The following is a 72,089-nucleotide window of genomic DNA, read 5'->3' as shown; positions in this document are numbered from 1 at the left end:
TGGAACTGTTAGTGGTGGGGCCTGAGTACGGAATGCCTGGGTCACAGCTGCTCATGGTGGAACAGGAACAGAGGATGGCTTGCTGTGTCACCCACAGCACTGGCTCTGGGTTCTCTCAGGAACCTGGAGGAACTGCTTCTTCCCACTGGGGATGGGATTCACCAAGTGGCCAGACTGATTGTCCAGCAGTGTCTGCAGCTTCAGCGTCTCCGAGTTCTTGCCTTTCACGACACCTTGGATGAAGACAGTGTGCTGGAAATTGCTGAGTTTCCCTTGTACTGCTCTTTCTCACCATCGCTTCATTTGCCACTGGACTTTTCCCGTGGGGAAATCCTCTGTAATAGGGACTGCTTTACATAAACATACCCCAAAGTTTTGTTTGTGCCTTATATTCATAGTATCACATGTGACCAGAATGTATTGATTTCCCTGCTGTGCACCATTCTTATTTGACCACATGTGTGCTGTTTCTAGACGCTGGCTACTATAGGTGCTTCTAAGAGCATGCTCATACACTGTATGTGTTTAGGTATTCTGGGGCTGGAATTTCTGAGATATCACATAGATGGATTAAAACTTGCTTGGTTGGATGTGGCACATGATTGTAAGTCTACACTAGGGAGGTTCCGGGGTTCCTTGTCTAGATATCAAGCTCAATGGCAGGTTGGGTTACAGGAGACTTTGATCACAAACAAGGAAACAAAGGAACACATCTCTTTACGGTGAGGAAACATGAGATGAGAGACAGAGGACTAAATCTCTGCACCTTTCCCCTTCACCACAGGTTGCTTCACAGTCTGTCTGTAGTAGATATTGTCAGTCCCTTACAGCGCAGGCACTCTAATGATTCTCATGTATAAGAAAATCCATAGCTTTAGTTGAGGAGCTGAGGGATGGGTATCTTTCAGATTAACCAGCATCGGAAAGAAAAAGACAGAACAGAGCAAAAAGAAATAGTCATACCTTTCTGTGATGCGCCTCAGAACCCAGGTAGACCCCACCAAACCTCATGGAGGCTTAGCTTGTAGGTACTGCACTCAGGGTCAGGAATTCTCAGAAGAAAAACACACTGTCTTAAGGTGAACCCACCTTCTTTAGGGCAGACTCCTAGCCAGCTCGCTGAAAGGAGGAGCTCAGTGCCTGTCTCCATCTTTGCACCAAAATTAATCCCAGAGGATATGTTTAAATCTTGAGCTGTGGGACTGGAGATGTACTCAGTAGTACTCATTTATATTGTTTGAGGTCCTGAGTTCATGCCTAAGCACCACAAAAGTGAATCAATCAATCAATCAGTCAATCTCTGCCACCTTGTTCACACTCATAGCTCTAGTTTGTTTTTAAATCTTCAAGCTAGGTGCACAGCACAGGTCGAGATGTAAGATCTTTCTGGAAGACCAGTCAGTGCTCTTTACCTGTGGTGGCATGTCATGCTCACTTGCTGTATATCAATATCAGCGTCCAGCACTATCTTCATGACTTTTCCTTCATCTTGCTTTTGATCTTCCTATGACCCACCATTCAAGGCACATTCTTGATCAGTTAGGTTGGTGTAAGTGGCACTGGACAAGCTCAGTCTCGGTGCTAAGGAAGCAGGGAAGGCTGACTGTTGCTGAGAAAACATGGTATAGGCTAAATATATTATTATTAACTCCATCATTATTACGATGATATTATCTAACCTGCTATTACAATCAAATGAAAACGCAGACACCTGTCAGGTTTTATAATTGCCTTGTACCACCTTGGGCTGGGCAGATAATTCCACCTTCACTATCTCAGCCTGCATCCCTTCCATCTGTTATAATCATTCGGGCCACCTCTCATCCATAATTCCATAAATACTTTCTTATCCTTCATCTGGAGTGTTCCCTTCCAAGCCATTCCCGGAGTCCTACTTTCCAGCCCATATGGTTCTCTCTTCATTTAACCCATGGCGACCTTCTCTTTCCTCCTCTCTTCCTGACTGTTCATTTCCTTCCCATGATTCTTCTGTCCCCAAAGACTGGGAACCTTATCCGTACCTACCTCCTTCTGTCCTGCCTAGATACAGACCTTTGAATCAACCAATCATGGATAATGGGGAGCATTCCTTTTCATCACATGGTTACAGGAGAGACTTCAACATTATTAATAATGTCCGTGGCAGGGCATTAACTAAATCTCAAAGCACTGAAATCAGCATTTGAATCCATAGCACCAGACCAAACCCCAGCATCAGATCTCTGAGTTTCAGGGCAGCCTGCTCTACTCAGCAAGTTCCAGGCTACCCAAGGCAGCATAGTGAGGCCCTTTCTCCAAGTAAAACAAAAGAATTTAGAAATAAAATTTAAAAACATACCTACCTCACTAAGGCATTCATTGATGAGAGAGAGAGGGAGAGAGAGAAAATGTGTTGCAGCTGTCCAAGAATGGCCTCACCAGCCACTCAGAGATCGATTTCAGTCAGATACTGAGGGTTTATTGAATGCGCACCCCAAGACTGATCACAATCACAGACATAGCCCAGACTGAACTTCGACCCTGATACATCATTCTCAGGGTAGGCTTTTATAGAAAGACCATGTTTAGAAGGCAAGGAGAGAGGAGTATTACATTTTAAGTTTATTTTGGCTAACGAGACAAAGTGTTATCAGCTAACTTTTAAGTTGATTGGTCCTAAGTGAGGTAAGTAAGCTGTAGCTAGGGGTTTTCCAGAATGCTAAGATAACAGAGTAAGAGTAATGGATTAATCTGACCTTGTAGACAGATTTTTCATTGTCAGCAAATTAGTCACTTGGGAGGCAGATCCTGAGAACTTGGACTTAATTTCACCTCATAATCAAAATGGAGACAGAAGACAAGATGGCTATAGTTATGTTAAAGATGAAAGCATGTCTTAACAATGGTAAGTATCTAGATTTCAGAGTATAGTTTTTTTTGTTATCTTCTAAAATGAGGGTTCCATGGAAATTAAATCTCACTTAGATTTGGGAGCCAATAATCCCTGGCTCTCTCTCATGTAAGAACAGATGCTTTCTTTCTCCCAGAATCCAGCCCTCATTGCCTGACACATGATAGAAACTCAGTAAAATCTGTTACCCAGATATGAAACACTGACTCCTGGACACATGCTGGGCATATGACTCCTGGACATATGCTGGGCATATGGCTCAGCATTTACGAGCACTAGATGCTCTTCCAGAGAACTTGGATCCGATTCTTAGCAGCCACACAGGTATTCATAATTGCCTTTAACTCCAGTTCCAGGGGATCATCTGAGCTCTGTAGACAATAGGTGTGTTTGTGGTGTACTTAAAAAACATGCAGGCAAGACACCCATAAACATAAAGTTAGAAATTAAAATAAAAATTAAAAAAAATGCATACCAGATTAAGTGTTTTAAAAAACATTTATTCATTTGTTTGTTTATTTATTGACAAATAGAGAAGAATGGAAAGACAGATGGAATATACTATGGCAATTTATAGAGGTCAGAGTACAATTTTGTTGGTTCTCTTCAACAATGTGGGTTCTATGGGTTGAACTTCTTGCCCAGAAGATGCCCTTACCTGTGGAGCCATCTCAAAGTGTTAACAGTGTCCATCTATCCATGGACAACTGACAGGTTACTCTTGGCCAGTGTTTTAGTTTATACCTAGGAGACAGCACTTACACACACCATAGAAGCAGATAACTGCATAATGTGATACAGAGAATAAAGCAAACCAGGGGTCAGCATATCACAGAGGGGGGTGGGTTGAACTTTTCTCTAGTATTTATAAAGGAATTGTAATTCAGAACGTGGCTGTTCTGACAAGAGATCACACCCAAAGACCTTCTAGGTGTGTGAGATCCAGCTGGAATACTAACATTCTTTAATCCAGTAGACAAAGGCAAGCAGATCTAAATTCAGCCTGGTCTAGAGCAAGTATCAGTTAAAGAAAGCTAAGGTTCAGGCATGGTGGTACATGCCTTTAATCACAAATAACAAAGGTAAAGTTAGTTTGTAGAAGGAAGCATCCGTGTTTGAAAGTGATGTCTAATCAGGTGGCAGAAACAAGGATGAAACAGAGAAAGATTTGAGAGAATAGGATACACCCAACTCTCACAAGAAGAGAGAGGAAAAGGAAGCTACTTAAGGGGAAATGAAGAGAGAAGAAGGCAGTTTTACCAGGACAGAAATAGATACAGGTTGCAGAGAGAGAACTCAGGTAAAGACCGAATGAGTCTGAGAATGAGAAGGAGCCATAAAATTAGAAAAGGTTTCTGGAGTTACTTTGAGGCCAACCAGAGCAACTAGGGGGCCAAGAGTAAAGCAGATTGAGTAAGTCAGCTGGGAGAGGAGTTTGAGGCAGAGCAGCTGAGTTGAGCCAACCAACCCAGAGCTCAGTAAGAACAACTCAGGGTGAGCTTATTAAGCTATAAATCTCAGAGGAAGAAAACATTTTAGGCCTAGGTTAGATTGTAAGGAAGCCAGAAGCTTCCAGTACTAGACTTAGGTTAGCAGACAGAGGCAATAATTCTCCAAGACAACAACTCAAATAAGCAAATAAAAGTTCCTGTTATAAATACTTGATTCAGAGGATGAGAAATACCCCCTGACTATCACAGAAGATCCCTATTCACGACATAGCAGAAACACTTTCTTAGGGCATCTGCCTTTAAACTAAAGCTACTACATGATTCTGGGTGAAATCTACCCTAACTTTCCCCATATTAGGGAAATGTAGTCAAACAGTTAAATACCAAACAGAAACTCCACTGGATCTTTACTTCCAAAGTCATGGCCCAACTCACCATGAGTCTGACTCCAATTCCTTTATAGCCCCTGCTCTCAGTAACGAGGAAGTCCCTACTCAGCAATAGGTGGAAAGCGCTGTTGTAGCCAGTGAGAGGACAAGCTTTTAGGACTGTCACTGTTCCTTCTCTGCAAAAACAGAGACACTTTTCCCACAGTTTCTCAGACTTCTGAACTAACCTGCTCCATAGCCATGTCCTACCTTGACATATGTCCCTCTGTGAGACCAGAAGACAAGTCCACATTGCCCAGACAGCTAAATCTCTTTGTGCTCAAATTCCCAGTTTCTGCTTCCTTCTTGCCCTTTGGCCAGGTGGTTCCCTATCCACCAGGCAGCTGTTTGGTGCTCTCAAAGAATGACCTCTAAAACATCATGTTGAGCAGTGCCCACATTCACTGTCAGAGTTGGGAGTAGTACCAATAATGTGTCACCGTTATTGACAGCCTCAGGATTCTCTTTTCATAAATGTTTTGTTTTCTAGCCAAGGTAGCAACCAGTGGAGGCTTCCAGAAACTTGAGAACTTAGATCTTTCAATGAATCCCATGATTACAGAGGAAGGATACAGACATTTCTTTCAAGCCCTCAACAACCTGCCAAACCTGCAAGAGCTGAACATCAGCAGGCATCTCTCAGAATGCATCCAAGTTCAGGCCACCACTGTCAGTGTGTGATGAGAGTACCCAGCCTCATCTGGCTTGGGATGCTCAGCTGGCTCCTGGATGAAGAGGACATGAAAGTGATGAACGCTTTGAAAGAAAGACACCCTCACTACAAAAGCTTGACTATCTTCTGGAAATGGGTACTGCCATTCTCTCTTGTCATTCAGAAGTTGATGCAGCTGAAGTTCTAAAAAGCTAATTTTCTAATACATTTCACTCTAACTGACTATGGAATGATCCCAGCATTTAGGAGACTGAGGCAGGAGATAGCAGCTTGGGTTATATATTAAGACAATATTTCAAAACCAAAACCAAAACATTTTACTAATTGTGGCATATAGAAGAATATTTATTAACTTTGGAAGGCTGCTACTTTTCCCCTTTATTTTTATTTTATAGGGATGGGTGGTTTTGCCTGCATTTATGTCTATGCCCTACTTGCATGTTTGGTGCCTGCTGAGGTCATAAGAGTGTACTGGATTTCCTGGGTCTGGAGTTATACTGAGAAACCAAAGACTTAAAAATCAGTGGCTGGTATTTTAAAGTTTAAAGCACAAGCCTGAACTAAGGCCAGGTAGGTGGAGACATGTCCAGCCACCTGAGGGAAAGAATTAACCTTACTGCATTCTTGCCCGGCCCATTAGTTATACAGTTGCTAGGAAACTGGCCCATATGACCAGGCCAGAACTGTTGTGGTCTTGGTGCCTAAAATGGACCAATAATTTCAAAAGTCAATTTCCCTTACCCAATCATGTAATGCCAAAGCATGTAAGTCCCTGCTTTTGGTTTTGCCTTTTAAAAACATTGCTCCTCTAGACCATGGTTCCGAGTTCCTCTCCTGTTTCCACAGGAAGTTTACATCCCATATTCAAACATGTATACAAAAAAAAAAAAAAAAACACACCTCCCATGTATTTACTGTGGAGTCTATTCCTGGTCTTTTGGGGTCTCACAAACTGGGCACAACATTTTGGGGACTTGTCCTGGGGATCCCCAAGACTTCAGGACTCTGACCTAGAAGGTTTTATGTTGTCTGGTGAGTGTTTTTTGTCTCAGTGTCTCTGTGCAGTATTTATGTTTGCATCTACTTTCTGTTTTCTGTTCTGAAAGGCCTCGAGGTGTCTATATGTGTAGGAGCAGTGAGACGTGTATGAGTCACACTTGAGAGTCAGAGCCATGGGGTCAGGAGGAGATGTCCCTGGCCCTGGGGTGCATGAGGAATCCTACCTGTCAGTTTTGGTGGATGTTGAATACCACCATCAGTTTTAGCCTCTTTGGGGTGGATGTTGTGCCTGCCTCAGAGGAATCAGTTTTGGTCCCTGGAAATTAGCCCCAGTAGAAGCCAGGTTTTTTTCACTTTTGCCAGAGGCTATTGCTTCATTTCTGTGTGTGTGATTTATTGTCTGTGGTTTCACGTTTGCCTGAGGCTCCTTGGTTTCACTTTTGTCCGAGGCTGCAGCTCCATCTCTGTGTGTAATTATGGTTTTGTGTGATTTACTGTCTGTAGATATTGTCCATTTCATTTCTTTGATTTCTTTTTGACAGAAAGACTGACTAACAGTACGTGACAAACTACCTCCAAAACCTCTTGACTACCTCCAAACCCCTTGACTTGGTTCTGACTCATTTTAAGGAAGTTAGGACTATAGTTCACAATCTTTCAGTTGATAGAAGGACAGGTCCTGGCCAGCTGGTAAGTGAGTGAGAAAAGAAAGTGCTTGAAATTACAGCTGGAGGAAGTAAGGAAAGTATTGCCTGTCTGCTTAAATGTATGTATGGCCATTATATGTTTGTTTTTGACTAATCTTAAACGGTTAATACGTTCAGTATGTCTTGGTTATAGATTAAGAGTTATTGGATATGTTTAAAGGTTAAATTCAAACTCTTGTTTAGAACATATATGTGTGCCTATGATCTATAAAAGCATAGAGGTGTTTGAATAGCAACCATCTGGCTTGCAATGCCATGTGATATGACTCTGCCATCTTGAGATTGCCATGTGGTATGGGTCAGGGAAAGAAAAAAAAGATTTTAGAATTTCTTAGTCGAAATGGATTTTGTTTCCTTTTAGACTAAGAAGGCAAGTCTCATTTTAAGTTGTTGTTGGTGTTAGAGATTGGCTTGTTTGCACTGGTAAAATTTGATTTTAAAATTATGGTTATGCTTTGTGATTTCACTCCTAAAGGTATTGCAAAAATAGGTTTTGGAGCATGTTTAAGGTAATGAAACATTTTAAAGTTTATCAGACATTTTAAATAATGACTGTGGGCTGTCTAACAAAGAACTTGGAACAGTTTCTCGATCCTTTGGAGGAGGACAAAAACCTGTGGTATTTATTTTATTAATTTTATCAAATGAAACCAGACCATACAATTTGAGCCAATTGAGAAAATTGCAGTTTTTACAGTGTATCATGTGGAGAGCTGCCTGTTTGTCAAGCTGCTTTGTTTATCAAAAAACATGCTTTTACCCTGGCCTTCACCTTGAGACACAGAAAAGAGGAAGTTTCACCAAGTTCCTTAAAACTTGTTTGTGTGACCTTGAACTGTATCTCCTAAAGGGAAATAGTTTTAGAAAAGTTTGGCAGTTCTGAAAACTTCTTTTTTGTATTGGTGTGACTTGTTTTTGCTTTGCCTATAAGAAATGAATCATGGAATAAACCCACCCTGGGCTATGGCAGTATCATGTCAGAATAAAAAGGATTTTGATGGAAGTTTTTATGTTTTTGAAAAGCAAGAAACTGGGATTCAAAAAAAGAAAAAAGAAAGAATATCTTCTCTAAAGTAAGAATGTCTGGTTAAACCTGAAGTACAGAGCTAGGAAAAGCTAACCTGAAGGTACATAGAATGTTACAGAAGGTCAGAGTTTGTATAGAGAGCCAGAGGGCATATGAACTGTATTTGCATTGGTTCTTCATACCTGAAAATATGATTTGAGAAAGAACTGTAAAATATGTTGTTCTTCATTTAAAAGACTTATGATTCTTCAATGCAAATTTTTTTTCTTATGCCCTTTAAAGGGGGAAGAAGACTGCAGTTCCATGTTAGCCCAGGGTTATACAGGGTTATATTATGTCATTGTTAACCATTGTATTTAATATATGCCTGACAGCCAGTTCCTGAGTGAATGGCTTAGTGTTGTTTCTTTGTGGCCTATAGATTTGGTATGGCCAGAGTAGTTTGTACAGTTTAAAATTGTTTTATACTGTTCTGTTATATAGTTGGTTCTAAAACTTATTTAATTACAATGTCAGAACTTTTGGTTATGGGAAATTATAAATGTTCCACAGTGCTATACCATGGGAGGTAGCAATACCATCAGCGAAACCTAATGGCTATGTTTTGAATTGCTGTCCTCTGCCTGCAGCAACACGTGGTTAGCAGCCATGATGGTTCAGAGATAAAGAGGGTGGAGCCATGGTTTTACCACCATCTTTGTTTAGTTCTCCCAGCTGTGTTCAGTTCCCTGTATAGTGCTAAGTGCAATTTTTGTCCTTTTAGCATTTTGCTGTTGAGTTTGATTTCAAGTGGTTGGATCAGCATGATTTGCTAGCCCCTCTATAAACTATATCTGATTAAAAGTTTTGCTTTGATTTTAGTTCAGAAAAAGCAGAGTTAAAGTTATGCTAATGACTGCAGTTGAGCTTTAGTTAGTCTTTTGTTTATATTTTTAAGATTAAGCCTAGGATGGGTAACTATGAAGTTCTGTCTATGTAGATGTACTTGAAATATAGTCCAAAACACACATCTAAGGAATATGCCAGATTAGAAATTATAGCATTGTTTTATAGGATGCAAAGTAGATAGATAACTAAAGACAAAGAGTAACTCAGATATGCTGGCTCTCAAGCTTGTCAGAGGTCTAATGAGTATGGCATTTTAACATGTGTGAGCTTATTATGACAGAGTCCCCAAATCCTGGCAGTAGGTCCCCCAAGGTCTCCAAAAAGATTTGGGCACAACAACAGATGACAGTGACTCTGGATTGTGGTATGCTAACCACTGAGCAAGGCTGCCCCAACTGGCCCACTGCTAGGGCCCAGCCTAAACTGTAGACAAAGCTGTGGACACTTGGAGAGTCATTATTTCACATTGCTGAGGGCGAGGTGATGTCTATCTCTCATGTTTCTTTCTCCACAGAAACAGTCTCTCATCTTCTGTGCCTGGTCACTAGACTGCCTCTGCTCATAATGCCATGAGCCAGGGACGCTGCCCAGGTGATGGACTAACTAGTCATCTCTGTCATTTTGATTGGAACATTGATTGGTACATATAATTAGCTTACAATTTATCCCTCTCAGGTCTCTGACCACATTGATGGCTAGGCTAAGCTTATGGTAGCTTTGCAGCTAAAGAGCAGACAATTAGGTCCACTGTAGTTCATTGGTCAGTCCATTAGGTAGTTAGAACTGCTAGGTACTAGATCTTTTATTTAGAAAGGCAAACAGGTTTGTCTTGCAGGCTTCATGTTAGTTGCCTGTGTCTTATGGTAAATAGCTGGATGGAAAGATGTGGAGTTTATGTAGGGTCTGAGGATATAGGAGTTTAGGTTGTGAGAATCTACAGAATATTGTTTAAGGGTCTAGGAAAATGTTTCAAGGTTGAAAAATGCAAGAAAGATTGGAGGGTCTAAGTAGGTATTTTAAGGTATGTGAATGTGAGTTGTATTATGGCTTAGGAAAGTGATTAAAGGCATATTGAAAATGGGAGATATTTTAGATTTCTCCCCTCTTTGCTATTGTGCTTATGTTGTTAAAGTATTTCAGAAATTTAGAGTTTTGACATTGATCATTAGATTTCTGATAAGTTGAAGGATCACTGACGGCTTCTTAACCAATCACGAGTTTGAGATTTTAATTTCCTCTTGGTTGTCTTCTGCAGATAGACTTAAAGGTGCACCTCATCATGCTAAAAACATGTGTTTAATGTGTATCTCTAACCCAAAAGCCATAGTTTTTACTATGGTATTTTTAATATTTGCCATTTCTGAGTTAGACTTTTACACAGGATTTAGGTATATCTTAAACCTATTTGTTCTAGTTGCTTTGTTAAGGAAAGTTCATGCATCCAGGGTTTACCCCTAAAACCACTAATGCATTCCTACCTAAATTTCCAATGTTTCATGGAGGTAGGGGCTAAAAGTGCATGCTGAGTGTACAAAAAGTGGCTGAGCTCCATTGGTGGCTTATTACGGACAGCTGTGCCCACAGGAAGTGTTAGAGTTTTAGACTGTAGACACACTTAAATTGCTTATAAAGGTTACAAAACAAACAGCTAAGAAGAACTGATACTCATTCAGTTGGATGCAGTTTCACCTGTTACTCTCAGAATGTTGTTATATTGGATTTGCTGATATGTTACTTTTCTGAGTTTTTTTCATGTGTATAATCCTTATGAGACAGTAAATTCTTTGCTTTCCTATATTCAGTTGATGAGTTTTTCCCTTGGTCCTGGGATTCCTCACTTTCTGTAATTATTAGACAAAGTTTAACTTCTATCTCTAGTCTGAATTCGTCTTAGCAGATTTTCACCTGGTTGACTGTATTCCAGGATCAGCTACAGTGTGCAAGCTGAAAATCTGGATTTGCTAGAAGCTGACATGATTGCTCCCTGCCTCTTCAGGTGGATCAACTAACCAGATGCTTCTGAGGACTGCCCTATTTCCCAGCCTTTAGCTGGCATTTCAGCCCTTGATGCCAATGGTCCTATTGTGAACACTGAAGAAACTTCAGAAGAAGAGCCCTACAGCCCCAAATCCCATATAATAGGCTGAAATAGTAGGTTGAAGGGGGCTCCCTGACATTAGCTATTATCTTGGGTATCTGCTTAGCTAGAGTAGGAACTGGTATTGCAGCAACTGAACAAAAAGCCTGGAGAGATCCTAGAGAGAAAAGATTCCAGAGGATGGTTTAAATCCTGGTACAATAGTTCTCTTTGGCTTAGTACCCTTATATCCACCCTGAAGGGACCCCTACTCATTTTGGTTTTTACCTTTAGGCCTTGTATTTTACATTACTCAATGGCTTTCATGAAGAAACCCTTGTGAGCAATATAGCAATGGTACTCAGATCCCATTATGGAGAGGTAAATTTGGAGAACTGACTCCAGGGATCATATCTGGAATGAAGGAGTCTGGTAATGGAGTTTTACCTCCTGGCCTTTGCAGATAGGGGTCTAATCTCAAGTTCACTTTCTCAAAAACTGACCTTGGCAGCTTCTCAGAAGCTGATATTAGCAGCTTCTCCAGCAGCGTGCTCTGCTCCTGAGAACTAGATAACAAACTCCATGCAACCTTGGAACCAGACAGCAAACTTTGTGTAACTTTGAGTGAATCCTCGAACACTTTGCCAGGTGAAGCAAATGAGCTGTTATCATGAGAAAGTTGTTTCTGGGTTTTTTTTTTTGTTGTTGTTTGTTTGTTTGTTTGTTTCTTTTTCTTTTTTTTTTTTGCTTTAAAAGAGCTGCTTCAGTGCCTAATAAATGAGTCTAGATCAGAAACCCGTGTTGACTCCCTTCTTCAAGTCTCTGCCCCTTTCATTCCCACCCCCTCTTTCAGGTAGACACTGCTTGATTTGCCCATGGGACAGGCTACTGGAAGACCCAAGATTGGGTCTTCACATGATCATGGGAAGAGGGAAATGAGAGACCAAAGATTAAAAATCAGTGGCTATTATTTTAAAGTTTAAAGCACAAGCCGGAGCTAAGGCCAGCTAGGTGGAGACATGTCCAGCCACCTGTGGGGAAGAACTAGCCTCAATGCCCTGAGGGGATGAACTAGCCTTACTGCATTCTTTCCCCACTCACTAGTTATACAGTTGCTAGGAAACCAGCCATAGGACCAGGCCAGAACTGTTGTGGTCTTGGCGCCTAAAATGGACCAATCATTTCAAAAGTCAATTTCCCTTACCCAATCATGTAATGCCAAAGCATGTAAGTCCCTGCTTGCAGTTTTGCCCTTTAAAAACATTGTTCCTCTAGACCATGGGGTTGCATTCCTCTCTTGTTTATGGAGGAAGTTCATATCCCGTGTTCGAACACATTTACAATAACAATAATATAAAAAACCTCATGTATTTATAGTGGAGTCTATTCCTGGTCTTTTGGGGTCTCAAGAATAGGGCAAAACAATAGATGGTTGAGAACTATTTGGGTGCTACCTTGGTCCTCTATGAAAACAAGTGTTCTTGACACCTGAGCCATCTCTCTAGCCCAGGGATGGTAATTTTTTAAAATCTGCATGCTTATCACCAAACTCTCTCCTTTCCACCCAGGACCCCATCACTCCCATGCATTCTTGCATGATGATTATTTTCACATTCTTTTCCAGCCATGCCCTACTGCCTTGTTTATCTGCTAGGCCAAAATGCCTTCAGCCACTTTGGGACTACCCTCTTTCTCGCTCCTATGATCTCTCCTGATTCCCACCTTCTCCTAATCCTAGTCGTCTCACAGATTCCCATCCCAGACTGCCCTATTCCAACTCTACCAGACACAGGTGACCATAAAGTATGGGACATTTCTACACCGGTAGTTGCTACCCACCAGTCCTCATCCACCTTTAGAACCTCTCTTCCTTCCCCTCCAAACCCAGTTTCCCATCTCAGAAACTCACTGCCGTGGCCTTAAGCCTATCATTACCTGCTTGCCTTCTCAGGGACTTCCAATCCCTCCTGAGTCACCTTATAACACTCCCATTCTCTCAGTGATTAGGCCTTTTGGAGTGTGCCACTTAGTACAGGCCCTCCACCTTATTCACCAGGCAGTTATCCCTACTCAACCCATAGTCACTAAACCTTACACTCTGTTCTCTAACATTCCTCCTACATCCTCTCACTTTACTGCCCTGGATATAAAGAATGCCTTCTTTCCTGTAACCCTACACCCTGACTCATAGTTTCTCTTTGCCTTCACCTGGGAGGACCCTGATACATGGACTACAAGATAGCTCACATAGACATTTCTTCCTTGGGGCTTTGAGGATAGCAAACATTTTTTTGTACAGGGCCTGGCCTCTCCTCCTTAGATCTTCATCCCAGCACACACCTTTGTTATGTAGAAGACATTTTACTCTGCAGTCCTTCCTTGTCTTTGTCTCAGAGAAACACTGCTGCACTATTATCTTGGTTCCCTAGGTTACTGTGTCTCTCCTTCTAAAGCTCAGTTGTGCTCTCTCTCTCTCTCTCTCTCTCTCTCTCTCTCTCTCTCTCTCTCTTTCTTGCTTAGGCATCCAACTCAGTTCAGAGTGGAAGACTCTAATGTCTGAATGGGTGCGGCTTCTGAAAGATCTACAGCTACAAACTACAGTGCACCAGATTCCTTCATTTTGAAGCCTGGTGGGGTTCTTCAGACACTGCATGGCCAATTTTGCTATTATAGCTAAGCCACTGTACCAGGCAGCCAGAAAGACCTCCCGGGGCCCCTCACCTACCCAGCCCTTGTCTTCCCTCACTTCTTTTTACTGTTGCATGTGCTCTTATTGGACCTTGCCCTGGCATTCCCAGACTCCAACCAACCCTACCACCTCTTAACTGATGAGAGAGTGTGAGTGAACACAGGTGTTTTAGTTCAACTGGATGGGCCCTCCATCCAGCAGTACCTTCTTGTCAAAACAGCTAGCTCTTGTTATGCCCAGTTGACAAGATCCCCAAAGACCACCAGGAATCAACCCCGCTGCAAAAACATGAGGGTTTATTTAATACAAGCTCTGGGCCCTGGTCTCAGCAACCTCCCTGGTGAATAGGAACAATGGGGGGGGGGGCTGTCTAGATTTTTAAAGGGAAAAACTAAAAGCAGAGAGTTATATGCCATGGTGTTACATCATTGGGTAAGGAAAATTGACCTTTCAAATGATTGGTTTACTTTAGGAGCCAAGATCAGAAATGGTTCTGGCCTGGCCATCTGGGCTGGTTTCCTAGCAACTGTATCCCTAGTGGTCAGGAAAAGAATGTGGTCAAGTTAGTTCCTCCCAGCAGGTGGCTGGACATGTCTCTACCTGGCTGACCTTTGTTCAGGCTTGTGCTTTAAACTTTAAACCAATACCCAAAATTCTTTTGTCTCTCAATCCCATGGTATGTGGATGGCAGCTGTGTCTGAGAGCCCTGATATCGGCAATAGAACTCACCCTGGAAACTCTCTATCACCCTGTTTCAGCCTATCACGGTATACTCCTCCTTCATTTGCAGACCAAATCCATGAGCAGTTTTCCTGAGGAGTCTCTGGCCAAATCCCAGCACAAAGAAACGATCTGAGTTTTATAACCTTTCAGGGTGTCAGGAAGCTTCAAACCACATGATTTAGTTCAGCACAGGGTATGTGACAAGGAGCATGAAGAGATACTTTTCATCTTTTCATAAATTGAAAACTGCCAAATCATAACATGGATTGCTTCTTAAATCTGTCCCATAGACCACTGCAACAGGTTGTGGCCTGACAAGGAGTATGATGTGTGTGCATGTGTGTGTTTGTATGCTGTGTTTTCTCTGTGTTAGCAAGCCACTAATTACAATGGGGGCTTAACCTTAATGACCTTTTCCTAATCACCTTCCAAAATATCAGGTACAACCTGGTTGTGGAAGCAGCTGCTTGACAAAACATCTCTAAATTACCAGTCTACTATTGGCATTGCTTCTTCCTATATGTCTGCCTGCCTTGTTTCTTAATGTGACTCCATCTTTTTCCATTAATTCAACCCTAGTCAATGCAACCAGGAAGATCACCGGGGATGGGGGGCTTGGGAAAAAGGAAATGGCTCAGAAAAACCACTATGAAGAAAACATTTATCTTGGCTGTAAAGGCAGTGGACCCTGAATTAACTGAACAAGAAATTGAATCCATAGAGGCCTTTTATGCTAATTGTTCCCAGAAAAATGTAAGTCAGCTCATGGATAGCAAATGATATCAGGAATTGGTTGAGTTCCTGCTCAAACCCTAGATTGCTGCAGTCAGAAAGGCGTTAGACCCTAGAGAAACTAAAACTAGTGTCTAGATTTATACTGATGATTATTTTATGAGGAAGGCCTAGAAACCCTCTGAATGATCACTCCTATTACAAAAGACGTTTATAAAGAGCTCAGAAGGAACTTGCTCAACTACAAACAACAGCTGGGAATTAAGAATAGCCTAGTATGTCTGGCACCCCTTTGTTCTTATGCTGCTTAGTATAACCACAGGTTCTGCCCAGATGACCTTCAACATTGAGGTCTGGATAGGAGAAACATTGTGATTAAATATGCTTGCTTGCAATGTAATCACTGTAGCATGTATGAAGAATACAGCTTGCTGCATTCTGAGTTCTTGGCTACAATCACTGTACTGTGCATGTTGAGTACAGCCTGCTAAACTCTGCTTATTCTCATCTGTAGGTCTTGGGGGAAAGGCCAGTATTCTGGGGAAAGAAAAAAAGGACTCTGATCATGTATAAAAATATATAAGGAAATGATTTAACAATAACAGACTGGGATTGACTCTCTGTTCCAAGGAGAGAATAAAAAAGAGAGGATGAGTAGACACCAGAGAGACTGCCCCCAAGAACAGACTCTTGAAATGAGTCATTCATCAGCTTGTACCTGCCCCTGTGTGTGATTTTTCTCTCGTACCAATCCAGTCCTCCTGATCTTGAGACCTTCCACTGGCTGAGGCTGGTACCAGAAGGCCCACCTCTAAACACAATACATTAAGTTCCTACTCCTAGACTCTCAGAATGGCATCATATGTCAACACACGAAGCTGTGGGGAATACAAAGTATATCTGAATATAGCAAGAGAGACCTTTCTAGGAAAAGGAGAAGACAGCTACGAAGACCTTTGGATAAGAATGTTTATGGAATAGTCAGGGAGCAAGAAGGAAACCAGTGTAGTCAGAGTAAGAGAAGAAATTAAGGAGGCAGATATGGGGAGGTCAAGGTCCAGGCCACTGGAGAGTTAGCTGCATTTACTTTAAGCGGGGGTCCAGTGAAGAATGGTGAGGCAGAGGGAGAACATGATTTGACTTCTAGGAGGAGCCTCTGACAGCACGCCACCAGTTTCAAAACAGGAAGCAGGCTAACCAGGTAGAATCTGTGGGGTGTTTTGTTTGGTTAGTTGGTTGTTGAGACAGGATCTCACTATATAGCCTTGGCTAGCTTAGAGCTCACTCTTAGGCTGGCTTTTTAACTTCACAGAGAGATGTCTGCTTTGCCTCCTTGGGCCTGGATTAAGGTGTGAGGCACCATGGGTGACTAGATCAAATGGAATTTCTAACATCTATCAGTGGGTTACACATTGACTATGAAAATGAAGATAAGGATAACTCCATGGGTTTCACTAAGCAACTGTAGGAGTGTAGTGTTACTCTCCCTGCCCCTGGGGATCGTTGGCAGTTATTGGTCAGAGGCGATGGACTGTGAGTTCAAAGCCCCTCAAATATGGATGCAAATGATGACTTCTGGGACCAGCTGCCGGGACCAGCTTCTGGAAGACAGATCAATTTTATTCGGCGCGAACAAGGGCTATATAAAACTTTGGAGAAGGGTTAGAGGTACCCAGAGTGGTTATAAATCGCTGAGTGGAGGACTCGGAGTAGAGGATGTGGAAATCCCAGGTTCCCGATCAGACAAGAGGAAGCCAGCTAACAAAGAGCGTTTTCTATTATGGGCTTTCAGGTTGTGGTGAACTGCAACCTTAGCAGCAGAGGTTTCAGACAGTCAAGTGGGAGTTTGGGGAGATGAAAACCTGCAGAAAGAGTACTTTAGTGCAGGTGCTGAGACCCATAAACAAAATTTGGGCAGAGTGCAAGGAATCTTGGGAAAGAAGAGGGAGATAGTAAGACCTGGAGAGGACAGGATCTCCACAAGGAGAGCAATAGAACCAAAATATCTGGGCTTACGGGTCTTTTCTGAAACTGATACTTCAACCAAGGACCATTCATGGAGATAACCTAGAACCCCTGCACAGATGTAGCCCATGGCAGCTAATAAGGGGACAGTCTCTGACATGAACTCAGTGGCTGGCTCTTTGACCACCTCCCCCAGAAGGGGGAGCAGCCTTGCCAGGCCACAGAGGAGGACAATGCACCCAGTTCTGATGAGATCAGATAAGCTAGGGTCAAATGGAAGGGGAGGAGGATCTCCCTTATCCATGGACTTGGAGAGGGGCATAGGAGGAGATGAGGGAGGAAGGGCATGATTGGGAGGAGAGGAGGGAGGGGACTACAGCTGGTGTACAATGTGAATAAACCGTAATTAATATAAAATATGAAATTTAATTAAAAAAGAGTACTTTGCTGAAGGGGAGTTAGCTTTGGAGATGTGATATTTCAATGCCTTTTGGAGGTATATCTATAGTCTCAGGCTAGAGATGGAGATGGAGGAGGTGGTGTAGACCTGGAACTCAAAGCCATAGAGCTGGATGAGGTGGTCCAGGAAGTGCACTTAACAGAGACAAAGTCAGGAGAACTCAGACCCCTAGAGAACTCAGACCCCTACTTCCCTCACCACACATGTAGTCAGAGAGAAGAAACAGCAGGGGCCTGAGCTGCAGCTCTCTGAGGAGGAGTGATGCCTCAGGGAAGGTGGAGCAGGTGCTTCCTGAGGCCAGTGATGGGCCCCACTGGAGTTACCAGTAATGAAGTGGAATAAGGTACAAAAGGCCAATTAGTAATTACAGATTTATTGATTTCTTTAGTGAAATCACTGCCAGTCCACCTCATTGTAAAGCATAACTACACCTTGCTACCTGGAACAGAGTGACCTGTCATTTCTGTCTACTCACTGGATGCTGTTATAACGTTTAAACATTTCTGACAATAAAGTATTACATGTCAAATCAGATAATAAAATATTTAATGTCTGATCCTATAGAGACAGGGTGTCTCTGAGTTTCAGGTAAGCTTGGTCTACAGAGTGAGTCTAAAAACCGCCATGACTACACAGAGAAACCCTGTCTCAAAAGAAACAGTGAGAGAGGACAGAAAGATAAATAGAGAGAGAAAGAGACTGTCTTGGAACCAAACATGGGTCCTCTGTAAAAGTAACAAGTGTTCTTAACAATCTCTTATCAAGTGTTCTTAACATCTCTCAAGGTCCTGAATCTTTATTTTTAACATAAAAATAACACAGGGAACTGTAAGATAAAGAATAATACAGAAAGGAGTAGAATGGAAAGTAAGAATACTTTCTGACTCAACTTTACAGATATAATCAAAGATTTAATAAAATCTGTTTGGAAATCTATTTCCTCCAGATTTATTGAGGTATAAATTGACCAATTAAAAGTATATATTTATGTTAAGTCAACATAAGTATCAAGGTAAGATTTTTATATACATGTGGAATACTAAATGAATGTCAAAGCCAAGTTAATATATCCCTGAGTCCTTAATGTTTCTACAAATATGATTTTAACAATCTTAGTCCCCATGAGGCAGAGGCAGGCAGATCTCTGTGAGTTCCAGGTAGGCCTGATCCACACATTAAGTTCCAGGCTATCAAAGGCTACCTAGTGAAAACCTGTCTCTAAACAACAAAATGGAAAAACAAAGGAAACCTTAAGGCCATTACAGCACATGCAAACTTTTCAAAAGCCTCTGGAAGAATAGCAGTTTTCTCTAAGCCCATTTCTCCCCTCACATTGGCAATGAATGAGAGATGACAGTAAGCATGGCCACACCAAGGCTGGCGAACATACAAAAGCCCTGCAAATACTAAGCATCTCCTGGAAAGTCAGCTGCATCCTGTGGTAAAGTCGACTCATGCTTCATCATGTGTGAGACTGATGCAATACTAAACCGTCTGTTTCTTACCTCCATCAAATACTCCTTCCATGTTCTGGCTTTTACACACTGATGTTCTTTTCCCCAGTCCCTTCCTGTTGACCTTGGCAATGGAGGGTTCTCTGCGTGAACTTGACAAAAGCTGTAATCTTTAGACAGGAGAACCATAGAAGGACTGCCAAGGCACTGCTCATCATAGCTGCTAAGTTTAGTGAGGAACAGGCAGGCTTCTAGAAAAGTATCAGCAGCCTACACCTTTAATAAATATTATCTCATATGATGGTTAGTTATGCTTTTAATTTTTTTAACTTTTATTAATTACACTTTATTCCCTTTGTATCCCCCCATAAATTTCTCCCTCTTCCCCTCCTAATCCCACCTTTCCTCACTGTTTTTCAAACATGCCCCTCCACAAGTCCACTGATAGGGGAGTTCCCCCTCTCCTCCCTTCTGATCCTAGTCTATTAGGTCTCATCAGGAATGGCTGAATTTTCATCTTGTGTGGCCTGGTAAGACTGCTTCCTGCTCAGGGGTAGGTGATCAAAGAGCAGGCCAATTAGTTAAGACAAGATCTTGCTATATAACCCAGGCTGCTCTGAACTTCTTGATTCTCCCAATTCAGTCTCATAAATGCTGAAAGGACAGAGGAGTACCACCTTGCTTAGCTACAGTAAAAGGTTTTAGGAAATCAGATATTTAAAACTGTCAGTAGCCTTCAGCTGCATCCTTCACTTCTGAATGACAGGAGAGAATGACAGTACCCATTTCCAGAAGATAGTCAAGCATTTGCACTGAGAGTGTCTTTCCTTCATAGCATTCATCACTTTCATGTCCTCTTCATCTAGGAGCCAGCTGAGCATCCCAAGCCAGATGAGGCTGGGCAGTCTCATCACATACTGACTCAGAGCCTTGACAGTGGTGGCCTGAACTTGGATGTATTCTGAGAGATGCCTGCAGATGTTCAGCTCTTGCAAATTTGGCAGGTTGTCAAGAGCTTGAAAGAAATGTCTGTATCCTTCCTGTGTAATCTTGTGATTCACTGAAAGATCTAAGTTCTCAAGTTTCTGGAAGCCTCCACTGGTTGCTACCTTGGCTAGAAAACAAAACATTTAAAAAAGAGAATCACGAGGCTGTCAGTAATCATGACGAGATATGGGTACTACTCCCAACCCTGACAATGAAAGTAGGAAATGGTCAACATGATGTTTTAGAGGTCATTCTTTGAAAGCACCAAACAGCTGCTTTGCAGATAGGGAATGACCTCGACAAACTGCAAAGGGGAAACAGAAACCAGGATAAAGTGCCTAGACAGAAAAAACAAACAAACAAAAACACTGATCTAACTGAAAGATCTTACAACTCTACATGTGCTTTGCACTTAGCTTGAAGGTATAAAAGAAAATGAGAGCCATAAGAAAGGTAGACAAAGTGGCAGAAAGATCACTGCTCACACACGAGGGAAACCTTTTCTCTGAGGGAAGCTCACCAATTTCCATCACACTGTTGTCATCCAAGGTGTGGTGAAAAGCAAGAACTCGGAGACACTGAAGCTGCAGACACTGCTGGACAATCAGTCTGTCCACTTGGTGAATCCCATCCCCAGTTTGAAGAAGCAGTTCCTCCAGGTTCCTGAGAGAACCCAGAGCCAGTGCTGTGGGAGACAAAACAAAGCCATCCTCTGTTGCTGTTCCACCATGAGCAGCTGTGACCTAGACATTCTGCACTCTAAGAGGCCCCACCTTACAGAGGCCTGCCTCATAACTGCCCTCTCAAAGAAGAAGAGAAAATGGGTCAGTGCTCCAGGATATTTGATCACACTGTGAACCCTGAAATTGTGTTGTTTATCAAAATATCCTGTTTCTAGTTGTGGTGGGGCTCAGCCTTAGCACACACCTTTAATCCAAGAACTTGCTTGAACAGGTTTAAATAAAGGCAACAAAAGTTCAAGAGGTGGAGCAAGAAACCAGTTGATAGGAAGTGAATGTAGAAAAAAAATAGAGAGTAAGAGAAAGTCAGAAGGATGGATAAAGAAACACATGGAAAGTAGAAGGGTAAGACATTGAGTTTTGAGATGGTGTTGGGAAAGAGAGTTTCCCTTTGTTACGTAGGTTGAGCAGGAAGGTCAGCTGGATGCTTTCTCAGCTTCTGTCATATAGCAGCCTTTTTTAATTTTTTTACCCAAGCATCTTGCTCCTGCATATTTATTGGTGCAACTGAGTGATTGAAATTTGTTTAAAAAATATATATATATAAATTTATATATATATATATATATATATATATATATATATAGTGCTTCAACACATGGCACAACCACATGAACAGAGAAATTATGCCAGTGTAGATAAACTGAGAAGCTGTAAGATTTGGTAAGTCACCTGGAAATTCTCCAAGAAGTTAAGATGGGAAATACCATAATACAAGGTGCTAGGACCCTGCATAATCCTGCTTTAAATGGCTTTAAAACAGCAGCAGTAAATGAAAAGATAAACAACTTGACTGAGATTGACATAATTCAGATTATAGTTACACCAGCCTAGCAATTAATATTTTATCCTTAATAGCCATAGTGGATTTTTGTACCCTCTCAAAGGAAAAAAAGAAAACTTAGAGATATAGGGAAAATAAAAATATCAAAAGTGGACTGATAGGATACAAGCCTTAGAAGAAAAATTAGAGATACTTATAAATAAAAATGAGAATAACACTCAGACAAGGACAGAGACATTTAGATAAGAACTTACTGTGCCACTGCATGATGAAACTGAAGAGGGCCAGCTTAAGGTTATTAGAAAACCAACCTTAGATTATACAGTAACTATACAAAAGATGATAGATACCCCAAATGTTCTGAGGAAGTTAAATGGAATCTTATAGGCATATTGAATTTGAGATTGAAAGAAGTAATCATTTTATTTGGTATGCATTCACCCTATGTATTGGCAACTTAGAACAGAATTATCCTTTGTCTGGAAAGATTTGGCAACAGCAATATTGGAAGCCAATTCTCAGTTACAATGGCAAACATGCTAGAAAGAGGAAGCTAGGACTATAGAACAATGATATAAGACTAGAAGTATTAATATTTCCCAGGATTCATTGCTAGGTAAAGTTCAATATGATGAGGTACAAAGGTAACTTGAATATGATAATCATACCATGACACTATGTTGCTTAGCAGCTTTAAATGTTTGGTACAAAGTTGAAGAATCAGGAAAGAGGTTGGAGTCATTTACTAAAATCTACAAAGACCAAAATATGCCTATATTGACCCTTTTGCAAAGATTGACTTCAGCTGTGAATAAAATAGTATCAGATTCACAAGTCAGACAAATTTTGATTGAATTTTTGGCTTTTGATATGCTAATTCAGAGACAGGTGGTGTTGGTACATGTCTCTAATCCTAGCAATCAGGAGGCTGAGGCAGGTGGATCTGTGAGTTTGAAGCCAGCCTGATCTGCAGAGTGAGTTCCAGATAGCCATGGCTACACAGAGAAATCCTTTCTCAAAAAAACCAAAACAGAAAAAATGCTAATTCAGAATGCAAAAGTGTGAGCAGTCCTTTTAAGCAGGATTGGCACCAATAGATGAATGGACCAGAAATATGGCTGATATTGGATCTCATGTTTATAATGCTACTCTGATAGCAGAAGTAATTTCTAACAGTCTTAAGAACAATCAAAATGTGAGATGTTTTAATTGTGGTAAGCCAGGTCATTTTTAAAGGGATCGTAGACAAAGCATTCTTAGAAACTATGGGGGTGTTTTTCCCCTAGAAATTATTGAGACGGAAGGCCTCTCAGCTTTGTGGAGTATGCAAAAGGTGTGGCAAAGGACAGTACCTGACTAATGAATGAAGATCAACAACTGACAAGCATTGAGGAGGGGGAATGGGAGATGTAAGACTGAATATCACTATGGTGTCCTCCAAAGGACCAGCATGGTTGATGCATGACCCATACTTTGGTGGATAATGCCCAGCCACCCAACACAGACTTGAAATAAGTCAATGAATGTAAACAAAAAAGGTCCAGGGAAAGGCCACTCCTCAGGCCTCATAAGACCCAGTCAGGAGGAGGCAAGTGTTCAGATTTCTGTGCTGAGTCTGAGATTTAGTCTCATCAAACAATGAGCATTTATGGGAAACACTCTTAAAAAAAGCAAGACAATGCCAATATAGGGTAGAGAGCTTTCTCTTCACAGTTCTTCTCAGATTCATTGTGCATAAGGAGAGCCTGAGTTTCTCCTTGATCCCTTTTGTTTCTTTTAGGTAGAGATAACAACTCTCTCGGTGTGAATGTGCATGCACGTGTGTGTGTTTGTGTGTGTGTGAATGTGTGTATGTGTATGTGTGCACATGTGTGTACATGTGTGCTTTGTGGGGAAACTGAATATATAAGTTAGTGTGCTAAAGTATGGGCACATTCCATAAGCCACAGGCTGAGTTTTTAAACATTGTGTCTGTACCAAACACATACAGACTCTTCTTCCTCATCAATATTCCCAGAAAAACACAGCATAACATTTGTTTGCAGGGCGATAGATGTTGTAGGCAATGGAGAGATGGGTTAAAGTACATGGAGGATGTGTGAAGTCATGGGCAAACATGGCAACATTTTGTATCATAGAGGATCTTCTAGTGTTTACAGCAGCAGCAGGCCCTAGACCCAACTGCCATGGGTGTCAAGGAAGAACTATACACAACTTGCTTGGTTGTGGACTCATTCTAGGAGGCAGGAGAGGAGAAGATGAAAAATAAATTAAGAAAAAATGTTTTACAAACTTACCAAACTTTCTTGATGTTTCCTTATCTGGAAAGTGTTGGTCATTAAGATTCAGTTTCTTCAGAGAAACAAAATTTGGCAAGACAGTGACTAGGAAAGGGAAAATAAATTTTAGTTAGGCCAGACACATTTCCTATGACAAAGAAGAGTATCATTGAAATAAAGAGTATTTCAAATGTGATGAAAGATGATATAATATTCAGGTTGAATTACTATGACTTAGTAGAAGACACTGCTCTGAAAATTAAAGATTTAAATTGTAGACAGATTTATTTCACTTTGGTGAAAGCCTCACTGAAGATCAAGTGTGATCACAGTTCCCACAACAACACTTGCATTTTAATCCTAGAGTACTGAATGACTGTGCACAGAAGCATCTGAAGTCAAAGTTTTACAGTTCTTACCAAATGAAGTGGTTTCAAAGCATTGTCCAGAAAATTCAGTCTCTCTCAGTTTCTTGCAGGAAGCAAACTTAGCCATGAGAGACTCACAATTCAACAGGAAATTACATTTCAGATGGAAGACATGAAGATTTGGAGAGTTCTGAATCAATTTAACTGCAAAATGTGAAGTATTTTCAGAAATTAGAGAAGGCCATGAATTTTTACCAGAATTTGACCCTCAATACATCAGTTCCAGCTACAGTGATTAAACAGGCAGTGACTTGGTGGCCCAGTGCCTCTGCAGACTACATTCATTGGGGTTATGCTCAGTTTCTGCAGCTGACTAGTGGGCAGATGACCCGGGGCAAATTCTTCACCCCCTCTGGAAACAGAGAACTGAAAAAGAAAACTATTTATGTTCACTATATTTCACCCCCAGTGTTAGCATCCTGATGTCTCTATGTTTGCACCCTTTACTGACACAATAGGAATTCTGTCTGTGCAAAGTAACATAAAAAAAGAGAACAACTCTGAAACACAACTTTAAAAACATGTAAACCTATTTATTTTGTCTATGTGTATGTGGTGTGTGGAGATCATCCATGTGCCAAAGCACATGTTGGGAGGTCAGGGGAAAACTGGGAGAACTCGATGTTTCCTTTCACCATACATATCTATGGGACTGAAGCCAACAGGACTGACTTAAGCACATTTACCTTCAACTTGGAAAATGTTTTGTTTGCTTGCTTTGGTTTCTTTTCAGACGGGGTCTCATATTGTATCTCTGACTAGCCTGGAAATAACTACATTTACAGGGAGAGGCTGACTTTGATGTGATAGTCTTCCTGTCTAAGCCTTCCAAATGCTGGGACTATAGGCAGGAGCCTCCATACTCTAGTGACTTTTTGACATGCAAATCTGCCATGTCAGTTCCTAGCTTACATCTCCTTAGTGTTCAGTGCTTTAAAAATTAAGGATCTGATGGTGCTTTTGTCATTTTGCTAAATGGCATGTTGTAGAAAAATGGCTGCACAGCTGTCTGTCAACAAGAGACTTGGATGAAGAGAAATGGAGAAAAGGTTCTAACTGCTTCTTGGCTATTCAAGCCAACTCAAAAGCCATGTACTCCCTTTGTAAACTTTGTGTACATTGTAAACCCACAAGGCCCCAGGCCTACAAGCAATAAAATTGTCTCAATCCCTGATCTCGTCCTAACAATCAGGCCACAGAAACCCTCCACTCCTAGACTTCCCTGGAAAGCTGTGCCCCTCCAATCGCACACCATGCAACCCTACATAAACTCTGTGTTCCCCCCAGTTCTCTGCTGCTTCTTGCTCGAGAAGAAGCAACCACCCTCCCAGGTTTTCCCTCCCAATAAATCTCTTGTGCGAGGTGTGTTATGTGGTGTGGCTTGGTGGTATTCCTGGGCTCTGGACTGCCAGGATATCTTCTGGAGCACACTGAAACCCTGTTGGCTGAGCAGAACTTTTGCTGGGGAAACCTCCCCCGCAGAAGCAGAGCTATTACACTTGTACTGGGAAAACTCTCCAGGCAACTGGAGCAGAACTCCTGTAAGGGAAGCCTTTCATTTCAGAGCTGCAACTCTACACTGCTCCCAGTCAGATTCCTTTGCCCTCAGTAGACAGATCTGCACTTGCCACTCAGACAGCAAAAGAAGAGGACTCCACACGCTGCTTTGGAGAGGATGTGTTAGGAGTGTAAAGGTCAGGCTATGCAGTCAAATCTTCTGTTTGGAGACACATTTCCTTAGCCCTGATCCATTGCTGACCTCATTTCCCCAGCTGACAATCAGCAATAATCATCATACCTTCTCTCACACAGGGGCTGTGAAGACTGAGACAGCGGTTGTGAAGGGCTGAGAACAGTTCCCCACATGTTAAAGACTTGGGTAACAAATAAATCTCTGCTCTCTTAAGGAGGAAGAGCACTGTTCCCACACCTTCCCATGTGGGAACAATTCACACTGTGAAACCCAGGGAAGGTTTAACTAATGATGGTTCTACCAATTACTAGCCAAGTAGTTTTTCCAGCTGAGAAATGAGCTGGAGATCCAAGCACCATCCTTACCTAGTCTAGAGAGGTCAGACTCCGTGGAAATTTGGATGGATAACTTCTCCATGTGGTGGAGGTTTGGGAACTCTCTAGGAAGGACTGAAAGCACATCTGCTTTGCCGTATAGTCTGACAGACAGTTCTTTCAGTCCTGGGAACTTGTCCAAGTCAGCAAAGAGTTGATCTGGAAAGCAGCACATAGTTCCCATCAATCAAGGTCCCCAGTGGAAGTTCTAAACTATGCTGTCATCTTTAGCCATTTTCATGCTTTCAGAATGAAATTTCTCACACTTCCTAACATCTGTGTAGGAAGCACAGCCATGAAGATACTGCCATCTGGTGATTATAGACTATAGGAGAAGCCCTGTGCTGGTCTCTAGACTCACAAAATATATAACATTTTCCCCAACCAACAAACAGCATGGTAAACAACTGGTTTTGCACATGCAAAATATTATAGTTTAATTCTTAACTCCAACTTACATAAAAATGTAACTCAGAACCTCACCACCGACCTGATCCTTTGCATCCTCTACCAAAGTCTGTCCAGGTAACTCTCCAACCCTCCTCTCTCATCCATCCCCAAACCGCCTAGATCTAGTTTGGATCCCACATCCAGTACCTGGGCCTAGTCCAGCTACCTCTGCCTGTGTCACTGCCAAACTGTAGAATTCTTTTACAATCCACTCTGCCTTCCTTTCCACCCCTAACCTTCAGCCACATCCTACACAATCTTCTCCAGGGTCTAGCTGTGTGAGTTTTCCTGATGATTCCCACCTCCCACCCTCCCCAACCCCCACAAGCTTGGACTAAAATGCACATCTTGCATATAAGCTCAGGCTCCGGTGTCCACCTGAGCCATATCCAACTTGTAGGCCCAATCCAACCCTCACAATCATAAAACTGATGGAATGACAAAGAAAATCCAGGATTTGAAAATAAAATTCAATAAAGAAAGAAACACTGAGGAGGACTCAAGATAAATATATATAAAATTGAAAAACCCAATAACTGAACTAAAAATCTCAAAGGACAGACTTACAAGTATAATGAATCAAGCGGATGATTCAGTATGAGTGACTTGAAGATAAAGTACATAAAATTAGCAAAGAATATGGGGGGAAACACAGCAAAGAAACATACAGGAAATGTGGGACACCAAGAAAAGAGCAAACTTTTGAATTTGAGAAATAGATGAGGGAGAAAAAGCCCAGGTCAATGACATAGACCAGCTCTCCAACAACATCATAGAAGAAAACTTGCCCAAATCAAGAGAAGACATACCCACACAGAAGATACAGGAAGCACAGAGAACACCAAATAGAAAAATCCTGAAAAGAAACTCTTCATGGCATATTTTTTTACTTTCAATAATTGAATTACTAACTACACTTTAATGCTGATGTCTTTTTTTAAACTTTCAACTATTGTTGTTTCTTTTCTTTTTATTTATTAAAATTTATTTACTTTGCATCCCAGCTATAGCCCCTCCTTTATCCCCTCCCCATCTGACCATCCCTCCTTCTTCTCCTCCCATGCCCATCTCCCAGTGCACAGATAGGAGAGGTCCCACTCTAGTTCCATCTGACACTAGCCTAACAGGTCTCATCAGGACTGGCTGCATTGTCTTCCTCTGTGGCCTGGCAAGGCTGCACCCTCTCAGGGTAAGATGATCAGATATCCAGACACTGAATTCATATCAGATACGGTCCCTGTTTTCTTTACTAGAGACCCCACTTGGAGACTGAGCTGCCATAGGCTACATCTGTGCAGAGGATCTAGGTTACCTCCATAAGTGGTCCTTTGTTGGAGTATCAGTCTCAGAAAAGACCCCTGTGTCCAGAATTTATGGTTCTGTTGCTCTCTTTGTGGAGCTCCTGACCCCGCCAGGCCTTTCTCGCCCTTCTTTAATAAGATTCCCTGCACTCTGCTTCATGGCATATTTTAATGAAAACATTAAGTATACAAAAAATTTGAAAACATCAGGAGAAGAAACACAAGTCACACATACAGGAACACCCATCAGAATAACAGCTGATTTCTCAATGGAAACACTGAATGCCAGAAAAGTCTGTGTCACTGCATATCAAACCTAAAAAACCAAAACAGACAATCTAGATTAATACTGATAGTAAAACTATCTACCATACTTGATTGGGGAGAAAATTCTATGATATAAATAGCCTACGAAAACTATATCCAAAAAACCAACCTAAAGCAATTAAGGGAGATATTATTTCAGACTGAAGAGAGGGGTGAACTGAGCTAAGAGATGAAGAAATTTGAAGGTATGATTACTAAAGTACAAAGTAGCACTGAGAGCACAAACAACACCAGAAATCAACAACACATCACTACAACCAACATATGCACTTCAATAATACCTTCAAATATTAATGGTCCCAATTCTCCAATCAAATGATTCAGGCTGGATGAATGAATCAAGAAGTAAAATCATGTCAGGCAGTAGTAACACAACCTTTAATTCCTGCACTGAGGAGGCAGAGGCAGATGGATCTCTGTGAATGAGGCTAGCCTGTTCTACAGAGCAGGTTCCAAGATAACCAAGGCCAAACAAAGAAACCATGTCTCTAGAAACATAATAAAAATATAATAATAATAATAATAATAATAATAATAATAATAATAATAACCTATAATAATAAATTCATCTATCTGTTGTCTATGAGCAACTATCTTAGATTTAAAGATAGGCACTTACTAACTCCCCCTTCTCTCTTATTATTCCCTGCACTCTGCCCAAGGTTTGGCTATGAGTCTCAGCATCTGCTTTGAAACACTGCTAGGTAGCGTCTTTCAGAGGCCCTCTGTGGTAGGCTCCTGTCCTGTTTCTTGTTTTCTTCTACATCCAATGTCCATCCCATTTGTCTTTCTAAGTAAGGATTCACCAACTTACCCTGGTTCCTCTTTCTTGTTTATCTTCTATAGGTGTATAGATTTCAGTATGCTTATCCTATCTTATAGGTCTATATAAGTGAGTATATACCATGTGTGTCCTTCTGCTTTTGGGATACCTCACTTAGGATGGTCATTTCTGGTCCCACCATTTGCCTGCAAATTTCATGATTTCCTCATTTTTAATTGCTGAGTAGTATTCCATTGTGTAAAAGTACCACAATTTCTGTATCCATTCCTCAACTGAGGGACATCTAGGTTGTTTCCAGGTTCTGGTTATTACAAATAAAGCTGCTATGAACATTTTTGAGCAAATGTCCTTGTTTTGTACTTCAGCATTTTTTGGATACATGCCTAGGAGTGGTATAGCTGGATCTTGAGGAATCACTATTCCTAATTGTCTGAGAGGACAGGAGCTCCATAAGGACCAAATATATCACAGCATAGGGGTCTTTCATGAGACTGTTTCTCCAGGTAAGGACCATGTATGGATATAACCTAGAACCCCTGCTCGGACATAGCCATGGTAGCTCAATGTCCAATTGGGTTCCCTAGTAAGGGGAACAGGAACTATTTTTGATAGGAACTCAATGGCTGGCTCTTCGACACCCCTGGCCCGAGGGAGGAGCAACTTGCTAGGCCACAGAAGAGGACATTGCAGCCATTCCTGAAGAGACCTGATAAGCTAGGGGCAGATGGAAGGGGAGGAAGTCCTCCCCTATCAGTGGACTTGGAAAGGGGCAGGGAGGAGATGAGGAAGGGATGGCAGGATTGGGAGGGAATGAGGAATGGGGCTATGGCTGGGATACAAAGTAAATAACTTGTGATTAACAAAAAAAATAAAAATTTTTATAAAAAAGAATATAGCTTCTATGAATATTAAAAAAATAAATAAAGATAGGCACTTATATAGAGTAAAGAATAGACAAAATACTCCAATTAAATGACACTAGGAGTCATGTAGGCATTGTTATGCTAATATCTGACAAAATAAACATAAATGATGTAGAAGAAATGAGGAAAAATACTTCACTGTAATCAGAAAACAGCTAACCAAAACACATTATTATTATAAACATATATTCACCAAATTCTGGTGCATCCAATTGTATAAAAAGTATACTACTGGAATTAAAGATACACACTAACACCAACACATTGGTATTAGCTGATTTCAATACCCTAGTTTCTCCAATAGAATAAAAAATAATCATAGAAATATCAAATTTAAATGACATCATCTATGAAATGAACTTAACAGATGCCTATAGAATATTTCACCCAAACACCAAAGAATATAAAGTCTACTAAGCTACGCACACAAGCTTCTCTAAAATAGATCATATTCTGGGACACAAAACAAAGCTGGACAAATTCTGAAAGATTTAAATAACTCAGTGTATCCTGTATGACCATAATATAATAAAACTTAAAATCAACTTCAAACACATCTCTAGGAAATACACAAATTATGGAGATTAAACACATTACTGAATGATAAAGGGGTCAAAGAACAAATCAAGACAGAAATGAAAAAGATTTCCTATAACTAAATAAATATAACACAACACGAAAACCTGGAGACACATTAAAAAATAATCCTACATGACAATTTTATAGCTCTAAGTACTACATTAAAAAAAAAACAGATAAAGTACAGATCAATGACTTAATAGTACAACTCAAACATTTGGAAAAATAAAGAGAAACCAAACCCAGATCCAGCTAATGGCAAGAAATAGTAAAACTCAAAATGGAAATTAATGAATTAAAATAAAACAACACCAGGAATCAGCACGTAAGAATTGTGGCTTTTTTGAGAAGATAATCAAGATTGATAGGCCCTTGGCCCAATTAAACAAGTGAGGTAACCCAAACCTGGAAAGACAACTGAGGTTCCTGGCTCAAAATCTCAGATATGAGTATATAATCTGGAGTAACAGCATAAAAAATGGGGGAAAAGACCATTGTGAGGAGAGCAGTAGAGAGAGAAATAGCAACAGAGGGGAAATAGCAGGGTTCAAGCAATGTAAAAGAGTAAATAGGAAAAATAGGGGACTTTAAACACAGAGGAGAGAAAGGAGACAAATAGAGAAGGAGGATGGAGGGACTATTAATTATCTACTTAAAAATACCTATGATACATTTAAGTAATAAATATGTGCTTATATACATACATACGTATATAAATACCATACAAATATACATAATTTAAATGAAAATTTCCCATCTGTGCTGACAATGCTCTTCCCAAAAGCCCTAGGTTATCTAACAAAAATCCTGACATCAGGCATGAGAAGCCCTCTTTTTGTGTTGTCAGTCAGGATTGTCTAAGAAGTTCCCAAAACATTAAAGACTATTTCTGATGGCATTGTTTGCCTTCCAGAGGTGGAAGATATATCTCTATTGCTGAAGAGAGCATGCACTTCAGGCACAGGACCTTAAGATGTGAGCTGAAACTGACCTGAGAGCCTCCTCCCTGAGGACTAGCTTTTGGTGTACCAGAAGGCAGCATGCAAGCTTCCAAGGGAGGGAAGCAACCAATTCTTCACAGCTATGATATCTATGAACCACAGCAATGACCAGCGTGACACAATACCTCTAACGGTGTAATGGTGACGTTTATACCTTAATGGTAACCAACCATCTCTAATTGGACATAAGTTCCATTCAACAAGAGGGAAGACATGACTGGTACTGGAAACCTAGCCAAGTTCTCAGGGCTTGCAAAGCTTGGATGTTGAAGAACAACCTCCAAATACCACTGTACTAAACCAGCATAATCCCTAACTACATTCTCCATATCTGTCCTTGTGCCCACAGACTATCCCTACCCTCATCAAAGAAACTTCTCTTTGCAACAGAGGAAGACTATTACAGAAAACCAAAACTGATCAAAATTAAGAATTGTGATGCCTAGTCTCAACTGACACATCTACAACATGACTGGTTGGCCTAAGGCTCAGAGATCACTGTGGGAAAAAGAATAGGAAAGATTTTAAGAGCCAGAGGAATACCAAGTTTTACTGATGTTCTGTCTTCTGAAAATGTCAGAGAATCTACACCCATGAAGTCTCACTAAGAAAGTTTCCTAAACATGACCTGAACAAGATTTACACCAATGGACATGCTAACGTGGACAGGCTGAAGCTCAGGAAGCTTCAACCACGAGGAAGAACGTCAGGCAACTAAGGATGCTAAGACAGGGATTAATACTCTTCCCAGGGAAGAGCACACCAACTGTTATACAATGACAAATGGTCAGCACTCTGTGTGTGTGCAACATTGTATGGACTGAGCACGTTGCATATGTGTATGTGTGTGAGAGAGTGTGTGTGTGTGTATGTATGTGTGTATAAAACGTCTAAAGAAAAAGGTCATAAATTCGATTGAGAGCAAGGGGAGTTCACGGTAGAGGTTGAAACAAAGACGAGGAAGGGAGAAAAATATAATTGTTTTACACACACATATGTGTGTATACATATATTCCAAAATATATAATATACCTGAATGGTTTGTCCAATGTTACATGTGTGTGTGTGTGTGTGTGTGTGTGTTTCTGCCTTCCGTTCAATAAAAAAGCTATTAGTTAATGCCAAGGTATTCATTCCACTACTGTAAACTAAGGGTAATAGTGACCTGTTGGTTGTTTTCTTAGTTCAAAGGCATATTTTTTTCTTTTGTGTTCTATGTCATAGTTAAGGATCCATTTTCAAATCTAAGGTCTTAAAGATTACCTGTTATGGTTTCATTCTTGAACTGTCATTGATCTACTTTGAGCTATATTTTTTATCCTATCTCTCTTATCTTTAATTTTTAAAACATTTTTGAGATTAAAATAAAATTACATACTCCAACCAAGGACTATTCATAGAAATAACCCAGAACCCCTGCACAAATGTAGCCCAGGGCAGTTCAGAGTCCAATTGGATTACATAGTAATGTGAAGAGGGACTGCCTCTGACATAATCTGATTGGCCTGCTCTTTGATCATCTCCCCCTGGGGGGGAGCAGCCATACCAGGCCATAGTAGAGTACAATGCAGCCACTTTTGATGTGAACTGATAGACTAAGATCAGAAAGGAGAGGAGAACCTCCCCTATCAGTGGACTTGGGGAGCAGCATGCACGCAAAGGGAGGAGTGAGGGTGTGATTGGGAGGGGAGGAGGGAGAGGCTTATGGGAGGATGCAGAATGAATAAAGTGTAATTGATGAAAAATTTAAAAAAAAGGGAAAATAATAATAATAAAGTGAAGAAAATGGGAAAAAAATAAAATTACATTATTTCTCACCTTTCATTTTCTTTTTACACTCCCTTCCATCTATCCCTCCATCTACATTTTTCTCATTTCTCTTATTTTAAGACAGGATCTTAAGTTCCCAGGCTGACCTCAAATTTGGTATGTAGCCGAGGCTGCCCATGAATTTCTTCTGCCACCACGTACCATGTATTGAGAATACAAACATGAACAACCTTGCTCAGTTTGCACAGTGCTGGGAATTCAACCCAAGATCTTACTAGTGTTTATGTTATACAATGCATGTTTATGGCATATCAACATTCTACCAGATAAGCTACATTCATACCCTGCTTTGTCTACCTGTTGCATGAGAGTCAATCAGCTCTTTTGGAATCTGTGAGTGGATATTTTTCATCACATTAAAATTTTTTTTTCAAGGATGAGATATGTAGAAGCAGAACTATCCAGCACACAGTGAGTTTAAATCTCACCTGCGCAAGCAAAGACACTATCTATAAACCAAAACCAAAAAGAGGAGGCACATTTTTAAAAACCAGGAGAAAGTCATATTTAATGTTTACCTAAAAATGCACATATAATTTATGTAAGTATAGGTGTACATATAAACATAAATGAAGTAAATTTATGCCACTGGAGGTGAAAATGCCATGAAAAAATTAAAGTCCAAGTGCAAGGTATAAAAATTTCTCCTCGCATTGTGGTCAGGAGACCCTCCCCTCCAATATAACATAGGCTTTTGCTGTTTCCTATGGTTGCCTCACAGAATTTGATGACAGGATCCTATTACTCAAGACACCACATACTTCAAGCTCAAGACATGAAAGAATCTAGAACTGTCCTTGGAAGCCTCTTCCCTAAAGACTAACTCTCTCTCTCTCTCTCTCTCTCTCTCTCCCCATTAAACTTGTTTTAATGGGTCTCAAAATTCTGTGACAGATTTTTGGTCAAGTTGTGTCCATTAAAAAGTACTGATTTTGAAAACTAATAACTTAAAACTGCCACATACACACAAAGGTCCAGGAAACATTCTTCTTTTCTTCTGAAGGTTTTAGGATGCATTGTTATCATTAACCAGTATTTTACTATTAAATTTAAATTGCAAATTGAGACAAACAGTTCTGAGAACATTCTTTCACCACTGATTAAGACAAAGAAAACAAACAAACAAACAAACAAGATTAACTCTCACAGTACCCTAAGGTGCTATGAAAGCTGTCAAGGGAGAAAAGCAATTCACTGTCCTACCCAGCCACAAAGCCTATGAACCATAACAATGACCAGCAGGGATGGTATATCCTATGGTATATTAATAGCTTGTTGTATCTTGGAGGTAACCAACACCTACCCAATAAAATGTAAAGGCTGCTCAGGAATAGTAAATTCATGCCTGCTACCATAAACCTAGCTAACTTCCTGTGGCTGGTAAGGTCATGGACCCTGAAAGACAGCCTACTCTTGCCATTTGCTAAGCAAGTGTAATTTCTACCTGCATTCTGAATACTTGTCCTTATATTCACAGATAAGTGTAGCTGTCGATCTGCATCAAAGAAATCAAAGAAGCTTCTTCTTTCTTTTTCTTTTTCTTTTGTGTGTGTGTGTGTGTGTGTGTGTGTGTGTGTGTGTGTGTGGTTTTTGGAGACAGGGTTTCAATGCATAACCCTGGCTGTCCTGGAACTCACTTTGTGGACCAGACTGTCTCAGATTGAAAGAACTCTGTCTGCCTCTGCCTCCCAAGTGTTGGGATTAAAGGTGTATGCCACCATCACCTGTCAAAGAAGCTTCTTTTTCACAAAAGATAGAGACTATAACAGAAGTCCACAACTGCACAAAATCTAGAGAACAAGCGATCATGTGGAGCCCACCCCAATTGATATATGTAAGACTGCTGTTATACCCAAGGCTCAGGGAACATGGTAGGAGAGGGGACAGGAAGCTTGTAAGAGCCAGAGGATCAGAATATCTGCTATGAGATAATGAGTTCCATACATATGACTAGAAAGCTACACCATAAAATCTCAACAATGTGGTTGCCTAAGCAAGGCCTATACAATGACAATACCAGTTAAAAACAATATGGGTAGTCCCACCCCTAGATAAAGAGCTATGTGTGCTTAGTGGACGCTGAGGGGGGACTCAGCTTCTCCACAGACAATGCCCAGCAGGTTATCCAATCCCAAGCGGTCAGCCCTGAACACATACATATACAAGCAACACTAATACACTCAGCAGTTTGTATTTATATATGTGTTTATATATACAGATATGTAGACTAGGTTGATAGGGAACTGGGGAAGAGAGCATGGCATAGAAAGTATGTAAATACAGCACTCGTGTATGACATTGTCAAAAATATAATGAAATAAATGTCAGTAAAAACAATAAAACAGGCAAACAAAATAAACAGAGAGAGAAAAAGAAGGAAGGAAAAAAGAAATAAAAAGGAAAAAGAAAGACTGAAAGCTCATGAGGCCTCAACCCTACAAAAAGAACTATAAAAACCTAAGGGATACTAATGATGGGAAAAAGTCTTACCAGGGAAGAGCATGCCAGTTGGTTATGTACTAACAAATGGTCAGCCCTTAAATCATATATACAAGTAGTAGTATTCAGACTGAGCCGGTATTTAAGTATTGAGAAATGTATACACATAATTAGTATACAAGTATATTAGAAAAATATATACAAGCATGTATGTATATATGTCAATATCAATATCAACAACTAATTTTAAAAACGTGCCATGAATCTGAAAGAGAGCAAGGACGGGTATATGGAGAGGTTTGGATGGAAGATAGGAAAAAAGGACATGATATATTTTATAGTTTCAAAAGTAATTCTTAAAAAGAAAAAGGACGGGGCTAGAGAGATGGCTCAGTGGTTAAGAGTGCTGTCAGCTGTTCCAAAGGACCAGGATTCAATTCCTAACACCCATATGGCAGTTCACAACTGTTTGTGATGCCAATTTCAAGGGATCTGACATCATCACATCAAATGCACATAAAATAAAAATTAAATAAATTATTAAAAAGAATAAAAAAGTCTTTAAAAAAGTTTAAAAAAAAGAAAAAGGACTATACAGACAGAGCAAAGAATACTTGAGCATATAGCATGCTGCTAAAAAAATAAAAGTTCTGCTACTAACAATAACAAAATTTTAAAATTAAATATTTGCAATGGTATAAAGACTGAGAAATTAAATGAATTAAAGATAGTAAAGTCTAGGAGCTGAAAAGATGGCTCGGCAACTAAGAGCTCCTGCTGTTCTGCTGAGGACCACAGTAAGGTTCCCATCACCCACATTAGGCAGCTGAAACAACCTGTAACCACGGCTCCAAAAGATCTGAAACTCTCTTCTTACCTCTGAGGGCAACTAAACATACAAGCACAGAAAAACAGACAATTACATAAATATATTTTAAAAGACATCATTGTAAAGTCTATCCTGAAAACTATCAAACAGCGCTTAGAAGAAGACATAATTATTATTTATGCAGATTAAATGTCTTCTCTGGAGAAGCCATTTCCTCCTCTGGGCAGCGAGAGTGCAGAAGGTTCTCCAGCATCATCTTACACACAATGCCCCAATTACCAACAACCACCTACTCATGCACCCTTCTGAGGACCTTGAGAGATGAAACTATGGTGGCAATATTTTCCTAGTGTTCTCTGAGTTACTTGAAACTCATTCTAGGATTCGGGCCTTCTACACTGCCTCAAACAGTGAGAGTATTCAGATCTCTCCTATCAAGGCACATCCACAGCTTGTACCTGAGAAGTTTACTTATCTAACACTAAAGATGAGAAACCACAGAGTCAGCCAGACTGCTTGTGAAAGCACAGGGATACCTGGTACCTGGTTCGTCCCTGAGACCTCAAGAGACTGCAGGGCAGGCAGGATGAGAAGCTGCTCTTGTTCTGCTGTGCTGAGCTCCAGCCTGCACACAGAGCACTTGGTGACAGAGGTCTTATTCAGCTCCAGAGCCGGGGAAATGCTTTCAAGAAAGCCACTGCTGTTGGACAAGCAGAGCTCAATATTCTGTGAAGCTGAGAAGACTTCCATTAGGACACAGAGCAGTGCTTGGTCTGCTGGGCCCGGTCGGCCACTGCAACTTCCAACCTAGGGATCTTGTGTGGCTTGGGTGACAGTTTCCAATAGCCAGAATTTATTTTGGGTAGATGGCTGTGTTGGTTATTTAGGTTATTGAAAAAACTGTATACATTCTCTTGATTTTTAGCTAAATTTTCTGCCCATTCCTTCATATGTTCAAAGGCAGATACATAGTCCTTATCTATAGTTGGTGGCTGTAATGTTTCATAACACTTTTTCATGACTGAATAACCTAGAATAGGTGACATTTTATTTCCATTCATGAAGACTTTTATACTCACCAACAGTAATAGGCTTTCTGGGTGGTCCCTAAAGTAATGGAAATTCAATACATTTGAAGCCAGTGTTCTCCCTGGAAGGAATTGCAAAATCAATGGAGAACATGCAGAAACTGTGTTGCTTTCATAAGCAAAGTTTAGAGCAAGTCTCAATAAATTTTCTGAAAAATTTGAAGACAAAGCTTCAGGAGAAAACTGCCACAATTCTTTAATTGACTGTATTATAAAGGAAGGTTCTGGTTCGTGCTTTACATGATTCTCTTCTTCAGACATGTTCTCCAGTGACTCTTTCTCATCCACTAACTGGAGCAAATGAGACACAACTTCTGGCCCTGCCCTTGATGAAGGGTGGCTGGAGACATTACTTCAAAAAGTTGTTGTAGGTGGTCAGAGCCTTCAAGGGCGAGTTAATTTGTCTCAAATAATGAATTCCCAGATCTTGATCTTCCTTCCTGTCTGAACCCAGGAGTTCAGTCAGCCTCATGGCAGCAAGAAATTCTTGGAAGAGAGGACTTAAAAACTGGTAGACTGGTCTCAGCCTCTGCGCAGTGAATTTGCTCATTAAGCAGGTGGTCAGGTCTTCATCTTCATCCACTCCAGCCTCTGTGAGGTCATCATTGTTGAACTCAAAGCATGAAGAAAAATGCCCCTTCAAGGCCAGCTGCCCACATGAGGACACAGTGGCCTTGAGGGCCTCAGCTGCAGCTTTGTACTTTAAGGACAGGTACTTCATATAGGACTTGAAAACTGCCACATCATGAAAGGGCTGGTCAGAAGGATTTTGAAACCAGTCAGTACAGACTGCTGCTACGAAAATAGGAGTTTTGTGAATTCCCTGTAAAACCTCATTCTTTCCAAAATAAACCATAAACTCTTGCAGAAGTGTTATATTCTGTGAGAAGACCTTACATAATACAGAGACTGTATTATAGAAAGGAAACTCTTTGATCTCTAGAACTGTATCCAGGTATGGACCTGGCCCTGTTTGTATGGACAGTGATCAAAAAGCAGGTTCGTGACAAGTAGTTTTTGGTAATCAGTATCTCTAGGGCTTGGAGGAGTGAGTCCACCGCATTATAGTCATCCAACAGGAACAGAACCTGGTGTTTTAACTGCTGGATGATGCTGCTCAGGCATGCTTCACTAATGCAGCCTCCTGCCTCTAGGAGTTGGGCACAGATGATGCTGGCCAGACCCTGGTCTGGTCTGGTAGAAATAAGAGAGAGATAGAAGACCAGCTGGAACCTGTTCAACAGGGGACAGCACCATGATGCCCAGAGAAAAGCTATTTTCTTCAGGCAGGTTGTCTTCCCACTGCCAGCTTCCCCCTCCACACACATGACCGAGCTGAGATTGGCAAAGACCTCAGAGATTGTCAGGGTCCCTTGCACTGGCCTGCTGATGTGCTTTGAAATGATGGACACATCACAGCCAAGCAAGTGGTCAGTGCCTTGGCTGGAGCACAACTCTGGCAAATTCATGTGGCAGAAAGTGGCTTTGGTGTAGGTGCCTTGCAGCTGCTCACTCAGACTCTTTGCCTCTTGATAACACTGGTCTTCCCTCAGAGCCAAGCCTGTGGAGAGAAGGGAGGCAGAGGAAGACGTACCTTCACATCTGTCTAATTGCTTGACTGCTAAGAGTGGATTAAGACTCTCCTCTCCTTCCCATGATCCCCCTCCATACCCTAAGACCCTCTCTGATCTTTCCATAGCATCAGTGTGGGCTACTATGTCTAATCCTCTCATTTGACAGGGAGTTGGATATCCTGGCACCCTAATTTCCCTTTAGGATCTCAGCCTGCTGCATGATGCCTTTAACACTGGCTGCTTTGGATCTGGCATGAGGACCGCTGTCTGTAGTCCTGCATTCACTCTCAAGATGCCACAGGAGCCCTCTCTCACTCACAGCTCCCTTCATTTCAGTGCTCTCCTCTAGGAGCTCCTTGGACAATTGTAAACACACATTCCTGTCCAATGCCCACGTACAAATACACAGAATCCCATGTACTTTCATGTTCCTACCAGCCTCGGTGGGATGAACTGGGTCCTCAAGTGATTGCTTTCACTTGTGATTTCCTTTGAAAGAGAAATCCTTTATTAAATTAAAATTTGCATGATAGTGAGACATTATGTTATCACTGAGAACCCAACGTCTTCTAGACTTCACTCTGTTTGTGGCATGTATTCTACCAACTGAACAACTTTTCCTGCCCTTGCAATGTCATTTTGAAATTTGCAAATATTGTACACACATCACATCAACCCAGAGTTGATTAACTTTTAATTTTTCACCCTTTTTTCTTCATTTTTTTTCTGGTTTGTTTTATTTTTAGAGATGGGGTTTTATAGTATAATCCAGGCTGATCTTGAACTCACAACTATCTTCTTGCCTCAGCTTCCAAAATGCTATATTGTAGATATGAGCCATGATTCCCAGCTTTGCTTTTGCTTTGTGGGAAGGCAATCATAGCACACCTACCAAACAACTGCAGCATGCAGCAGTTAGTATGCCCATTGGATTCATAGTTGTGTCTTATGTTGCAAAAATTCATTTCCTGATTTATTATTTGGCATTTGGTTTTGTTCATAAAGCACATTTATGGGCCAGAAATATGTCTCAGTCCTAGAGTGTTTGCCTAGGACAATGGGGGTCTTGGTTTCAATACAAGAAACAACATCAAAAGTCAAATCAGCTGGACATGGGTGCAGAAAGTTGGAACCATAGCATTTTTAAGGCTGAGGCAGAGATCAGAAGTTCCAGGTCAGGTTTGGCTACACAGAAAATTCAAGATCAGCCTAAGCTGAAAATCTGGAAATTTGTCTCAAGCAAAAGTCCAACCAAGGAAAATGACACATGTGTTTAAGGTTCAAAAGTTCTAGCAGAAAGTCTAGCCTACTGGCCTGCAGGAAAAGGGCAGATGGAATGTGTTTAGTCTACATTTTAATCAAGTTGAGTTCTAAAAGGGTCTCTCAAGGGTCTGCTTCTTCTCGGAGAAGGGCTCACTGTTCACTGTGAAGCCCTATCTATAGCTATTATGTGACAGTTGCTTCTTAGATTCTTGTGGACTCTATCTATTTATGATACATTTAACGTTGACAATCCCAGATCAACCCCACAAACATGTGTTGCTGAGTCAGAGAAGGGGCGGGGCTCATTACCATGGCTTCCAGAAGTGCATGGTGGCTCTCAAGGGCTGGAATCACTTCTACAGAGGACTTCAAGTTTTGAAGAAATACACAACTATGCAAAGAAGATAAAAGTCATGAAATGGTTCCATGCAGTTAAGTGTCTGTATTAGCTTTATGGAGAACATGAAGATTCAGGACCAAGAAACAGAAAGTGAACATTTTCAGTGACTCTGTCAGTCTTGCATCCTGTGTAACCTTAAGTCTCTGGGTTCCAATAAAAATGCATGTGGTTTGTAATGTAATGGTGAGGATATTCAGGGAGTGTTTTGGGATGAGAACAGAGTTAGTGACTGTCTGTGAAACCAGCTAAAATAATCTTAAAGAATAGAAAATAGTGACACAGCACTGTGGGTGCAGAGGCAAGAGGATAACTAGGGCTCCCTGGATGCTAACAGGTTCAGACAGAGACCCTGCTTCAAGGGAACAAGAGGGTGACATAAAGGAGAGGAGACTCCCTGTCTCTCTTGGCCCTATGTAGAACACACAATGCACACAAAAACACACATTACCTAAGTGAACAAGGTAAAAATAAATAAAAATTCACAGATTAAAAAATGAGAAAACTCCATAGAGTCATGGAAAAAGAACAACAAAGGACATTAAAAAAATACTAAACAAAGTGTACAATTAAGAATGTAGATAACAATAATTTTTAACCATTTCAACTCTTGTCAAACTGTCAGAAACAAATTCACAAGATTCAAGTTTGCCAACTACATGAAATTCACATTAAGTATAAAAACATAGATATCACACAAATAAAATTTTAAGGTAGATATCCAGAGCTTAGAGATGGCACAGTTGGCAAATGCTTGTAGGGCAAACATGGAGACTGGGCTCAGAGCTCCAGCACCTGTGTAATAGCGAGGCAATAGGGACAGTGTAATCTTAGTGCCGGAGAAGGAGAGACAGGAAGACCGTAGGGGCTCACTAACCAGCCAGTAAGTCTCATTGGCCATCTCCAGGTTTAGTGAGAGACCTGTCTCACAAAATAAGTTGGACAGAACTACAGACCTATTTCTGAATACACAGAACATGTTGCTTTCAGGATAGAGAGGAATCAAGCTGGAACTCACTCAGAATTTCCTCCCTGCTGTCTCCCTGTCACAGTACTGGAAGAGGCTTTCCAGTCTGTTGGGGGAGGAAGGCCACCTGCATTCTCCAATATCACCATCATGCCAGACAAGATGTGGCCAACGGTGAAGAGTGGCCTGAATCTTTGGGGATAACCAACTGCTTTTGAATTGGACTTGAGGATGCTTCCCAGATGCTCTAATAGTGGTCAATCTTGGTGTGATGTTGCAGGCCTGTAAATCTCAGCACTTGGGTGTCAAAGACAGGTAGATCTCTGGGTCAATGGCCAGACTGATTTACATAGCAAAGTCAGAACAGAAAGGGCAACACAGTAAGACCCTATTTCAAAAAGGCAAAAAGAAAGAAAACAAAAACCTAAATTAAATCTGGTGAAAAGCACATGGCCCAGAAACTCTCTAAAGGTCTTAGCAGGGAAGGGTCTAGGAATGCTATCTGGCTTAATGGACATCCTGTCAAAATTCCTTCTAAATATTTATGTTCCTATGCAAAGAATGCTGCTGCTTTGATCCTTGGCTAGATGATAATTGATTATTGAGTGCTCAGCAATAAATGAGACGTCTATGTCAACCTCACACCAAGGCTCTGGGAGCATCTGATGGCACAGCCATATCCATTGGAAACAGTAAAAGTCATGAAGCCTGCACAGCAGTTTGACATGGCTCTAGCACAGGTGGGGCAAATGCAGCAATCATTTTCTTTCTTTCCCTCTTTTGTAGGTTTTTAGGATCTATGTGTTTTATTGGGGGGGGAGATCCCTTCTGCATTATGATTTTTTTCTGTCTTTTCCCGAGAAAATTATGTCAGAGAAATTTCCATTTAGGAAAAATAACATTATTTGGCCACTGTTTTGAAGGTCTCCTTATGCTTTGGAAATCACTGAGCACAGATTAGCACGTAAACTAGCAATTCTTTTATGAGGCCATTACTACAGGAATCTTTTGTGGATATCTGCCCTTAAGCAAACTCAAACAGTATAATTGGTATAGGGGAAACAAAGATAGCTGACAAGCTCTGACTGGCCAGAATACCAGGCAATAGATCAAAGCTTCCCTTTACAATATGCTTAGAACTCTCTGAAAATGTACTTTATAGATAGGGGGTCATACAGGGTAGACCCCTGGAGGAAGAGAACTCAGTAAATAAGACAGATTGACTAAAATAACTTGTTCCTACTTTATAGTGTAGATGATGACACAAGTAGTAAAAATAGTTAGGTATTAATATTTGCTCTACATAAAAAAAAAGTTCAAGTATTTTCTGTTTGTCTGGAGTGCCTTAAAACTACAAATACTGCCTGCCTAAAAGCAGGCTGTTATATAAGAAATGTGTTTGCTTTGGATAAGACAATCTTTAAATTCTATAACTTGGAGTTATAAGGCATATAATAAAGATAAATCTGTTCTGTTTATATTTTCTAATCATGACTGAAGTTGTAACACTTCGTAATGAAAAATCAAACAAATCATCTGTACTTCTTGGACAGGTTAGTCTGTCATTAGTCTGTCTTTGTTCTGTGAAACCTGTGTAATAAAGAAGCAATCTCATTGCTAGTCAATCAGAACTGAAAAATTCCCCTGAGCACCTCTCCTGAGTCACTCCTCTCTCCCTCACCAATTATCTCCTCTGCACACCACTCTCTGTTGCTCTCATTCATCTATAATCGCTGATCAAAGTGCAGAGCTTTCTGAGCCACGGTTTGGAAGCCTGTTCTTTTTTAAAAAGTATTTTATTCTTTGGAAATCACAGATGTGTGTACAATGTATGTGGATTACATCACCCCCATTGCCTTTCTTCAGTTTCCCCAGACTCCTCCTAAAGTCAGGTCGCCTCCCAGCTTCATATCTTCTTTTAACTGAATTCAATTAGTGCTGCTTATGGGTGAGTGGACATGGGGCCATCCAGCAGAGCTCAGGGAAACCTCAAGGCCCACTGGCTGAACAAGTGTCAACAGCTCCCCTCCTACAGGTGGGGCTTGGCTTGGCTGGATTTGGGGCAGGCTTGTATGGATAGGCAACCACAGCAACTGTGAATTCCTGAGGGAGAGACCCTGCTGTGAACAAAATAAGACAAACCAAGACAAAGTCCTCTACAGCCTCTGGCTCATAAGGCCTCTTGGGCCCCTCTTCTGCAGTGGCCCCTGAGTTTGGGAGGAGGAAGTGTCCTTCTTAGGAATGAACAATCCATGTCACATACTGTCTGCATTTTGACCTTGTTGTAAGTCTCTGGAATTCTGTTCTTGTTAAGGTCTGAATTTATGTTTATTCCAGACTCCCATTAGCAACTGATAGCCCTGAGGTGTCCCAGAGAGACACTTGGAAGAAAGGATATGGTCATTGTTGCCAACTGTAAGTTTTCATCTTGCTGTTGTCATCTATCTAAACAAAAGCTGGGGCTAAAGAGATGGCTCAGTGTTCAAGAGCTTTGACTACTCTTCCAGAAAGCCAGAGCTCAATTCTCAGCACCCACATGGCAGCTCACAACTGTCTATAACTCCTGCTCCATGGGATCTGACTTCCTCACACATGCAGTTCAGTGGCAAAGTGCTGCTTCTCACTCATGACACTCTGGATTCAACCTCCTGTCCCCTTTCACACACACACAACAGACATAGAAGTAAAACAAAAAGAAACAACAAACAACTGAAGAAGAACGGGCAAAGTTGAAGGTTCATGTAGATGTGTGTGTGCTTTTGTTTGGTAAAAGGACTGTGAACTGAAAATCAGGACTGTGTTTGCCCCTGGATGAGGAAGGCAGCATCCTCAGGACAAGAGAGTGGCAAGGTGGCCTCTGAGGCATTGAGAGACCTTGACTTCTTGACTTTAGCGCTCAGCTCCTAGGCTTTATTGTTATTGTCCTTTCAACCAGATACGTAAGTACATTAGATACGCATTACATATGCTAGTTTTAATTATAATAAAACAAAGTTTGTTGATAGATTCTAGAACAAGTTTTAAGTACAACCAAATTGTCTCCCAACTTGACACACAGTGTTTAAGAATAAGGCCCTGACATTCTCAACTATTTTCTACATACTCCTAAAGAAAAAAGAAAAAAAGTGGGGCCTGAAAATGTCTCAGTGGGAGAACAGTCACTACTCCTGGGAGGACTCAGGTTTGCACCCAACACCCATATCAGGCAGTTCACAGCCTCCTGTAACTCAGTTCTAGGGGCTTTGATGCCCTCGTTCTGACCTCTGTGGATACCAGGCATTCAAGCAGTGCATAGATATACATTCAGACAAAACACCCAAAAGTCAAATACTTTAAAAAAGTAAAAGGAAAAGAAAAAAGTGACCACTGCTGTAACTCTTCTAACTTCAAAATGAGATGGATTATCTATCTTTGTATTTATTTATTTATTTATTTATTTATGGCAAGGATAAGTCTTGCTATATATCCCTGGGCTGGCACAAAACATGTGATTTTAGAAAGAAGAGGACTAAGAAGAGCTAGAGAGAGAGATGAGAATGTAATGGGAGGATGGTGGTGAGCATGATTGTAGTAAACTCTAATATATATAATATATGTAAAACATAATGTGTATATATATATATATGCAATGTTATTGTATGTATTAATGTACACTAAGAAAACATTTTTAAGGAATATTTTAAGTGATTCAGATATTATTAGCATCTTATTTCAAGACCAGATGGTTATTTAAACCTTTACATTTAAATGTTAATAATTAAACTTAAATCAATTTAGAGCACTTTTAGGTATGTGTTGGATGGAAAGAAAACACACTGGTGGACCTGAACACAGACTGCCGAGGTACCAACACAGTTGCAGATTTTCCTGCCTTCCAAGGGAAACTGGATCAAAAGACTCTTATTTCTTAATAACAAGTGCTGGACTTTAAAACAGATCAACTTTAGGGTAATTCATATCAAAGCATTTAATATAAAACAAAACTACGTTTTTCTTCATTCAGCTTCCTGAGAGCTAGGATTTCATGTGTCAACCACCTTGCCCAGAAATACCCACTTTTCAATCTGCACATATTGATATTTAGCTTTGAAAATTCTAATTACTACACAATAACAAATTTCCTTGTGCAAGTGGACCTTTCTAGGATTTTCTTATGTAGAAGAGGAATAAAAATACATTTGAGGACTGACAGAAAAGGGGTGAGAGTAGCTCTATAGTAAAGTGATTGCCTGGTGTGCTCAAACCAGTGCTTCTACCACCAACACTGGAAAAAGAAAAAAGGCAGGTATGTGGCACCCATACTTACATTCAGGCAACATTCACACCCAGAAATGAAAAAATGCAGCGGAAAACTTCCAACTGACCTGTGTAGAAAAGGCCTGCTTTGACGAGAGCTTCAACAGCCACAGGTGACTTGTGGGGCCGGTCCTTAAAAGTGTCCTTCCTCAAGTCTTCATTAGCAAAGACGCTGTCAATGCAGTAAGCTTGGGGAAAAGATGTGGGTGAGAAGAGCAGGCTTTGATAACAAAGTTCAAGTTAGGTGTGTGTATAGGTGGGAATGATGTCATGATCTATACTTGTGTCAGAATAATTGAGGGTGGTTAGAAGAGCAGGAAAAAAATAAGAGATACAAGAAAGACCATGTTAGAACTGCTGGAGCAGAGTGGCAAACACTGGGGTATTCCATTCATTCTATCATTTCTGTGCATGGTCACTGTGTTAAAGTGTAACTTAAGACTATCCTTTGGTCATCTAGAATCAGGATACAACAAAATCAAGACAGGATTCCAGTTTCCAGGTCAGTGTGAAGATTTGAGAAAAGTCATTTCTCCTGTGGCTTTCTTAAAAACAGTCATTTTGATGGCTTGCTCTTTGAGATCACCACACTGGGAAGATCACTCATCCTGGCTCTGGGCCACTGGTCTTCTCTACACTGTGAGGACTTGAAAATTAAAGTATCCCAACCTTGGTCTGACAAGTTTCTCAAGATGAAAGCCTGCTGTATTCACACATAATCCTAGATTCCTCCCTTTTTTTTCCTTTTGCTTTAAGTATTTCTTTGGCATTTGGAATACTACACTTTAATTTAACCAGAAAAATATTTTTAGAGTCTAAAACTTTTTATTTTATTGACTTTTGACTTCTATTAAGCCACAATGTCATAGCAAATAAATTCTGTTTTTCTCTTTTTTCAACAATGTATCCCATTTATATATTTTTTAAATTTTATTAATTACATTTTATTCACTTTGTATTCCCCCCCTTGAACCCCAACCTCCTCCCCTCCCAATCCCACCTTCCCTCCCCCTTCTCATGCCCCACACATGCCCTTCCCCAAGTCCACTCTTAGGGGAGGTCTTCCTCTCCTTCCTTCTGATCCTAGTGTACCAGATCTCACCAGGAGTGGCTACATTGTCTTCCTCTGTGGCCTGGTAAGGCTGCTCCCCTCTCAGGGGAAGGTGATCAAAGAGCACCTACTAAAATCTGCATACCTAAAGAAACTAATCAAGAGGGAGGACTCTGGCTATAATGCTCAATCTCCATCCCCAAAGGCAAAGAGGATGGATATCAGAAAAAGAAGAAAACAGAAAACAAGTTAGGAGCCTGCCACAAAGGGCCTCTGAAAGGCTCTGCCCTGCAGACTATCAAAGCAGATGCTGAGACTTATGGCCAACTGTTGGGCAGAGTGCATGCAATCTTATAAAAGAAGTGGGAAATAGTAAGATCTGGAGAGGACAGGAACTCCACAAGGAGAGCAACAGAACCAAAAAATCTGAGCACAGGGGTCTTTCCTGTGACTCATACTCCAACCATGTACCATGCATGGAGATAACCTAGAACCCCTGCACAGATGTAGCCCATGGCAGTTCAGTGTCCAAGTGGGTTCCATAGTAATGGGAACAGGGACTGCCTCTGACATGAACTGATTGGCCTGCTCTATTGTTTTCCTTGTTGTGAGATGCTTTCACTTCTCTGGTGTGCACTTACTGCCCCATCCCTGACTTTTAGAGTTCCTAATAAGATAAATACTTTCAGTGATTCTCTTCCTGCTCATGACTTGCTTCTTTAATAAAAAAGAGCATGCTGGGTAACACTGTAGACTCTTCCACTTTTGCTGTGGTAGAATTCATGATCACACCTTTTTGACAGCCCATTCCCCATAGTGACAACATCACTTTTTTTTGTAGACTCTTGCATATGTGGCCAAAGAAACAGCTCTGCGTTCAAAGACCAAGAGAACAAACATTGTCTGCATCTTTTTCCCTTTGTGTTTGTCATTTAGCAAGTTACCGGAAAAACGGTGTTTCCAACGAGAAGGACGCCATCTCTCTCTCTCTCTCTCTCTTTCTCTCTCTTTCTTTCTCTCTCTCTCTCTCTCTCGGTATATGTGTGTGTGTCTGTGTGTGTGTGTGTGTGTGTGTGTACACTCACTTGATTATGAATGTGTGTTGAGTGTTTTGCCTACAGGAAGCATGTATGTATACCATAGGTTGGCTGGGGCCCCAGGTGGACAGAGAGGATGTTACATTCCCTGAGGATGAAGTTAGAAATAGTTGTAAGCGACTACCTTGGAGACACTTTGAACTGAAACTGAGTCCTCAGCAAGAACAACAAATACTCATAACATCTGAGGCATCCCTTCACCCTCATGCTCATTTGGGGAAGGAGTCACTATGCTTTGCCATGAAGGCTAAGCTAAGCTATTCTTTTTTTTTATATGAAATAAATAAAATCATTTATTGCCAAAGTATTTTTTCTATGTATTTAATGTTTGGGGAAGACTGTTGGTAAAAATCTGTATTGCCTTGTTGCATCTCAGAGCAGAGTAATTCATAACAGAGAAATAATTCGAGTTCTGACACGTTAAGGAATTTGAGTGGGGCTCAACAAGCAGTGACTAACATCGTGAAAGTTCTAAAACCGGGTTTATCCTCTTCAACAGCTACATTTTGACACCTTACTATATATCTCAGGATCTAACACAGAGCAGACTTATTCATTTATTTATCTACATACTTCAACAGTATTTCATTTTGTAGTGCTGATTTGTCTCAACCTTTTTCCTGCCTCCACCTCCTAAGCCCTGAGAATCAAATTTATAACTGACATCATATTTACATATACATGTACCAGTCTGTGCATTTATCATTTGATACAAAGTTCATTTTTCATTTTAAAATTATTATGAACAATACTACTACAAAATATGCATAGCTATAAATGAGTGTATTAATATGACCTCTTTTCTATTGAGCTCATTCCAGGAGTGACTTGCTTATACATGGAAAAGAAAAGTCTAACATTTTAAGGAACTGTCAAACCCTTCTCAAAATAGCATCCACTACATCAATGTGTGAAGTGCTAAACTACACCATCATCTTGACAACACTTGTTACTGCTATTTTATTTTTCCCCATTGTGTGTGAGTATTATATGGTCTATTGTTTAGTACGTTAGTGTTTCTTATTGACTAAAAATTATAAATATATACACATTTGTATATATTGTTTGGTGTTGTTTTGTTTTGTTTTGTTTTGTTTTTTCAAGATTAGAGTCTCACAACAGCGTAATGCAGCCATGACCGTTCAGGCCTTTACAGCCATTGAAGCAGGACGGTCTCCCCAAGCATGGGAGCTAAAATGTTATGCTCAGGATGCAAGGCTAAGTGCACTTGCACTCAGGGTCAGCTGCTTTCAACCCAGAGAAGAGCATGTCTGATTGCATGCGGGTTGATGCCCCAGATCCCGTCTCTGAGAAAAAGGTATCAGACGGGTCTGATGCGCTTTGGGTGGATGACACCTAAATGAACATTGGTACAAAGTCTCAATTTATTTCTAATATCAGAGATCAGACCTCTACTCTTGCCTGATGCGTCTAAAACAAAAAGGGGGAACTGTAGAGAGCTGTGTAATGCCGCGCCTTAAAGATGGAGCTGGTTTCTGCCTTCCACCTTCCCGATGGTGAGTGCTCTCTGTCACGAACAACTCCATATTTGGCTAAGGCTGAGGATCTGGCTTACTTCCGTGTATGTGGACCTATCTGCATTGCCCACGTGGCACACTGGGGTTGGCTACCCTGAGGCTATTTAAGCTGTGGGCTGGCTTTCCCCAGGGTCAGATGATTGTTCAAGGTTCCTGAATAAACAGCTAAGCTATTCTTAAACTCATCATATTTCTGCCTCAGCTTTCTTAGTGCTGGGATTAAAGGCATGGATCTCTATACTTGGCAATAACCTCATGCAGCTTATACTGGCCTCTAACCTGTTATCATAGTCCTACCTGGCCATGGACACCTCATTCCACCTTCCAAGAGCAGGAAATACATAGAGAAGCACACTCATGTGACCATAGATTTCTTACTCTATTACTCTTTTCACCTATCCACTACCCCATGTTGTCATGTCTCTGACTTCTGCTGGGACTGAACTCAGAGCCTGTCTTACTTGTTGTATGGATGCCCTACAACTGAGCTAGATTCCTAACATTAAGGTTTTGTTTTCTTTTGGATGTTGGCATGAAACACAAGGACCTTGTTCATTCTAGGCAAGTGAGTAATATCCTTAAGCCTGTCACATCATTTTAATGTGAATATTCCTTAATTTCTTAACAGCACACTATGTCACTTAAGAATGCTTTGGGGAACTGGGAATGTAGCTCAGTTGGTAGCATGCTCTCCTAGCTTTTAGGAAGTCCTCAGTTCCATCACCAGCACCCAAGAAGCTCTGTCTCAGCACTCAGGAGGAGAAACAAAAGTTCAAAATTCATTTGCATTTGAGGCCAGCCTGGAACAGGAGAGATGCTCAAAAATGCTTCCAAAACATGTTATCCAAAATGTTAGCTGTTTTAAAGAAGCATCCATGACAGCACCCACCCTACCACACTTAGCTGTGTTTACCTATGCTAAACAGTAAGCCAGTTCATGGCTCCACAGTACAGATGCTTGCTGCTGAGCCCGACAAACTTTTAATTAATCCCTGGAACCCTCATGGCAGAAGGAGAGAAGCAACTCCTATGTTGTCCTCTGGCTTCCAACCTTCACACATGGACCCACACATACACATATACATTATGGAAATAACTGAGTGTAAATTGGGTTTTATTTTCCTTTGTTTTAGAGACAGATTTTCTTTGTGTAGACTTGTCTGTCCTGGACTAGCTTTGTAGACCAGGCAGGTTTCAAACTCAAAGATTCACCAGCCTCTGCCTCCCTGAGTGCTGGGATTACAGGCATGTGCCACAGTGCTTGACTGGGTGTCAATTTTTAAAAACTTTACTTTTAAGGATTCACTTATTTTTATTTTTGATGTAGGTATTCTGTCTGCGAGTTTGGCTGCACCACATGTGTGCAGTAGCCAAGGAGGTCAGAGGACGGTATTAAATCCTCTGGAACTACACTTGCAGAGTTGTCAGCTACTACAGGGTGCTGGGAACATAACCCAAGTCCTTCCCAGGAGCGCCAAGTACATTAACTGCTCAGCTGTCTCTCCCAGCCATAAAATAAAAAAAAAAAAACCACAAAACAAACCAAAGTCATTCCATGATGGAGAAATCACTTATAAAAATAATTTTTGAAGAAAGTTGATGAGGGCTGAAGAGATGGCTCGGTGGTTAAAAGCATTTTCTACTCATTTAGGGGACCTGAATTCAGTTCCCAGCACCCACCATCAGACAGCTCACAAATCTCTGTTACTCCACCTCGAAGGGATCTGATGCCCTTGTCTGGCTTCCAAAATCATGTGTATATGTGCACTGTGTGCACACAGATGGAGAGAGAGAGACAGAGACCGAGATGCAGAGAGAGAGAGAGAGAGAGAGAGAGAGAGAGAGAGAGAGAGAGAAAGAGAGAAACACCAAAAGAATGAACCAAACAAAGACTTTGGAATGTGCCTGAGGTTTTACCTGATACCATAGGTAATTCTCTTCTGACCCAGGAATTCACAAAATGTTCTCCCTGGGGAAAGAAATTCAGGTTACTGCCTGATTGGCTGTCTTACAAGATATACATCTATCTGTGGCCTGCAACTTAAGTTCTTCCCAAACTGAAGTGAATTTTCATTCCAGCAGCAGAATTTGAGCAAAGCAGCCCTTTAATTTTGGTTTGATTTCTATTGATCTTGTAAACTTTTATGCAGTGCCAAACATCAGTGAAATGGAAGCTTCTCAGGGTCACTCTTACCACAGACCCTGCTCAACCACAGAACTGCAGTTACACACAGAGGTGTATTTTGACTCATGAGGAACTGAGACATGGGAAGGGAGCCATGCTCTCCAACCATGCAGCTCTCCCTCTGAGAAAACTGCACCCCAACTGTCAGCCCATGCCCTCTGCAGAGATTGTCTCTCAGTCAGTCAGACAATACAGTCTCCTTTGTCTTCAGTTTGAGGTGGGTTCCCACTGCTTGCCACTAGGATGTCCTTACTAGTTTAAGGGTGTAAATAACCAGGTTCAGGAGCCAGTTTTGAGTGCCCTGCCTCTGCCATGTACTAGGTCAGAAGATTGAGTCAGACATCCAGATGGAGGCAGGAGGAGGTAGCTAGAGTAGTGAGTGGCCTCACTCAGAGGGAAGATGAAGGAGGCAGCAGAAGCAACCCAAAGCCAGCCTGGAAACTGTCTAAGTGGTTCCAGCTTCACAAGAGAAGAGTTTTGTTTCCTCTCTGCAGAGAAGAGGCAGGACAATGACAAGAGAAAGGAAGAAAAACATAGAGTATTTGGGAAAACAAACAAACAAAAATGAACATCACCCTGATGAATCACATATTATTAGGTAACAAACGTATGCTATTAGAAATGGCCCTTGTAAATTACCGTTACATGAACAAATCCCTCATAGCTTTGAATATACTGGGCAATTTCCTCTGATGATTTCTTACTTTGAAGAAATTCACATCTATAATTAAAAATATAATTAAAATATACTCTGAGTTCCCGGAGCTGTACCTTTTCCCAGGACCTGCACCAATCTGTAGCCCTAGAGACCAGCACAGATCAGGGACCAACAGGTGAAACCTCCCCCACCCTTCCCCACCTACTGGCTTGCTAGAGCCTGCCAGCAATAGTGATGAGGTCAGCCCAGAGTGCTTGAGCTCCACTTCCCTGTGAGTCCTAAACCTCAGTTTCCCCAGCCTGTGCCATTTCCCAGGAACTACTCTGATCTGTGGCCTTGGAGATCAGCATTGATCAGAGAGCAGCATCGAGGATCAGGGAGTAGCAGACCCGAATGGATCAGGGAGGAGTAAGAAAACCAGAAGACTGAGGCCATCTGGGACCAAGATTTCCACCTATAACTCCAGAGACCTGCTACCATCAGAGACCACCAGCCCTGCTAATACCAAAGTCAACCAAATGACTAAGAATCAGTGCAAGAACACAAGCAACAAATCCCAGGGCCACGTGACATCACCCAAACTCAACTATCCTGTCACAGCAAGCCCTGGGGATACTATCACACCAGAAGCACAAGAAAACAATCTTAAATCTGAGATTGTGAAAACAAATGATTAAGGCCTTAAAAGAACTAAATAAATCCCTCAAAGAAATTCAGGAAAATACAATCAAATAGGTAAAGGAATTGAATAAATCCCTCAAAGAAACACAGAAAAACAAAACAAACAACAACAACAAAAACAGCCAAATGGGAGAAGGAAAAGAATAAAACGGTCCAAGGCCAAAAAAGGGAAATAGAAGCCACAAAGTAAATACAATCTGAGGCAATCCTGAAGATGGAAAACCTAGGGAAGAGAACAGAAACTACAGACAAAAGCATCACCAACAAAATACAAGAGATGGAAGAGAGAATCTCAGCTGTAGAAGATACTATTGAAGAAATCGATTCATCAGCCAAAGAAAATGTTAAATATAAAACATTCCTGACATAAAACATCTATGAAATCTGAGATAATAGCAAAAGACCAACCCTAAGAATAATAGAAATTGAAGGAGAAGACTCTAAGCTCCCAGGCCCAGAAAATATTTCCAACAAAATCATAGAAGAAAACTGCCCCTACCTATAGAAAGAGGTGCCTATAATTATACAAGCCTACAGAACACCAAATAGACTGGACCAGAAAAAAATCCTCCCATCATATAATAATCAAGACACTAAATGTACAGAACAAAATAGAATATTGAAAGCTGAAAGGGAAAAAGGCCAAGTCACTTAAAAAGGCAGACCTATCAGAAGTAAATCTGACTTCTCACCAGAAACTCTAAAAGCAAGAAGGGCTTGAGCAGCTATCTTACAGACACTAAGACACCACATATGTCAGCCGTGACTAATATGTCCAGCAAAACGTCAATCACCATAGAGGGAGAAAGCAAGATATTCTATAACAAAAACAAATTTAAACAATACCTAACCACAAACCCAGCCCTACAGAAGGGAAACGACAGAGGGAAAACTGCAACCCCAGCAGGCTAATCACACCCAGAAAAACACAGGAAACAAATAACCCCACAACAATAAACCAAAACAGGGAAGGGGCACATACACACACACACACACACACACACACACACACACACACACAGCACCACAACCACCACCACTATCAAAACCACCACCACCATCAAAATAATGGGAATCAACAACCAGTGGTCATCAATCTCTCTCAACATCAATGGCCTCATCTCCATGTTAAACACACACACATACCACACACACACACACTCACACACACACGCTAACAGAATGGATGTGTAAACAGGACCCATCATTCAGTTGCTAACAAGAAACACACCTCAGCAACAATGATAGACATTACCTCAGAATAAAGGGCTGGAAAAAGATTTTCCAAGTAAATGGTCACAGAAGCAAGCTGGAGTAGCTATTCTAATATCTAATAAAATAGAGTTTCATCCAAAATTAAAAGAGTTTAGGAAGGGCACTTCATACTCATCTAAGGAAAAATCGTCCAAGATTATATTTCATTTCTGAACATATATGCCCAAAATGCAAGAGCACCCATGGTCATAAAAGAAACATTACTAAAGCTTAAATCACACGTTGAACCCCACACGTTAACAGTGGGAGGGCTTCAACACATCTCTCTCACCACAGACAGATCATCGAGACAGCAACTAAACAGAGAAATAATGAAGCTAATTGACCTAACAGAGATCCACAGAACATTTCACTCAAACACAAAAGAATATGCCTTCTTCTCAGCACCTCTTGGAATCTTCTTCAAAACTGACCACATACTCCGATAGAAAGCAAGCCTCAACAAATATAAGAAAATTGAAATGACACCTTGTATGCTATCAGACTACCATGGATTAAAGCTAGACTTCAATAATAACAGAAACAATAGAATGCCTACAAACTCAAGGAAATTGAACAACTCTCTAGGTAGTGACTACTGGGTCACAGAGGAAATAAAGAAATTGAAAGCTTTCCAGAATTCATTGAAAATGAAAGCACAACATACCTAAACTTATGGGACACAATGAAAGAAGTACTAAGAGGAAAGTTCATAGCATTATGTGCCTTCATAAAGAAATGTAGAGAGCTTATATGAGCAACTTAATAACACAATTGAAGGCTCTAGAAAAATGGAAGCAAACACACCCAAGAGGAGTAGGCATCAGGAAATAATCCAACTCAGGAATGAAATCTATAACCTAGAAACAGAGAGAACAATACAGAAAATCAACAAAACCAAGAGCTGATTTTTTGAGAAAATCAACAAGATAGACAAGCCCTTAGCCAAACTAACTAAAAGACTGAGGGAGAGTATCCAAATTAAGAATATCAGAAATGAAAAAGGGTATATAACAACAGATACTGAAGAAATCCAAATAATCATTAGATCATACTTCCAAACCTGTATGCCACAAAATTGGAAAATCTGAATGAAATGGATGATTTTCTTGATAGATACCACTTACTAAAGTAAAATCAAGATCAAGTTAACAATTTAATTAGATGTATAACCACTAAGGAAATAGAAGCAATCATCAAAACCCTCCCAACCAAAAAGAGCCTTGGATCAGATGGTTTTAGCACAAAATTCTACCAGACTTGCAAAGAACTAATACCAATACTCCTCAAACTACTTCACAAAACAGAAACAGAAGGAACATTGCCAAACTCATTCTATGAGACCACAGTTACCCTGATACTGAAACCACACAAAGACCCAACAGAGAATTTCAGATCAATCTCCTTTATGAACATTGATTCAAAGATACTCAATACAATACTTAAACTGAATCCAAAAACACATCAAAATTATCATCCACCATGATCAAGCAGACTTTATCCCAGAAATGCAGGGATGGTTCAACATATAAAAATCCATCAACCTAATCCACCATATAAACAAACTGAAGGAAGGAAAAAAAAAAACAACTCATGATCATCTCATTAGATGGTGAAAATGCCTTTGACAAAACCCAACACCCCAAGGGGGATCCAAGATGGTGGTGACCAGCAGCATAGTATCTGAGAGGCTGAGGACCTGAAACTCCAAAATTGGTGAGTGGAGGGGCAGCTAAAGCCTGAAAATCACCATTGAGGCTTCCTGAACAAGAGGAGGCATCACATGAGTTGAGACCTTTAGATTCAGGTCACCAGAGGACTTCTCTGGGGTCAGAGAGAAGTGAACTTTTGAACCCTTTGCACTTCCCTTTTTTGGGCCTCCCTCCCCTAGGAGTTGGCCCTCAGTGCCAGAGAGTCTCAGCACAGAACTCTGCCTGGGGACTGAGACACAGAGACGGAGCTCCGAGCTCCTCAGCCACCCGGCTGCCAGCCTTACCCACCTTCCGAGTCCCAGATCCAAGGTACCATCCTTCCCGGTCCCAAGTCCTGGGTCTGCAAGCAGCTGTACAGACTCTGCAAAACCTGCTAGCCAGTGACTCGATGGGCCGCCCAACCCCTCAGTGGCGAACAGCTGGCTCTACAGCCACCAAAAGAATCAGGTACACCAGGCACCAGGCCACCCAGGTCTGTGGACCACTATTGTGGTCCCCCAGGACTTCCCAGCAGGCACCTGGACCAGCCTCCCAGTTCTGAGGCTGCGCTAGACTCCCTAGTTCGTTGGTTGCAGCACCACTGAGCTGACAGAGCTCATCCTCCCATGTTTGACTCAGCAGGTCCAAACCTGGGAGTAGAGAGCAGGGGTACCAGGGTGCTTGCCGATTTGACCTGCTAGAGAGAGAGTGTGCCCTCAAGTCCCTGCAGAGCCCCAGATCCAGGGTCCTTCTAAGATAGCAGCTGGTCATCAGATCCCTCCCATCCACATATCCACTGTGGGAAACAGAGGGATTCTTGGGACATTGAAGCCCCTGCTCTGCGGCATCCACCAGTGGAGTTCAGGCAAATAACAACTGGAGCTCAGACAGAGCCAGTAGCCTGTAGGCCACTGAGTTATTCAGGGAATTTACATAAGCAAATTGTGCCTGAAATTATCACCAGCCTGTGTGACACTTTTAGTGCCTGCAACCCTTCGGTGCCTGCAAGGCAGCACCCCTCCCACATACTCAAGGCTTCTACATTATCTACTACCGTGTCCATCAAGGCATACTTCTGACCATGTGCAAACGCACACACTTGCCCGAACTTGTACTGCTGCGCCCTCAGACTTTCCTCCCACAGGCACAGCTGAAACACCAATGCACATGCTGAAATCACTGGACCTCTCTCATCTTCCTGAAGAATTCTCCAGACTCCAGAGAAAGACCATACAGTCTGAACTGCAGATTCCAGGAAGAAACAGTGAAGGTTACAGATAAGCAAATTGCCAGAGGTCGGTGAAAGAACTCATCCAACAAAAATCAGGACATTATGGCTTCACCAGCAACCCTCCAAATCAATGGCTATCCAATCCATCTGAAACTCAGGAAAATGACTGTAAAGCTATGCTTATCCAGTTATTAGAGGCACATAAAGAGGAAACAAACCAGATCTCTCAGAGAAATACCATACAAATAGAGACAGTTAAAGAGGAAATTAACACATCTCTCAAAGACTTGGCCACACAAGTGGAGGCAAATAAAGATGAAATGACCAAAGCTCTCAAAGAAACACAGTCAAATAGAGCCAATTATTTTAAAAGTTAAACACCTCATCCAATCCCGAATCACCAAGATAGCAACCCCAGGAGATTCCCACCTTGTGTCTTTTAAAAACCTAAGGTCTTTTTAACCCGGTGCCACTCCTAGCTGACCAGCAGTGGTGACCCCATTGCGCAATGGTCAAGATGAACCTCTTGCCATTTTGCATGGATGGATGATTAGTTTCCTGAGTTCTCTTCATACCTTCTTATATTTATGCTCATGCTGGGCCTAACAAGGCCTTACTCCTTTCAGCTGTGGGCCAGTCGCTGGACTGTCTCCTCTTCCTGTGTAGGTCATGTTCACTCTGCTGTGTCAGAGAAGCAACTAAAGACCACTGGAGGCAGATGTGCAGCTCTAGTTAGGGCTGATCACATGGGAATGGTGTGGCTGGAAGTTGTCCAGAGTGTAGCCAGCAACACTAAACCCAGGGCCCTGAGCTGGGCCAGAGCTGCTTTAGGAGCCCAGGAGCAGCAGTGGGGCCCCTGTCTGAGGCTGAAGTGCAGCAGATACATCTGTAGGGTACAAGCCCAACTCCTAAGGAGATGGTGACATTCTATGACTTGCTAATCAGGGCCCATCGTTCCTATGACTATATCATTGATTTCCAGGAACCATTTCTTCCTCAGCTACTGTTTTCACCTTTTTCCTTTCCTCTTTGTCCCCTCTTCCCTTTAAACCTCCTCTTACTTTCTTTTAGACTTCCTTTCCAATAATTTAAGTAAAGCAAGTAAAATGTGAAGTTTTCTTGTTACCTCACAGCTCAACAAACCCAAGCCCAAGATCATCTATTTAAATTACATCATCATTTCATAGCTTTTTATATATTTGTGAACATGTTGTGATATAATTTAAGAATTTTTTTTTGGTTTGGTTAGTTTTGGGGTTTTTTGTTTTTGTTTTTGTTTTGTTTTGTTTTGTTTTTTTGAGACAGTTTCTCTGTGTAGCCTTGGCTGTCCTGGACTCACTTTATAGACCAGAAACCAGGCTGCCCTTGAGCTCATAGAGATCCACATGCCCTCTGGCCTCCTAGGTGCTAGTTTTAGAATTTTTAAAGACTGCTCACCCTACATGAATTGTGCATATTTATATTTCCATTTACAAATAATCCTAGATAGCCTTTCATTTCTGTGAGCATGGCTGCCTGTGTGCAAGGTGTCTGGTAAATACTTGCCTAGTTGGTTTGTGTGTGATCTAGCATCTACGCAGGAACTTTCCTATACACAGTATGAGCTACAACTATTTGGAAAAAAAAATCCCAGTCACGGTGGTGTGTACCCTCAATCCTATCATGTCAGAGGGTGAAGCAGAAAGATGAGCAAGTTGAGGCCAGCCTGGGACATATAATGATGTCCATCAATAAAATAAAATAAAATAAAAGCCCTTTCGAGTCAAGCACCATTCACTGACATTACAGAAAAACACAGCCATAAATAAATAAATAACTAAATAAATAGGAACATTCAGCCAAGTATAAAGTGCAGGAAATTATACAGAGCAGCTTAAGTGATTTCTTTTAAGAAATAATTGAAAAGGTGAAAGGTGAGGAAAATGGATTCATAATTCTGGGCTGGTAAAACAGTTAAGAGGGCAGCTGTGCTTGCTATTAAGCCTGATGATTTGAGTGTGATACCTGGGGTCCCTACCTCAGGCCATCTTCTGACCTCCACACACATCCTGGCAGAAGAACAACACCCCCATTCTCACAGCCCCAGAAGTGCACCTTTTATTTTAAAAACAAACACACAAACAAAACTGTAACAGAGGGAGGGAGATGAGCATTTGAATGCTGATTCACGTATTTGACATTAGGCACTTATGCCATTTTTTCCTAGAAGACATGAGCATATTGTGGTCCCATCTCACATGCTATAATACTAACAGATGCTTTATGTGGTCCCTGGAACTCACTTTGAAGTAGCCCTGGTTCTTGTTATTCCATAGAAAACACTGGCAGGATGTGGAGGAGGAGATAGTTACTGACCAGGTGCTGCCAAGTGCTTATTATAGTAATCTTTTCATTTCCATGAGATGTTCCATAATCAAAGCTTGAAAACCAGTGAAAGAAGTAAATCTTTGTTGGCAGAAACAAATAAAGAAAAGCAAAGAAATGACAAAACCAGTACAAAACAGATCACTAAAATTAATTAAAATATGTTTTTTCTAAGCGGGGAGCTAAAGACAACTGCAATACCCAAATCCTTGAATCTCTGAAGCAAAACTTCTTTTCTCTTGGGGCATGGGGATGTAGATAACCTAGACATCTGGCCCTCTTGCCTTTCAGCAGAGGGTGGCTTTTGAACTCCTGATTCTCCACTCTCCATCTTCCTAGTGCTGGGATTACAGGTATGTGCCACTGCATCCAGCAAGCATTTTCATTTGGTGCATATTCCGCACATGTGAAACCACTTGTAATGCCTTAAACATTCTGACTTTCTTTGTTTTATACACCAATTCTACCCCTGTACAGACTAAAGCATTTATTAGTTGGGATAAGTCACGGGGCTGTTCCCTGACAGACATTATCTTAGTATTTGGGTTACTGAGTAGATGGGTTAGTAGGGAAAATGGCACAGTACAGGCTTGAGGGTCTGCAGTTTGAAGCCCAGTGTGTATGTAAAGGTGGGGTATGGTCACACACTTCTTCAACCCTCGCCCTGGGTCAACAGAGACAGGCAGGTCCTAGACACTCCCTGGCCAGCTAGTCAGCCAATCTGTGAGTTATGGTTCAGTGATCCCTGTCTAAAGATAGGGAGAGAGTGATAGAAAAAGCATGCTAGGTCAACCTGTGCCCACAAAAGTGAACACACACACACCAAACCAAACCAAAAATATGTTTTCAAATGAAAGCAAAATTACTTTAAGGTGGATGCAAGATAGCAGCATACCATATCAGAGAGGCAGAGGATCTGAAACTCTGAAATTGGTGAGTAGAGGGGCAACTGAAGCCACAAAATCAATATTGAGGCTTCCTGAATGAGCAGGGACATCACATGAGCTGAGACCACTTAGATTCAGGTTACCCATGGACTTCTCTGGGGATGGAGAGTGGCGAACATTCACTTCCCCATTTAGGGGCTCCCTCCTCTTCAGTGGAGCTGTCCCACAGAGACTCTAAGAGACTCCAGAGACTCTTAGCACAGAACTCACTGCCTGGGGACTGAGACAGCAGAGATGGGGCTCCTAGATCCTCATCCACAGCTGCCAGCTCTACCAGCCTTCTGATTCCCAGGTCCACAGTACCATACTTCTGAGTCCCAGGTATGCAGGTGGCCATACCAACTCCACAGGTCCTCCCAGTCAGTGACTGTAAGAGCCACCCAATCCCTCAGTGGTGACAGCTGGCTGTACACCCACCAAAGTTGCCAGACCAGCCAAACCACCCAGTGACACCAGGCACCGGGCCACGTAGGTCTGTGGACCACTGTTGTGCCCCCCCAAGACTTCCCAGCAGGCACCTGGACCAGCCTCCCAGTCTCGTAGCTACAGCTGGATTTCCAAGATCAGCGGCTGCAGCACCAGTGAGCTGAAGGAGCTCCTACCCCCACATTGACTGAGCAGGCCCCAACTGAGAGTAGAAAATAAGCAGAACCCCTGTGCTTTACAATTTGACCTGCTACAGTGTGAGGGTGCCTTCCAGAGCTTGCAGAGCCCCAGATTCCAGGGTCCTTCTAAGCTAGCAGCCAGATATCCGACTCTTCTACCCATGTGCAAACTGTGGGAAACAGAGGGACAGTGTTCTCAACATTGAGGCCCCCAGAATACTGGGAGTCTACCAGTGGAGTTCAGGCAAATAACTCCTGGAGCTCAGAGCTGAATACCTGTGGTCTGCAACGCCATTAAGGTATTCAGGGCATCTGCACAAACGAATTGCACCTGTGAAGACCTCCAGCACCTGCAATCTCTTTGGTGCCTACACAGTCTCCTGCCCCACACTTCAGGCATCTATATTCTCTAACACCCGGTCAGTCAAGGCACACTTCCACACACATGCCCATGCACACACACACTCACATGCCCACCCATACTTGTCCTTCTGTGCCCAGGAATCTTTCTCCCTTAGGTACAGCTGAATCACCAACGCACACTCTCAAACCACTGGACCTCTCTCATCTTCCTGAAGAATTCTCCAGACACCAGAGAAAGATGGTACCACTCTGAAATGAAGAATCCAGGAACAAACAGTGACAGTTACAGATAAGCAAACGGCCAGAGGTTGGCGAAAGAACACATCCAACAAAATGCAGGACATCATGGTGTCAGCAGCAACCCCCAAAATCTATGGACACTCCAATTCATTGGAAACACAGGAAAATGATTTTAAAGCTATGCTTATCCAGTTATTAGAGGCACATAAAGAGGAAACAAACAAATCTCTCAAAGAAACTGAAACATGGATGGAAGCAAACAAAGAGGAAATGAACAAAGCTCTCAAAGAAACATAGGCAAATATAGCCAAACAAGTAGAGGCACAATTAGTGGCATATAGAGAGGAAAACAACAACAAAATAAAAAAAAAAAACAGAGACTATCATAGAGAGATAGGAATCCACATTCAAGCAGATGAAGGAAATGATGCATGAAAACAGAATTAGAAGTAATAAAGAAAACACAAACAGAGAAAACCGTGGAGCTGGAGAACTTAGAGAAAAGATCATGAAACACAAAGGTAACCATCAAAAATAGAAAACAAGAGATGGAAGAGAGAATCTCTGGTGCTGAAGATACACTTGCAGAAATTGAAACTTTTCTCAAAGAAAAAGTAAAATCAGAGAAGTCCCAAACACAAACATCAAAGAAACCAAGGGCACTACAAAAAGGTGAATTCAAAGAATAATAAGAATAGACAAAAAAAGAACATACCAGGCTCCAAGGTCCAGAAAATATCTTCAAGAAAATCATAAAAGAAAAATTTCCCAAATTTAAGAGATGTCCATAAATATACAAGAGAACTACAGAACACCAAATAGACTAGACCAGAAAAGAAATTCCTCACATCACATCATAGTCAGAACACTAAATCTACAGAACAAAGAAAATATATTAAGAGCAGCAAGAGAAAAAGGCCAAGTAACATATAAAGGTAGACCTATCAGAAACATACAAGACTTCTTATCAGAAACTATGAAAGCCAGAAGTCATGCCCACCTGTGCAGATGTCATGCAGACCTTATGGGACCACAGAAGCCAACCCAGACTACTATACCCAGCAAAGCTTTCAATCAGCATAGATGGAGAAAACAAACTATTCCATAACAAAACAAAATTTAAGCAATATCTACATAGGAAACCAGCCTTACAGAAGATACTAGAAGGAAAACTCCAATCCAATGAAAACACTACACCCAAGAAAACATAAGATACAGATAATTTTCCAACAAAATAAAAAAAAAAAAAAAACAAGCAATGAATCACAGTAAGACCACCAACTTCACAATGAATTGAACTAACAGTCATTGGTCACTATTATCCATCAACATCAACATCAATGGACTCAAATCTTCAATAAAAAGACACAGACTAACAGGATGGTTGCAGAAACAGGATACAACCTTCTGCTGCATCCAAGAAACACACCTCTGCAACAGAGATAAACACTACCTCAGAGTAAAGGACTAGAAAAATGTTTTTCAAGCAAATGGACCCCAAAAAACAAGCTGGAGTAGCTATCTTAATATCTAATAAAATAGACTTTCAACCAAAATTAATCAAAAAATATGAGGAGGGGCATTTCATTCTCATCAAAGGAAAATTCCACCAGGAGGACATCACAATTTTGAACAGCTATGTCCCAAATACAAGACCACCTACATTTGTAAATGAAATGTTACTAAACCTGAAATCACTCATCCATCCCAACGCCTTAATAGCGGAAGACTTCAACACTCCACTCTCACCAAGGGACAGATCATCCAGACAGAAGGTAAACAGGAAAATAAGGGCACTTACAGAGCTCCTAAATCAAATGGACCTAATAGATGTCTACAGAACTTTTCACCCAAATTCAAAAGAGTATACCTTCTTTGAACACCTCATGGAACCTTTTCCAAAATAGACCATATATTTGGTCACAAAGCAAGCCTCAGCAGATACAAGAAGATTGAAATAATCCCTTGTATCCTATCTGATCACTATGGTCTAAATCTGGACCTCAACAACAACAGAAATAGCAAAACGTCTACACATAAATGAAAACTGAACAACTCGCTACTCAAAGACAGCTGGATCAGGGAAGAAATAAATAAAGAAATTAAAGACTTCCTAGAATTCAATGAAAATGAAGGTACAACATACCCAAACTTATGAGACACAACAACAGCAGCGCCGAGAGGAAAGCTCATAGCACTAAGTGCCTGCAAGAAGAAATTTGAAACATCCTATACAAGCAACCTAAGAGCTCACTTGAAAGCCCTAGGAAAAAAAAGAAGCAAACACACCAGAGGAGTAGACAGCTGGAAATATACAAGCTCAGGTCAGAAATCAATAAATTAGAAACAAATAAAACAATTCAAAGAATCAATGAAACCAAGAGCTGATTCTTTAAGAAAATCAACAAGATAGACAAGCCCTTAGCCAAACTAACTAAAAGGCAAAGAAAACCTAAAAGAGGGACATAACAACAGGCACTGAAGAAATCCAAACAGTCTGACTACAAAAGCTATATGCAACAAAATTTGAAAATCTAAATGAAATGGACAATTTTCTTGATAGATTGCACTTACCAAAGTTAAATAGAAATCAGGCAGAAAGGTTGAAAAGTCTTATATGCCCCAAGGAAATAGGAGCAGTCATCAATAGTCTCCCTTCCAAAAAAAAAAAGCCAGGGCCAGATATTTTCAGTGCAGAATTCTACCAGACCTTCAAAGAAGAGCTAACTGCAATTCTCTTCAAACTATTCCACAAAATAGAAACAGAAGGAACATTACCAAACTCATTCTATGAAGCCACAGTCACCTTGATACCTAAACCACACAAAGACCCAACAAAAAAAGAGAACTTTAGACCGATCTCTCTTGTGAACATTGATGTAAAACTACTCAATAAAATACTTGCAAGCAGAATCCAAGAACACATAAAAGATACCATCCACCATCACCAAATAGGCTTCATCGCAGGCATGCAAGGATAGTTCTACATAAAGAAATCCATCAATGTAATCCATCACATAAACAATCTTATGGAGAAAAGCCACATGATCTCCTTAGATGCCAAAAAAGCATTTGACAAAATTCAAAACCCATTCATGATTAAAGTCTTGGAGAGACCAGGGATACAAGATACATACTTAAACATAGTAAAGGCAATTTAGAGCAAGCCTATAGCCAATATCAAACTAAACAGAGAGAAACTTAAATCAATTCCACTGAAATCAGGGACAAGGCAAGGCTGCCCATTCTCTCCATATCTCTTCAACATTGTACTTGAAGTCCTAGCTACAGCAATATGACAACTAAAGGAGATCAAGGGAATACAAATCAGAAAGGAAGAAGTCAAATATCACTATTCACAGATGATATGCTAGTACATATGAGTGACCCCAAAAATTCAACCAGAGAACTCCTTCAGCTGATAAACACCTTCAGCAAAGTGGCTGAATACAAAATTAACTCAAAAACTCTTAAGCCCTCCTGTATACCAAAGATGAAAGGGCCGAGAAAGAAACAAGGGAAGCAACATCCTTCATGACAGCCACTAAAAACATAAAGTACCTTGGTGTGATTTTAACCAAGCAAGTGAAAGACCTGTTTGAAAAAAAACTTCAAGTCTCTAAAGAAAGAAATTGAAGAGGATATCAGAAGATAGAAAGATCTTCCATGTTCATGGATCAGTAGGATTAACATGGTGAAAATGATCATCCTACCAAAAGCAATATACAGATTCAATGCAATTTCCATCAAAATACCAACACAATTCTTAACAGACCATGAAAGAAAAATTCTCAATTTCATATGGAAAAAGAAAAAACCCAGAATCTCCAAAACGATCCTGTACAACAACAGATCATCTAGAAGTATCTCCTTGGCTGATGTCAAGCTGTACTACAGAGCAGTAGTAATAAAAACTGCATGCATTGGCATAGAAACAGAATGGTGGATCAATGGAACCAAATAGAAGACGCAGAAATAAACCCACACACCTATGGATACTTGATTTTTGACAAGGAAGCCAAAACTATTCAACAGAAAAAAAGACAGCATCTTAAACAAATACTGCTGGTCCAACTGGATGTCTACATGCAGAAAAATGAAAATAGATCCATATTTATCACCCTATACAAAACTAAAGTCCAAGTGGATCAAAGACCTCAACATAAAACCAGACACAATAAATCGGTTAGAAGAAAAAGTGGGGAACTGCCTAGAACTCGTTGGCACAGGGGACAACTTCCTAAACAAAACATCAACAGCACAGGCTCTAAGAGCAAAAAAATCAATAAATGGGACCTCATGAAACTAAAAAGCTTCTGTAGAGCAAAGGACACTGTCCTCAGAACAAATCGACAGCATACATACTGGGAAAGGATCTTCACCAACCCTATATCTGGATTAATATCCAGAATATATAAAGAAATAAAGAAGTTAAAAAGCAACAAATCAAGTAAACAAAAAGGATCTAAAGAGAGAATTCTCTGTAGAGGACTATAGAATGGCAGAGAAACACCAAATTAACACTCAACATCCTTAGCCAACAGGGAGATGCAAATCAAAACAACCCTGAGATTTTTACCTTACACCCATCAAAATGGCTAAGATCAAAATCTCAGGTGACAACACATGCTAGAGAGGTTGTGGAGAAAGGGGACCCCTCCTCCATTGCTGGTGGAAATGTCACTTCTACAACCACTTCAGAAATCAGTCTGGTGCTTTCTCAGACAATTAGGAATAGTGCTTACTCAAGATACAGCTATTCCACTTTTAGGCATATATCTAAAATATGCTCAAGTACACATCAAGGATATTTGTTCAACCATGTTTGTAGCAGTTTTATTCGTAATAGCCAGAACATAGAAACAACCCAGATGTCCCTCAACGGAGGAATGGATACAGAAATTGTGGTACATTTACACAATGGAATATTACTCAGTAATTAAAAACAAGAAAATCATGAAATTTGCAGGAAAAAAGTGGGATCTAGAAAAGATCATCCTGAGTGAGGTATCCCAGAAGCAGAAAGACACAGACGGTATATACTCACTTATAAGTGGATACTAAGCCTATAGTATAAACATACTAAAATCTGTACACCTAAAGAAGCTAAACAAGAAAGAGGACACAGGATAAAATGATCATTCCTCACTGAGAAAGACAAATGGGGTGGACATTGGAAGTAGGAGAAAACAAGAAACAGGATGGGAGCCTACCATAGAGGACCTCTAGCCTATGGCATCCAAGTGGGTTTCCCTAGTAAGGAGAACAGGGACTGTCTCTGACATGAACTCAGTGGCTGGCTCTTTCACCCTTCCCACCCCTCGAGGGAGGAGCAGCCTTTCTAGGCCACAGAGGAGGACATTTCAGCCAGTCCTGATGAGACCTGATAAGCTAGGGTCAGATGGAAGGGGAGAAGGACCTCCCCTATCATGGACTTAGAGAGGGGCAGGGAGGAAAGGAAGGAGGGAGGGTGAGATTTGGAGGGAATGATGAAGGGGGCTACAGCGGGGATACAAAAATATCCTTTATGGATCACGCCAATAAAATCACTCAATAATCCAGAAAAAAAAAAACCTTCAAAAATAGAAGAAAAAGCTAAGTTCGTGTGATTCAAACTTATCACTATGTGACCACTTAAAAAGTTCTGGGGTGACCCCATATAGGATAGGAGGAAGATCAGAACTCAAGGGAATACCCCAACAATGTGGCTCTTTTATCTCTAGGTTTATTTTGCTCTGTAAAACATTAAAAAGTTTACTCATGAAATACGATCCACTTACTTGGGGAACCACTTGGCATGCTCCTTCCAGGGATCGTCCCCTTCTTCCCAGTTTCCCAGGCATCCACCGCAGGAGAAGCACTGCACAGTGTCCCTTTCACCTACAGATGCAGGGAAGCGATGGCACCAGGTGTGTCTTGGAGCTGATCATACTGAACCAGAGCAACACAGACCCCAGCATGCTTGCTCTTCCATGTCCCCTCTGGCTGAATCTCTGGCCACATCCCACTGCCCTAAATGACCCACTCCTACATCTGGACCTCCCATCCCAGTCATGGCCATCCTCCATAGACACAGCCCAGGGCTTTGGAGGTCCTACTATGTGATCTAGCACTCAGCTACACACTCAGCCCTCTGCCGGTACTATTAAGGTGCATATGTAAAGAAAAGTAACATTTTACTTTATACACACCCACGTGTGTATGCATGTGTGTGTACATATACATACATATCTGTAGCAAACCAATGCTTCATTAAATGTGCACTAAAGCAGAAGCAAAGTTATTAAAGTTCAAATGTAATGAAATACACATTATGTCTAATGTAACACAGTTCACCAATAATTGTTGATTAGCAAAGTACTGCCCACAAAATGGAACCTAACCCTTAACCACCACAGAAAACCTCACAAAATGGGACCCAGTTAGTTACCTGTAAAGACAAAGCTGGCTGCAGAGAGTCCACGTGGTGAGGTCCCATGGGCATAAAAAGGCCACTTCTCAAAGGACTCCAGCCTGGCCTCCTCTTCTTGGTACCGTGCTTTGCCGCCTCTCAGAGTCTTCTCTGGACTCTTCACCCTTATGTCATATTTGCCAATGTTACCGACATCTTTGCCCAACAGGTTCTCACATTCTGGATGAAATTTCATGTGGATTTCTATGGGAACTTTCCTGAGGCTGGTGTGAAAGAGGATTAAGCTACAGCAAAAGCACTGCACCCCAGGTTTCACCTCAGTAAGGTAAAACCCAGCAGCTGCCATGTCCTGAGGCATCCATGAGCTATATGGGTCATAGGTCACAAAAATCTTTAATCTCCTGGCTTCACTGCGCATCTGTGAGTTAAAACCTTTCTTCATATTCATTCGTGCTTTATGCTCTTCTTCATCTTGGCTCTTGGCCAGCTGCACTGCATCCACACCGAGAAGAGCAGAGAGCTCATGGAGATGATCATAATCAAACTCAGTAACTGGCTCCTCAGAGGCTTCCCCATGCTCAGCCATCTTCTAAAAGGGAAAGGAAAACAGATAATGGCGATAGCAATGCTTTGCTATAAAGAACATGAATTTAGGTCCCATGAGGTGGCTCAGAGGGTAAAAACACTTGCAGCTAAACTGGGACATTGAAAGAAGAGAACTGACACCTACAAGTTGTCGTCTGACTTCCACATGGACTTTTGGATACACACACTCATGCCCCTGCCCCATATCTCAAAACAAAGGGACTAAGAACAAATAATTGCTGTGTCGACTTGTGTCTCAAGCAAGTGGACTAGGCCATGAGGACCAGCTATGAACAAGACAAATAGGCCTGTTTCCATCCATAAAGGCTCCCCCGACCTTTTGTTTCTTTGTTTGTTATTCTGAGATAGAATTATGCTATGTATTCCATGCTGGTCTAGAACTTGTGGCTGAGGCAGGCACCACAGGAAAGTGTTTATCCTGGGACCCTCTTTGGTTTGGGTTGTGCACATCTCCCTCTTGTGATAACCTACAAATACTACACACTCTCTGCCACTTTCATTGGGCCACTTTCTGGGCTTTTGGATTTTTTTTTCTTTTTTCTTTTGGACAGTCAAGTGTAGGCCAGTCTCTAGTCAAGTGTGGCACCAATGTATTAGGAAGGGAGAATGGACAGGCTGATCTCACCTGCACAGTTGTTTGGGGGGCATATACAGGAAAGTAAAACTACTTTCTCACATTTATGGAGAGTTCCCTATTGAGCATCTTATCTTTCGCATAACTACATATGCATATGAAGAAAGTCAGATGTGTTATGTGAAGGACATGCTCAGGGACTAAAGGCTTAAATTCAGCCTGTCAGACAAAACAAAGAACCTGTCTCCTTTCTTGTAACTCGATCCCTCCCTTTCTTCAACCACATGAGTGAAAGCCCAAGCAATAATCAGGGTGTGTCAGAACTCTGATTCACACAGCCATTTGTGCATCTTGACAGTGTATCCTCTTCTAATCTGTAGCTTCACTTTGCTCCACATAAACTAATTTTGCTTCTTTTGAAAATCTTAGAGCCTTTGTTTTCAGTTGTGTGAATTAAAGGCCAAGAGCTTGAAAACAGACGGACCATATCAACCTACAGGATGCTACACAGTTTGTATCACCAAGACCTGTTCCAAATGTGAATAATGGCCCCATTGTTGTGATGCGGGCACATATTTGCCATGCATGTTAGAGAAAAATATACACGAAATCCCATAGCCTCGTAGAGAAAATGTGGTAAAATCACCCTGTTCTTTAAACCCTTCTCTTCCGTTTACTTTTCAGGGCTAGTGCTCTGCATGTAAGCTGTGTTAGGTCCACAGTGGCCCCCACAGTGGTGGTGCCAATAACCATGTCCTATCTCAGGCAGGACTCTGGCCAGGGAAACAGAAGGTTATTGAGTAAACCAGGGGGTAAATTCAGCATCCCTCAGGAACCTCAAAGGCACCTTTCTGTTTACCAGGAAAATCACCACTTCCTTTATCCAGCTGTCCCTAACAGTCACCTAACTGGGGCATGGACATCTAGTTCCGGATAACCCCGAACAGCAAAAGCCTGCACTAACTCCCAGGCTGTTTTTACCCACACCTCTCCTCCCTATTCCCTTAAGATTGACAAGGCTTTTTCTGTGCCACTGTTCTCTGGCCACCAAGTGAACACCTGGCACTTTAATTTCCTAAACAAACATTTTTTTACCCATGGGTGGTCCAGTTCAGTGGTTTTACTCACCCTTGCTTACAAACTCCAGATGCAGGGGAGGATTTGAGTTTGGCAGGCAGCCACTGAGCATCCCAAGATCTTATACCTCTTTACAGTGGGTTGTATGAAGCACAGGGATGCTTACAGGTAAGGAGATAGTTTATTAAAGGAGACATTCTAATCAGCTAAGAATGCTGCCTGGACTGTGACCCAGACCCAAGAGAGGAAAGGGACAGCTTTGCTTGACACTTCACACAATATTTGCCTCTCCCAGTATTCTTACAAAGCTAGCTCTTCTTCCGCATGCTCCTTTGGTTGAGATGAAGCCCAGGTCAGGAAGGGCTTCCAGTCTTCCACTGCTGCTATCTTTCATGTTAATCTGTGGAACCTCCTCCTCTACGCTAGTCTCTATTCTATTATTATATTAGTAGAACATAATTGTTATAGCTGCTACAGAATCTATCTTATCAATTATTTTTCTCTAAGTTAAAATGTTGCATTGTCCCATTAGCCTATATAGATATAGACATGGACATACAAAGACATAGACATAGATACAGACATAGAGACAGAGACATAGATATAGACATAGACAGAACAGAGACATAGACATAGACAGACATAGACATAAGCATAAATGTACATATACCTGCAATGTACTGGGGTGGCTGTTAGGGATCGAGCCCGGGTCCTCTATTTTGCCTAACAGGCTTGGACTAACCAAGCCCTTAGTCCCTTCAGTAGTTCAGGGTGGGTGTTAAGCACTGAGCCCAGGACCTTTTGCATTCCAGGAAAGTACCCCACCTCTGAGCTACCTCAGCCAGCACAGCCATGGGCAGTACAGGGACATAGCAGAGTAATAGTAGACAGAGACACAAGTCTCTGTGTTTCCTGCAAGAGTAAATGATCTCATTTTCCTACTGCGTATTTATTGGTTTCCTAGCTACTAGAGACAGCCCTGCAGTCAGGGCTTGAGCAAACAGGATTTTTATCCTCTT

The 72,089-nt window shown here is 41.3% G+C and overlaps 1 pseudogene; it reads right to left on the bottom strand.

The window, feature by feature from the left end:
* Positions 1-19,912: 19,912 nt before the first annotated feature.
* On the bottom strand, positions 19,913-69,399 carry LOC110542685 (baculoviral IAP repeat-containing protein 1a-like; annotated as a pseudogene).
* Between the last annotated feature and the right edge of the window lie 2,690 nt (positions 69,400-72,089).

Source organism: Meriones unguiculatus, chromosome 6, assembly GCF_030254825.1.
Source record: "Meriones unguiculatus strain TT.TT164.6M chromosome 6, Bangor_MerUng_6.1, whole genome shotgun sequence".
Taxonomy (NCBI): Eukaryota; Metazoa; Chordata; class Mammalia; order Rodentia; family Muridae; genus Meriones; species Meriones unguiculatus.
This window is presented reverse-complemented; position numbering and strand designations above follow the sequence as displayed.